At 42.5% G+C, this 72,089-nt stretch overlaps 1 long non-coding RNA gene across 1 annotated transcript; it reads right to left on the reverse strand.

Moving 5' to 3' along the window:
- Positions 1–11,272: 11,272 nt before the first annotated feature.
- Positions 11,273–14,155, reverse strand: LOC127308344 (uncharacterized). The gene is made up of 2 exons (XR_007856439.2): positions 12,364–14,155; positions 11,273–11,586 (listed from the first exon to the last, which is right to left on the reverse strand). It is a non-coding gene; the product is annotated as an uncharacterized lncRNA (long non-coding RNA).
- Positions 14,156–72,089: the final 57,934 nt, after the last annotated feature.

The following is a 72,089-nucleotide window of genomic DNA, read 5'->3' on the forward strand; positions in this document are numbered from 1 at the left end:
CATGCCCCCCTGGTTTTGGAATTGATAATTCCAAAACCACTCTGCTTTTTTCTTCGTCGGGTCATGTCGTGGTAGAGCAAAAAACCGTCGCAGTATCCTTCATCATGATGCCTTGCCTTCTCAACTTCTCCGCGTGATTTGACCGTTGTTTGTTTTTTTTTCTTTGGGCACCGCCTCCTCGGAAACTGCTGTGGCATTGAATCTCCACTATATCGCCTCTATTTTAACCGCAACCTGTAGTTCACTTCTTCATCCCCTTCGCATTAGTACTCCAAAAGCCCTCCTCTTCCACCCAGTCCTCCCGCGAGCCGACGCCGGAGCGGGACCCAAAGGAGGCCCATGAGGCCCACATTCGCCGCGCCATAGAAGACGGGGACGAGTCCAGTCACGACTTCTCTGTCTTGTCTGAGGACGACAAGTCCTCGACCGACGGGGAAAGTGACCTCCGCTTCCTTGCCGACGGGGAAACGGAGGAGGAGAGCGATGACGATCGCTTCTCCTGCGACGACTTCACCTCCTTCGAGGAGGAGGAGGAGGAGGAGGACGACACCTCCTCCGATGAACCGCCGGCCAAGCGCTTCTGCCCCTGGCCGGGGAACCTCAGCGACTTCGACAGCGACGACGATGCTGACGAGGAGGACGAGGACAACGAGGGCCCTGCCGGCGGCCGCGGCAGCAGCGACGACGAGCCAGCCGGGAGTAGCGCCGACAGCGGTGATGACGGCGACGACGAGGGCAGCGAGGGCCCATAGATAGGACCCTTAGTATAGGATCAGCAGTAGTAGATGGGGCAATGTATCCCCTGGTACTTCCTTTTGAGAGCAATCAGCTTTTTATGTAAGGAATCCCGTTATCAATGAAGAATTTCCTTTAATTTTATTTTGCCAATTTCCTTTATGCTAATTTAGCCGATTTCCCCTCATACTGACTTTGCCGATTGTCAACCTAACCAACGCTCAATGAGCCGATGGCAACGCACCAGTCCCTCACAATCTATCCTTCATCTCTTCGACTGATGACTTTCAGATCTGGTGTATAATGTGGAAGACCCATGCCTTCAGGAGAGCCCTAGGACTGTTGCTGAAACAACTTGACGCTGAAACTGATACTCCTGCAGAACAGGTGCCACCTGCTCGCAAATCTCCCCGCGATAGTTTCCAGTGATGCTTTATAACCCTGCTCTGTTTCTTTGCAGCAACAAGATGGCCCAGAGCCTGTCAATGATGATGGATCCCCTTTCAGATTCCTTTCAACAGCTCTGGTGGTCTTCTCCTGCAACAATTCACCGCTTCTGAAGAAGGTTATGATGCAGAGCCAGCCGACGACACTCCAATCGGCTCCAAAAACAGAGTGTCTACCAGATCAGCTGCCCCCCGAGCCTCAGTTAAGGCGAGAACAGCGGCGAGGACACACAGTTCAGTCGAAGGGCCTCGAACTCAGGCAATTCTGAGACAGTCACCACGCAGAGCCAGCCAGACTTGCCACCGTCGGCTTCAAGAAAAGGTCAGCCCCTGAACCTGCCGTTTCCCAAACTCCCACCAAAAAAGGGCAGGGCAGCTCCATCCTCTCCTCGGCTCATGTTGCATGCTGACCCCTTGTCGTTCTTATCGGCTAACCTCTTCCTCTGCAAACTGATGACACCTCCAGTGGGGATGTCAAGGAGGCACCCACGCCATCCGCCACTCTTGCCTTAGCAACTTCTATGAATGCAGTTGAGAAGGTGGCCAACTTGGCCAAACCGACAGCAGAAACATCAGAGCCGATCACCTCTTCTTCCGTTGAAAGCCGATATTGCAGACGAAATGCCAACGGCTTGATGAGCACAAGGCTGCCTTGTACGCCCCAACTGACACCTCTAACAGCACTGCTGAACTGGCGACCTTGCACAAAAGGTTGGAGGTCCTCGAAGAGAAGGTTCGGGCAACAACTCATTGAAGCTGAGGAAGCTCTCATCGTTCACTCCCTCGAGGAAGCAGAAGGCCTCGGGGCTGAACTGAAGACCGACTTGGTCGAAAATACGCGTCTTGAACACGCGGCTGGTAGATCCTGTGTAATTTGTACTAGAGTCGATGGCTGTGCATCGGCTTTGTTTCTTAGTTCTAAAGTCGATGTCTGTGCATCGGCTGTTCATCATGAAAAAAAAAATTTACTGGCCGATTTTTCTATCGGCCACTCAAATTTCACTGCCCATGTATCTCACATGTTCCTCTGATTATGTGCCCCCCGAGCCGAATCTGTCAGGTTACTACAGATATCGGCTCTGCAGTTATCCAAGGCACTATATTTGAACGTCGGCTCTGTTAGGACCAATGTTGACTTCTTCCAGCTCATCAGCCGACGTAAATCCGTTGCCCGTTCGATCGATGTTGAACACAGGCAGAACGTATGGTGAGGATAATTTTGGCCGATTGCTGGAATCGGCCTCCATGTTGATTAAATCGCTCAATGAAGGTTTTGCAATGTTCGTGCTTCACTATGACTACGTGACATGCTTGAGACAAGATCATTACTTTTCATTTTTTGGGGCCGATCACAAGGATCGGCCTGCCCATGTACGTTCATAGACTTTGCTCCTGTTACACGGTCAGGCCAGTGGATAAGACCAGCCTCACCCCGTTTTTTGACACGTCGATGTACTCGCAGTCGTCCAAAGTGATGCCTGAGAGTGGCTCTTGGCCTTCCGTCTCCCAAACATTCATGCCAGCCGTTGAAACCTCGGCTGTATCGTCTGCATGGACGACTTCTACTTCGTCTCCATCCCACTGTATTAAGCATTGGTGCATCTTAGATGGAATGCAACAGTTGGCGTGGATCCAATCTCTCCCTAGCAGGACAGCGTAAGTGCTCTTGCTGTCGACAATGAAGAACATCGTAGGGATAGTTTTCCTCCCTACAGTCAGATCCACATTCAGAACACCTTGTGCATCAGATGCTTGGCCGTTGAAATCGCTCAGTGTCACGTTGGTCTTGATCAGATCCGAGCTAGAGCGTCCCAACCGACGTAGCATGGAGTATGGCATGATGTTGACTGCCGCTCCGGTGTCCACCAGCATCCCATTGACAGGCTGCCCATTGATATAACCTCGTAAGTACAGGGCCTTCAGGTGTCTGTAACTTCTTTCACGTGGCTTCTCAAAGATAACCGGCCGTGGGCCGCAGTCAATTTGTGCCACAGGTGCTTCGTCTAATCCTGGAGCACAAAACTCCGTTGGAAGGATGAACACCATGTTTGTACTAGCCGATGTCTCATCATCGGCTTTCCTTGGCTTGGGGCGCCACTCCATCTTTTGTGGTCGACCCTCTTCGTCTAGGGTTCGTTGAATTTTCGCGGCCAGATCGGGCCGCGCCTTCCTTAGCGTGTGCAGGTATAACCTTTCGGCTTCCTCCAAACCACGCAGTCGCTGAACCCTACGCTTTTGGGAATGGCCGAGTCCATCAGGGCACCACCTTGGCCGGTGGTACTTGTCCTCTTCTTCTTCATAGTCATCTTCCAACTCATCGAGGTCTTCTTCCCGAGAGGACTCAGTTGGCTTGTTCCTAGATGGGAGAGGCCCAAGACGTTTCAACACTGACACGTCTGTTGCACCCTTCTTCTTCTGTCTACATTCTGGGCAGTTGCCGATTGTAGGCAATTGGCTCATTCCTGAATCCCAGCAGTGTTTGAAGAAAGGACAGTCCCAGTGCTTGTCCACGTTGTCTTGTTCTCTTGACCTTTCCTTGGCATGGAGCTCGTATCTCTCCTCATCGCGATCCTGCCGACGATGTCTCCTGGCGTCCCTGCTAGCTAGACGATCCCTTTCATCGTCGCTGTTGTACCGCCGGCGTTGGTCGTACTGACTCACGTATTTGTTGAGGAGATGATCAGAGAGAGGTCGTTGATATCGCACATTCTTCACTTCTCCCTCCGTGATGTAGCGTTTGCCATCGTGCCGGAGCCGATCGCGTGGAGCGGCTTCCTCGTTGTCCTTGCTACGAGAGCGGCTGCCCTCGCCTTTGTCCTTACCAGTGTGGTGCCCAGGCTCGACCATGTTGATGCTCAACGAGAAACCTGGCCGGCACCCTTCGGGGTAAGCGTACTCCACCGTGTTAACGGCGGGGAAGGGGTGTGTGTCGACTTTCATGGCGTACTGGTTGAAAATTAGACGTCCTTGTTCTATCGCCATTTGGATCTGCTGACGCCACACCCTGCAGTCGTTGGTGGTATGGGAGAACGAGTTATGCCATTTGCAGTATGGCTTTCCGTTCAGCTCCTGTACCGTGGGGATTTTGAGGCCTTCAGGTAACTTCAGCTGCTTCTCCTTAAGTAAGAGGTCAAAAAATTTCTCAGTTTTAGTTACGTCAAAATCAAACCCTCTGGGCGGACCTGGTGGCTTAACCCATTTGCAGGATACGGGGGTTGCCCCCGAGTCCATTCAGCCACTGCTACCTCTTGATCTCCCGCAGACCCTTCATCTTCCTCTGTCTCAACCAGGACTACTGCACGTTTGAATTTGTCCTGGTACAACTCTGGGTGGCGCTGCTCATATAATGACAGTTTCTGAACCATGTGCGCCAGTGAAGGGTAGTCTGCTTGGGAAGCCATATCCTTGATCGGTGAGGCGAGACCCACCACCGCCAACTCGACTGCTTCCTTTTCGGTCAAACGAGCCGAATAACATCGGTTCCTCATGGTCCTGAAGCGCTGGATGTACTCTGACACTGTTTCTCCGCGCTTCTGACGTACTTGTGCTAGATCGGCAATGCCAGCCTCGGAAGCTTCTGAGTGATACTGCATGTGGAATTCCTCTTCCAACTGCTTCCAAGTCCGGATCGAATCTGGTGGCAGCGATGTGTACCACCCAAAAGCCGATCCTGTGAGGGATTGTGCAAAGAACCTCACGCGTAGTGCATCTGCAGCTGAGATCGTGCCCAGCTGCGCCAAATATCGGCTTATATGCTCGATAGAGCTGGAGCCATCCGACCCACTAAACTTGGAGAATTCAGGGAGCCGATACTTGGGTGGTAGTGGGATCAAATCGTAGTCGTTGGGATACGGCTTGGAATAGCCGATTGCCCTCCTTTTCGGCACCATGCCGAATTGGTCTCTCAAGATCGTGCTGATCTGATCCGCGGTGCTAGCTGCAGGAGTGGAGCTCTGAAGACTCGCTGGCGTGGCGTATTTAGCTAGCCACGCTTGCTTCTCAAGATCCGAGCTAGCTACAGGAGTTGGGCTCTGGACGTTCGTCGGAGTGGCATACTTAGCTAGCCACGTCTGCTTCTCAAGATCTGATCCAGAAGCTCCTCCTGCTGTTCCGGAAGTCCCTGCTGTTGCAGCCTGGTTCGTGAGTGCCCAGTTACTGCTGTCTGGCACGTATGTGCACGTGTATCCGTGAGGGATCTCCTTAGGCGCCTCATACAAGAACTGGTAGTCGCTAGGATCGCCACCGATCTTGTAGACGACGAATGCCGGTGTACTCGGCACCTCTGGTGCTGCCAGCGCGAACGGCAGCGGTGGTTGGCTCTGGAGTGGTAGCTCTCCTTGGTGAGTCCCTAGAGCAGGTCCTGACGGAGAGTACTGATGCCTCAAGATTTCATGGAGCACCCGAAGGGTGACACGCTCCAAAGTGTTCACCAGGCTCTCAGAATGGCGGTGTAGCGAATGAGCTACCATGAAATTGATCTCCTGACGCAAGGACCTGGTGCGTTCTTCTGAAGGGGTGGACAGGTCAATTCCGTCGAGCGCGCCTTCAGGTGTGAACCCTCTCCACCTGATGCCATGCGAGCGAGTCCTGTGGAAAGAGCCGATGAGGTCGGCCTCGAGGATAGCTTTGACGTCATCATACTTCTTCTTGAGCTCCTCGGGCAGATCCTCGTACGTGACTGGAGTACCTTCCGCCATCTCAGATGTAGATGGCGATGCAGTTGATGTCGAAGACGGTCCCACCGGGCGTGCCAGAATGTGTTGGCGTCCGAAACTCACCGGCGAGCTACGGCTGGCAACACGAAGAGCCGGGAACAACTTAGGGCTGCGGCTAGCCCTGGTCCCTCCGAGCGACGGCCCGCAAAGCTTCTGGTACACACGTCCCGATGCTGGTGCAAAGGCGTGCCACCTGATCTATACCTGATCAGGAAGGTAATGGATTTGCTTCGCTTAGTTTCCTGCAAGGCATACACGTAAACATTAAATACGAGCCTCGATCGGCTCTCAGGTTGTCCTGTGAATCGGCTCAAGGAGCCGATCCACCCATGGTTCGTATGAGGTCTACGATCACATGGTGGTCCTGCTTGATCAATATGTAGCTAAAACGACCTACGACGATTTAGGGTTTTCACCGCATAATCGGAACATCCTACTCGTGATTGAGCCTGGCAGCTACGCACGGTGATAATAAACCGACCCTAGACAAGGCCTAAAAACCAACATTAAGTTGATCCCCGGAACATCTTGTCTAGGGTTAGCAAACTACACCCTACGTACCACTGGATCCTTCAACCCGTTTGTAAGGCCTAACTATGCAGATATTAAACTAATCCCTGAAGAATCAAGGAGCAATCATAACGGATCGGCTCTACTAATCAATGATCAAGCAAGGTGCCGCCCTTACACCTAAGAAAGGTGTAAGGACGGCTAGACGTCTAAGGGTTGCATGGACGGAAGCATGTAGCACGGTAGAACAATGCTAACCCTAACACATCTATGATAACTACGTTGCTCGCCATCAAAAAGGCTTCAGCATGAGCAACGCATGAACGACGAATAAACGTATACTGCCTAGATCGCAAGATGCGATCTAGGCAGCATGATGCTTACCCGGAAGAAACCCTCGAAACAAGGGGTCGGCGATGCGCCAAGATTGGTTTGTGATGAACGTGATTGTTGTCTTTCTTGATAACCCTAGATACATATTTATAGTCCGTAGACTTTCTAACGTGGGAATAATCCCAACCGTGCACGAGCCAAACTCTAACTAACCGACACGTATCCTACTATATTTACAGATACAAGGGCAAACTGCCCAATCTTCGTGTATAAGGCCGGTTCACGTATTTCTTCTATGTGTACTTCTTCAAGCCCAATCTTGATCGCGGCCCACCTCTGACTTGGTCAAATTCTGGTGATAACACTACTGTGCCGGCGCGACACAGTAGCCGCCACCGGCGGCGGCATCCCAGGACGGGGGAGTTCCCGTCCTCGATGTGCGCGAGCACATTCTCGAGGGTGCGGCCAGGCGCGCTCCACCATCGGCGGCGGCCGGTGGCGTTGTTCCTTGCCGGAGGAGGAGGAGGGCCGTCGTACACGGCGAGTTCGCGTTCGTACCTTCGCCGGAAGAACACGATCCACGCTTCTGTTGGAGATATGCCCAAGAGGCAATAATAAAATAGTTATTATAATATATCTTTGTGTTTATGATAATGTTTGCATACCATGCTATAATTGTATTAACCGAAACATTGATACATGTGTGTTATGTAAATAACAAGGAGTCCCTAGTAAGCCTCTTGTATAACTAGCTTGTTGATTAATGGATGATCATGGTTTCGTGATCATGAACATTGGATGTTATTAATAACAAGGTTATGTCATTAGGTGAATGATATAATGGACACACACCCAAATGAGCGTAGCATAAGATCAAGTCATTATGTTCAATTTGCTATAAGCTTTCGATACATAGTTGCCTAGTCCTTCAACCATGAGATCATGTAAATCACTTACACCGGAAGGGTACTTTGATTACATCAAACGCCATTGCGTAAATGGGTGGTTATAAAGATGGGATTAAGTATTTGGAATGTGTGAGTTGAGGCATATGGATCAGTAGTGGGATTTATCCATCCTGATGACTGATACGCGTACAGCACGCGACCGTTGGGAACCCCAAGAGGAAGGTGTGATGCGTACAGCGGCAAGTTTTCCCTCAGTATGAAACCAAGGTTTAATCGAACCAGTAGGAGCCAAGAAGCACGTTGAAGGTTGATGGCGGCGAGATGTAGTGCGGCGCAACACCAGGGATTCCGGCGCCAACGTGGAACCTGCACAACACAACCAAAGTACTTTGCCCCAACGAAACAGTGAGGTTGTCAATCTCACCGGCTTGCTGTAACAAAGGATTAGATGTATAGTGTGGATGATGATTGTTTGCAGAGAACAGTAGAACAATTGTAGTAGATTGTATTTCAGATGTAAAGAATGGACCGGGGTCCACAGTTCACTAGAGGTGTCTCTCCCATAAGATAAATAGCATGTTGGGTGAACAAATTACAGTTGGGCAATTGACAAATAGAGAGGGCATGACCAAGCACATACATGATATGATGAGTATTGTGAGATTTAATTGGGCATTACGACAAAGTACATAGACCGCTATCCAGCATGCATCTATGCCTAAAAAGTCCACCTTCAGGTTATCATCCGAACCCCTTCCAGTATTAAGTTGAAAACAACAGACAATTGCATTAAGTATGGTGCGTAATGTAATCAATAACTACATCCTCGGACATAGCATCAATGTTTTATCCCTAGTGGCAACAGTACATCCATAACCTTAGAGGTTTCTGTCACTCCCCCAGATTCACGGAGACATGAACCCACTATCGAGCATAAATACCCCCTCTTGGAGTTAAGAGTAAAAACTTGGCCAGAGCCTCTACTAATAACGGAGAGCATGCAAGATCATAAACAACACATAGATATAAATTGATAATCAACATAACATAGTATTCTCTATCCATCGGATCCCAACAAACACAACATATAGCATTACAGATAGATGATCTTGATCATGTTCGGTAGCTCACAAGATCCGACAATGAAGCACATAAGGAGAAGACAACCATCTAGCTACTGCTATGGACCCATAGTCCAGGGGTGAACTACTCACTCATCACTCCGGAGACGACCATGGCGGCGTAGAGTCCTCCGGGAGATGAATTCCCTCTCCGGCAGGGTGCCGGAGGCGGTCTCCTGAATCCCCCGAGATGGGATTGGCGGCGGCGGCGTCTCTGGAAGGTTTTCCGTATCGTGGCTCTCGGTACTGGGGGTTTCGCGACGAAGGCTATTTGTAGGCGGAAGGGCAGGTCAGGGGGGCACACGAGGGGCCCAGGAGACAGGTCGGCGCGGCCAAGACCTGGGCCGCGCCGCCCTATCATCTGGCCGCCTCGTGGCCCCACTTCGTTGACTCTCCGGTCTTCTGGAAGCTTCGTTTGAAAATAGGCCCATGGGCGTTGATTTCGTCCAATTCCGAGAATATTTCCTTACTAGGATTTCTGAAACCAAAAACAGCAGAAAATAGCAACTGGCTCTTCGGCATCTCGTTAATAGGTTAGTGCCGGAAAATGCATAAATATGACATAAAGTATGCATAAAACATGTAGATATCATCAATAATGTGGCATGGAACATAAGAAATTATCGATACGTCGGAGACGTATCAGCATCCCCAAGCTTAGTTTCTGCTCGTCCCAAGCAGGTAAACGATAACAAAGATAATTTCTGGAGTGACATGCCATCATAACCTTGACCATACTATTGTAAAGCATATGAGCTGAGATCAAATCATTCAAAGCAAGTATCTATATTGATATAAGAGATGATAATTCAAGAGTTAGACAAGCTAGAAGTTTTCATGAACTATTGCTTTAAAGACATGCAACCGTACAAAGTTCATTAAGGATGTGTTAAGTATTCAGCATAGAAGTTCTATCCTTCATTCCAAGCATCAAGTAAATTTTCACAACATAAGAAGGATTCAGTCAAGTAAACATAAACATGAACGTCATGAATAAACTGTTTCGAAGTCTACTCAACCGGTGAGCGCAAGCATTTGGTATTAGCACCAGGATGTTATGGCATAAAGAACACTAGCAATGAAAGGCGCGGCGGCACGCCGCGCCATATGGTGGCTGGTTGATGACAAATTTTAGCGGTGGTGAATGTTTGTGGGGGTTTAGCAGTTTTTATGTCCTTTTAAGGTTGCGTGTGTTCTGTTTTTTAAGCATCAGATGTTGTATCGTTTTATTTTTTGTATGACAACAATATATAGATTTACTGGGCTGTGGATGGTTGTGGTGAGTGTCTTACTAACCCGTGGGTCATAGAAAAATCAAATTAGTAATGAACCATCAAAAGAACACATGGTGCAAACCAATCACCTGAAAAATTATGCGTGCAAAATTCAAAATTCATAATTTTAGACCGTGAGTTCAATCATAGTGTTGGAGTCTTATTTATCATTTTTTTCTTCTAGACGCCACTCAACTTTTTTTTGAAAACATTGTTCTTTCTTTGTTTCCCTCAACTGCGATTAGAGGATAATGTTTAATTAGTTAATTTGTTGATTTGCATGTCCAAAAAGTAACATGTGAGTTACCATACCCAATATGAATTTCCTACCCCGGCACTGCGTCGCGGCAACAACCATATCTAGTCAGGGTTTTATCTCTAGTTTAGCACCGGAATGTATCCGGAAAACTCTATGTATTGATGTCATGTGATCAATAAAGTGTCGTGCTTCTCTCAAAAAAAAAAAAAAAAAAAAAAAAAAAAAAACTGAGGAAGACACGTCGATGGCCCAACGACGGCTAAGGAGAAGGCCAGCCAAGGCGGCAAATGACAACGTAACAACGATGGCTTTGACGGCCTGAGGAACAGTGGCAACGACATAGAGACGACTCAAACGGCAGGTGCTTAGCAGACTTTTCCCCAACGATGGTTCCTAGGTTGTAGCATTGAGAAAATTTCATATGTATTGAACAAATTTCAGTACAACAAAATTACAATGCAGACACTCCTCGATGATATTCCCGTGAGGACTGTAATTTGCACATTCTGCATCATAAGTAAATTAAATACATGATCTCAAGAAATTTTAGTCTCTCCTAAAAATGACGTGGTTGGAAGGGAGGGGTAAACTAAGAACGGAAATGTAAGCAGACAACGCATGCTGAGTTGCTGACCCTACATATAATACAATTTCAAATATGCACTGCGTGACCAAATGGTAGATCAACACAACAATATTGTCTTACTGCTTCTCAGTGGTTTATTACATACATAAAACGAAAATGTAAGATGACAATGCATGGTGATCATATATATAATACAATTTGCAATAGGGGCGCACTGTGTGATCAAATGGTAGATCAACACAACAATACAGTCTTACCACTGCTACTCAGTGGTTTATTACATATATACAACACATACAATAACAATGATTACTACCGTGGTGCCGAAGGATCTGTAGTATGCAATTTGGATTTATTACTAATATCATTTGAACAAAATATCAAGGAAAAATAAGAATAACATACGGACTTTAACTGATAACGTGATTTCACATAAGAGTAACCTCGCTACATATGAGAGCAAACAACTATAGAACTTCTCATTCAATAGAAAAATGGAACGACAATCTCTTACCTGTGATAGGAAGAAAAATAAAAACGATCTCTCGTATAAAGTTACATCATCTTAATCTAGTGAACTTAAATACTCATTAGCATAACAGATCATCCCTTTGCTGAGAAAGTACTCTGTAATTAGCCATTTATTCAATGATGACGACAAAGCCTTTCGATCAGGGTATCCTCAAATTTGTTCATTGTCTGTTGGAGTCACCAGCAAAATATCGTTGTGTGTAATTGTTTAGTTAGAAAACTGAATCATACAGTACAAAAGTTATAGTTCTTGATTAGTACATCACATTTTAGCCTTGAATGATGCCACTTGGACATGCAACATGAATCTCAAGCACCAGCAAAAAAATGATGTCACATCATTATCTCTATGTATAGAAGCACATTAGAGTAATTGTGAATGGCAAAAGCATAGTTCAATCTCACACTTGCACCATATGAGCAACATAGTAGACATGCAGGTAAGAAATGCGTCAATGAAAAAACCCTGAATCTTAAGCAAACATAGCTAAAAATGTGTCTACACAAAAAAATATGCACTGAACCAACCATAGCTATAGAAGATTAATATTTATGCAGCTGGACATATTTGGGTTTTTGTTGACAGTTCGGGAGACGATTTCTGTTAGAGAGAGACCTCCACTCAGTGATAAACCTTTTAAAATTACATAGCCAATACCCGCAACTTTTTAGCCAATACGTTTGATATAGTTAGCAATTAACATCCATAGAAGCATCAGGCAATAGACAAAAACTTTTGAGTATCTGTAACGAAATTGAATTTTTTTGTAAGATTAATTTTTAGTTTAATGGTACGGAAATCTATCCACTATCTCGAACGCCGTAAGATGAGTATCTGAGACAAAAAAAAAAGGAACACGTCCTGATACATAAACGGGTTACCTTAATTCCTCAAGCAATCACGTAAATTTGACTATGCATACTTGGTTGAGTTGCAGTATCTACCTTTGACAGAAAGTTATGTGCATTTCAAAGTTTGCCATCACTGTAGGATCCTGAAAAATGAAAACTAAAACTCATGCATCTTTCCATCTAATGGTTATGTGCCAGGCTGCCAGCGAAGTTGCAGCAATTAGATCTAAAGGAATAAGAAGGAAGACTGTATCACAAAAGGAACTAATAGATGAAGAATCAGAAAAAATATCAACCTCAAGTCTAAATCTGGAGGTACTGCATGTGTAGTTAGTCATGCCAGTCAGGATTCAGATATGTATATGCACGTGTTAACTCAGTCAAGCAAGTCTTAAGTTTAGGATGCATGTATTCACTCAAGCCAATAGGAACTCCCGAGTTTTTTGTTAGATGCAAAGAGATGTACCAGATTTAGGTACATGGTTTCATAGGACACATTCAATCATCTATACATATACTCCTGACTTCGGAGAGATTTGGCAGAATAATCAAGAGCTCATCTGTAGGATATTGTAGTGGTAAATCAACCTTAGTACGTTTAGTTATATAGAATACAATAAATAATGAAAAAGTTAGTTCATATTTGCAGTACGACATCACTGTTATGTTCCAGTGAAGGCATGTGATCATGGCAATCTTTGTATGATGTAAACAGTATAATGGATCGATAGGGAGCAGTAAATACCCATAGCTTTCTGGCATATGAAAAATTAGATTTGGAACAGCTTTTGCCTTTAAATTCTAATGACCAATCTGTTTGAGCAGATCTCAGGCTGTGTTTAGTAAGAAAATAAACTAATAACAATGCTTTTGTTCGTGCGCTAGGCAGACTGAGATGTAAATGAAAAATCTACAACTGAAAATTACCAACGAATGGTGAACGTGAGCAAGATTCCAGGGTATGCTGAAAGGAAAGGGAAAAAAATGCTGGGATGTGAGTTGTAAGTACCAAAAGAGTAGTTGAATTAGCACTAAGCAACACCCAGATAAGAGAAGAGCAGGAGCGTCACTGATTCGGTAGAAGTAGGAGGACGCCACCATGCCTCCTTTCCCCGTAAGATGCCGGCCTCGTCGAACAACAGGGCCGACTCAGTGGCGTGCGCCGTGAATAGCTGGTGCGGAGAGACCATGAAGAGGCCGCTCCTTTGGCCGACTGAACAGCGATTGCTGCCGGGAGCATCGAGGCTAGACCGCCCACGCCGACGGCTTCCCCGGCGCCGTGGCCCGGGGCTTAGGCGGACGTGGATGCGGACAGAGCTCGCACGCCCATGTCAAATCGAGGAGGACGCAGCGGCGGGCGCGTAGAGTTCGTTGTTCCGTCGAGCTGAACAGCAATGGCTGCCAAAAGCATCGAGGCCAGCCCGCCAACGCCGCCACCACCAGCGGCCTCCCTCGGTTCGGCGAGGGGGCTCAGAGAGGCGGGCAGAGCGCGCGCCCACATGTCTATCGAGGACAACGCCGCCGCGACTCCTAGCCCATGTCGGCCTTGTTGAACTATAGGGCCGTGTCGGCGGCGTCGCCGCAGCGGGCGCGCAGAGTTCGATGTTCCGGCCGGCTGCTGCCAGGAGAATGGGCAGCACTGCAGCAGTCTAGGCAGGCAGCGGCGGGCAGGCCATCGTCCAGCGGCAGAGCAGCCGCGGCAGGCGGGCTCGAGGGTGGGCAGGCGTTCGTGCGGCAGAGCAGCAATATGGCATGGGAAGCTTGTGCTGATTGCGGTGGTTCTGGAAGAAAATGGGCGGAGCGATGGGCGAAAGAAAATAGGAGGCAGACAACCATGGGAGCTCGATTGAGAAACAAAGGGCGGAGAGAGGAGGAGAACGCTCCAGATAATACACATCCGGCCAGCCACGTGGATGAGAGGAGGAGAAGGCTCCAGATAAATTATACGTGTTCATGGGTTATAGCACCGCTTTGACCAAGTTTAGGAAAGGCACGACAAACGACAAATGGAAATAAATGAAGGAGCCGACAGGTCATGCAAAGTTGCAAACCATCAGTCCCCCATCTCATTATGGCCCACTACCACCCCAACCAGCTCTTAGCTATGGCCACACCAATACACCATCAAAATACCAAGGCAATACACTATGGAAGCCTAAGCAACAACCACACAAAATGTTACAGATCCCCCAAGGGTACACGGGAAAGAGGCAGCAAAAATCAAACTACAAAAGTACATACGTGTCAAACGATTGTTAGTTCGAAAAAGTTCAAAATTAGGAGAAAAATCGAACTTGTTAAGCTTTAGTATAGTATAGTATTAATGGGGGTTTGGAAGGCCAAATGGAAGAAATGCTTGCAAAGCTGTAAATGACCATTAGACAAGAGGAAGCCTTATGATCGAAGCTATGAAAGGAGTAGTGATTGCCATGCAACGGATGCACATAGAGCTATATGTGTATGAAAGCTCTCCAATGGAACTAGTGGGGGTGCATCCAACTTGGTTGCTCACGAAGACCTAGAGCACTTTTGAGGAGGCTCATCATTGGAATATACAACCCAAGTTTTATAGTGTAAATTCCCCACATAGTTATACTAGTAAAACATGAAAACTCTCTCATATGAAGTGTAGGTGCTAAACATGAGCACAAATGATGACTATGAATAATGCGGGTGATAAAACATGAGCACAAGTATGGATAAAAGATAGTAATGCTGCCCCCTTTATCTTTATTCTCTTTTTTTCTTCTCTTTTTTTTTCTTTTTTTTCTTTCTTTTCATTTCATTTTTTTTCTTTCTTTTCTCTTTTTTTTCTTTTTTGATGGCCTCCATGGCTCTTTTCATTTTTAGGGGCAACATCCTAATATGACAACATACTTTTTGGTACAAATAACTCATAATGAATGAAACATGATGTATGAACTGTATGCCTCTGCCAGTATAGCAGGATGTGCAATGATCTAGCGTAACATGGGTAAACCACACATCAGCTGTATATGATCATGCAAAGAAATATATAAATAATAAATGACAACATGGCATGTAATGTAAAATGGATGTTGCATGACAATATATCTCGGAACAGCTATGGAAATGCTGTGGTAGGTAGGTATGGTGGCTGTTTTGAGGAGATGTATGGGCTTACGTGTAGGGGAACAAGAGAAAGTCCTCCCACGGGTTTGGATGTACTGGCGAAGTATGCACAATTCTCAATGTGAGCAAAAGGCAATGCACAGTACCGAAGAGGCTAGCAAATTTGGATGGTGGAAGTGCCAAAAACCGTAGCTTAACATTAGTCAAAAAGAACTCACAAGCTTATTGCAAACATCTAACAGGTTCAACATTAAGAGCATGATTAAAATTTACTCCAAGGAGGGCCGTTCACGGTGGCACAAGTACCCCGCTAGCTCCCTCGACTTTCAGCACAACTTAGTTATTACGATGAACTCTCAGACATGGAAAGCTATCAAGTCCAACTACACCTTCAACTATTTAAATAGTGTTTGTAGTACGGCACAAGCTTAAAGACAACAATCCACTACTAATTTTAACTTATTTATCCAGCAAGCCTTACCATCTAAATACCTCAAAACATTTGCAAAGAATCAAGTTATCAAAGCTCAATGTTCTACAAGTATTTTATTATACACTACCACATGCAACATTTCCCGTTTCTAACCATACAACAATTTAACGAAGAAGATTCTTCGCCATGAATATTATGAGTAAAGCCTAAGGACATACTTGTCCATATGCAACAGCGGAGCGTGTCTCTCTCCCACACAAATAATGCTAGGATCCATTTTATTCAAACAAAACAAAAACAAAAACAAACCGACGCTCCAAGCAAAGCACATAAGATGTGATGGAATAAAAATATAGTTTCAGGGGAGGAACCTGATAATGTTGTTGATGAAGAAGGGGATGCCTTGGGCATCCCCAAGCTTAGACGTTTGAGTCTTCTTGATATATGCAGGGGTGAACCACCGGGGCATCCCCAAGCTTAGAGCTTTCACTCTCCTTGATCATGTTGTATCATCTCCCTCTCTTGATCCTTGAAAACTTCCTCCACACCAAACTCAAAACAACTCATTAGAGGGTTAGTGCACAATCAAAATATACATGTTCAGAGGTGACATAATCATTCTTAACACTTCTGGACATTGCACAAAGCTACTGAAAGTAAATGGAATCGAAAAATCCATCGAACATATCAAAACAGGCAATGCGAAATAAAAGGCAGAATCTGTCAAAACAGAACAGTTCGTAAATACGAATTTTATTGAGGCACCAGACTTGCTCAAATGAAAATGCTCAAATTGAATGAAAGTTGCATACATATCTGAGGATCACTCACGTAAATTGGCATAATTTTCTAAGTTACCTACAGAGAATTTGGCCTAGATTCGTGACAGCAAAGAAATCTGTTTCTGCGCAGTAATCCAAATCTAGTATGAACCTTACTATCAACGACTTTACTTGGCACAACAATGCACAAAACTAAGATAAGGAGAGGTTGCTACAGTAGTAAACAACTTCCAAGACACAAATATAAAACAAAATACTGTAGTAAAAACATGGGTTGTCTCCCATAAGCGCTTTTCTTTAACGCCTTTCAGCTAGGCGCAGAAAGTGTGTATCAAGTATTATCAAGAGACGAAGTGTCAACATCATAATTTGTTCTAATAATAGAATCAAAAGGTAACTTCATTCTCTTTCTAGGGAAGTTTTCCATACCTTTCTTGAGAGGAAATTGATATTTAATATTACCTTCCTTCATATCAATGATAGCACCAACAGTTCGAAGAAAAGGTCTTCCCAATATAATGGGACAAGATGCATTGCATTCAATATCCAAGACAACAAAATCAACGGGGACAAGGTCATTGTTAACGGTAATGCGAACATTATCAACTTTCCCCAAAGGTTTCTTTGTAGAATGATCAGCAAGATTAACATCCAAATAACAATTTTTCAATGGTGGCAAGTCAAGCATATTATAAATTTTCTTAGGCATAACAGAAATACTTGCACCAAGATCACATAAAGCATTACAATCAAAGTCATTGACCTTCATCTTAATGATGGGCTTCCAACCATCCTCTAGCTTCCTAGGATCGAATAGAAGCTTTGCGTTCTAATTTCTCTTCTCTAGCTTTTATGAGAGCATTTGTAATATGTTTCGTGAAAGCCAAGTTTATAGCACTAGCATTAGGACTCTTAGCAAGTTTTTGTAAGAACTTTATAACTTCAGAGATGTGGCAATCATCAAAATTTAAACCATTATAATCTAAAGCAATGGGATCATCATCCCCAATGTTGGAAAAAATTTCAGCAGTTTTATCACAGGCAGTTTCAGCAGTTTTAGCAGTTTCAGGCAGTTTTTCGCGCTTTGCATTAGAAGTGGGAACATTGCCAACACCAATTATTTTACCATTAATAGTAGGAGGTGCAGCAACATGTGTAGAATTAGCATTGCTAGTGGTGGTAATAGTCCAGACTTTAGCTATATTATCTTCTTTTCATTTTCTTCTCTTTCCCACCTTGCACGCAATTCGGCCATCAATCTTATATTCTCATTAATTCTAACTTGGATGGCATTTGCTGTAGTAACAATTTTATTATTATGATTCTCATGAGGCATAACTTTCGATTTCAAAAGATCAACATCAACAGCAAGACTATCGACTTTAGAAGCAAGTATATCAATTTTCCCAAGCTTTTCTTCAACAGATTTGTTAAAAGCAGTTTGTGTACTAATAAATTCCTTAAGCATGGCTTCAAGTCCAGGGGGTGTGTTCCTATTATTGTTGTAAGAATTCCCATAAGAATTACCATAGCCGTTGCCATTATTATAAGGATATGGCCTATAGTTGTTACTAGAATTGTTCCGGTAAGCATTGTTGTTGAAATTATTATTTTTAATGAAGTTTACATCAACATGTTCTTCTTGGGCAACCAATGAAGCTAACGGAACATTATTAGGATCAACATTTGTCCTATCATTCACAAGCATAGACATAATAGCATCAATCTTATCACTCAAGGAAGAGGTTTCTTCGACAGAATTTACCTTCTTACCTTGTGGAGCTCTTTCCGTGTGCCATTCAGAGTAATTAATCATCATATTATCAAGATGCTTTGTTGCTTCACCAAGAGTAATGGATATAAAGGTACCTCCAGCAGCTGAATTCAATAGATTCCGCGAAGAAAAATTCAGTCCTGCATAAAAGGTTTGGATGATCATCCAAGTAGTCAGTCCATGGGTTGGGCAATTTTTAACCAAAGATTTCATTCTTTCCCATGCTTGTGCAACATGCTCATTATCCAATTGTTTAAAATTCATTATGCTACTCCTCAAAGATATAATTTTAGCAGGGGGGTAATATCTACCAATAAAAGCATCCTTGCATTTAGTACATGAATCAATACTGTTCTTAGGCAAAGATAGCAACCAATCTTTAGCTCTTCCTCTTAATGAGAAAGGAAACAATTTTAATTTTATAATGTCACCATCTACATCTTTATACTTTTGCATTTCACATAGTTCAACAAAATTATTGAGATGGGCAGCAACATCATCAGAACTAACACCAGAAAATTGCTCTCGCATAACAAGATTTAGTAAAGCAGGTTTAATTTCAAAGAATTCTGCTGTAGTAGCAGGTGGAGCAATAGGTGTGCATAAGAAATCATTATTATTTGTGGTTGTGAAGTCACACAACTTAGTATTTTCAGGGGTACCCATTTTAGCAATAGTAAATAAAGCAAACTAGATAAAGTAAATGTAAGTAACTAATTTTTTTGTGTTTTTGATATAGCAAACAAGATAGCAAATAAAGTAAAACTAGCAACTAATTTTTTTGTGCTTTGATTTAGTGCAGCAAACAAAGTACTAAATAAAATAAAGCAAGACAAAAACAAAGTAAAGAGATTGGGATGTGGAGACTCCCCTTGCAGCGTGTCTTGATCTCCCCGGCAACGGCGCCAGAAAACAGTCTTGATACGCGTACAGCACGCGACCGTTGGGAACCCCAAGAGGAAGGTGTGATGCGTACAGCGGCAAGTTTTCCCTCAGTATGAAACCAAGGTTTAATCGAACCAGTAGGAGCCAAGAAGCACGTTGAAGGTTGATGGCGGCAAGATGTAGTACGGCGCAACACCCGGGATTCCGGCGCCAACGTGGAACCTGCGAAACACAACCAAAGTACTTTGCCCCAACGAAACAGTGAGGTTGTCAATCTCACCGGCTTGCTGTAACAAAGGATTAGATGTATAGTGTGGATGATGATTGTTTGCAGAGAACAGTAGAACAATTGCAGTAGATTGTATTTCAGATGTAAAGAATGGACCGGGGTCCACAGTTCACTAGAGGTGTCTCTCCCATAAGATAAATAGCATGTTGGGTGAACAAATTACAGTTGGGCAATTGACAAATAGAGAGGGCATGACCATGCACATACATGATATGATGAGTATTGTGAGATTTAATTGGGCATTACGACAAAGTACATAGACCGCTATCCAGCATGCATCTATGCCTAAAAAGTCCACCTTCAGGTTATCATCCGAACCCCTTCCAGTATTAAGTTGAAAACAACAGACAATTACATTAAGTATGGTGCGTAATGTAATCAATAACTACATCCTCGGACATAGCATCAATGTTTTATCCCTAGTGGCAACAGTACATCCATAACCTTAGAGGTTTCTGTTACTCCCCCAGATTCACGGAGACATGAACCCACTATCGAGCATAAATACCCCCTCTTGGAGTTAAGAGTAAAAACTTGGCCAGAGCCTCTACTAATAACGGAGAGCATGCAAGATCATAAACAACACATAGATATAAATTGATAATCAACATAACATAGTATTCTCTATCCATCGGATCCCAACAAACACAACATATAGCATTACAGATAGATGATCTTGATCATGTTCGGCAGCTCACAAGATCCGACAATGAAGCACATAAGGAGAAGACAACCATCTAGCTACTACTATGGACCCATAGTCCAGGGGTGAACTACTCACTCATCACTCCGGAGGCGACCATGGCGGCGTAGAGTCCTCCGGGAGATGAATCCCCTCTCCGGCAGGGTGCCGGAGGCGATCTCCTGAATCCCCCGAGATGGGATTGGCGGTGGCGGCGTCTCTGGAAGGTTTTCCGTATCGTGGCTCTCGGTACTGGGGGTTTCGCGACGAAGGCTATTTGTAGGCGGAAGGGCAGGTCAGGGGGCCACACGAGGGGCCCAGGAGACAGGTCGGCGCGGCCAAGACCTGGGCCGCGCCGCCCTATCGTCTGGCCGCCTCGTGGCCCCACTTCGTTGACTCTCCGGTCTTCTGGAAGCTTCGTGTGAAAATAGGCCCCTGGGCGTTGATTTCGTCCAATTCCGAGAATATTTCCTTACTAGGATTTCTGAAACCAAAAACAGCAGAAAACAGCAACTGGCTCTTCGGCATCTCGTTAATAGGTTAGTGCCGGAAAATGCATAAATATGACATAAAGTATGCATAAAACATGTAGATATCATCAATAATGTGGCATGGAACATAAGAAATTATCGATACGTCGGAGACGTATCAATGACGGATAGATATACTCTGGGCCCTCTCGGTGGAATGTCATCTGATTAGCTTGCAAGCATATGATTGGATCATAAGAGATGACATACCACGGTACGAGTAAAGAGTACTTGTCAGTAACGAGGTTGAACAAGGTATGGAGATACCGATGATCGAACCCCGGACAAGTAAAATATCGCGTGACAAAGGGAATTGGCATCGTATGTAAATGGTTCAATCGATCACTAAGTCATCGTTGAATATGTGGGAGCCATTATGGATCTCCAGATCCCGCTATTGGTTATTGCTCGGAGATGAGTCTCGACCATGTCTACATAGTTCGCGAACCGTAGGGTGACGCGCTTAAGGTTCGATGTCGCATAAGTAGATTCGGAATATGAGATGGAGACCGAAGTTTGTTCGGAGTCTCGGATGGGATCCAGGATATCACGAGGAGGTCCGGAATGGTCCGGAGAATAAGATTCATATATGAGAAGTCATTTTCAGGGTTACCGGAAAAGTTCAGGATTTTTCGGTATTGTACCGGAGGTTCTAGAAGGTTCCGGAGGGTACCATAGTGGGGCCCACCTATCCCGGACGACCAACATGGACCGGAGGGGTCGCATAGGCCCACATGGGCGATGCACACCAGCCCCCCAAGGCCCATGTGGCTGTACCAAGTGGATAAGATCAAATCCCTTGAAAATAGGGACTTAACTTGGGGGGAAGTTCCCCCCCTTGTTTTGGCCGACCCTTGGGCTTGGAGGAGGGGCCAAGGCAACCCCCCCACGCCTATATAAGAGGGAGGGGAGGGCTGGGGCGCAGCACATTGATCTCTACGGGTGCTTCTATTCTTGTAGACAGTGTTGGGCCTCCAAGAGCAGAGGTTTGTAGAACAGCAGCAAGTTTCCCTTAAGTGGATCACCCAAGGTTTATCGATCTCAGGGAGGAAGAGGTCAAAGATATCCCTCTCATGCAACCCTGCAACCACAAAGCAAGAAGTCTCTTGTGTCTCCAACACACCTAATAGGTGCACTAGTTCGGCGAAGAGATAGTGAAATACAGGTGGTATGAATAAGTATGAGCAGTAGTAACGGCGCCAGATAAGTGTTTTGCTGCCCAGGACTGGTGTGTGGTTGATGGTGGTAATATTGCAGATAGTACAGATGCAGTAGAACAGTAAACAAGCAGCGATAGCTGTATTGGAAACAAGGCCTAGGGATCATACTTTCACTAGTGGACACTCTCAACATTGATCACATAACAGAATAAATAGATAGATGCTAGACTCTACACTCTCTTGTTGGATGATGAACACCACTAACTGTGTAGGATTACACGAACCCTCAATGCCGGAGTTAACAAGCTCCACAATATTCGATGTTCATATTTAAATAACCTTAGAGTGCACGATAGATCAACACAACCAAACCAAGTACTAACATAGCATGCACACTGTCACCTTCACGCTACGAAAGGAGGAATAGATCACATCAATACCATCATAGCAATAGTTAACTTCATAATCTACAAGAGATCACAATCATAGCATACGCTAAGTACTACACGATGCACACACTGTCAACATTACACCGTGCAGGAGGAATAGACTACTTTAATAACATCACTAGAGTAGCACATAGATGATATTCAACTTGATCACAAAGAGACAGAGAGATGAACCACATAGCTACAACGGAGCCCTCAGCCCCGGGGGTGAATTACTCCCTCCTCATCATGGAGACAGCGATGGCGGTGAAGATGGCGGTGGAGACGGCGGTGGAGATGGCTCCGGGGGCAATTCCCCGTCCCGGCGGCGTGCCGGAACAGAGACTTCTGTCCCCCGAATTGGAGTTTTGCGATGGCGGTGGCTCTGGATGGTTTTCTCTGGTTTCGTCCAACGGGGTCGAGGTTTTAGGTCAAGGACGATTAAATAGGTGAAGAGGCGGAGTCGGAGGGGCGACGAGGCGATGACACAATAGGGGGGGGCGCGGCCCAGGCCCTGGCCGTGCCACCCTGTCATCTGGGGCCCCTGTGGCCCCCCTCTGGCCTCTCTCGGGTGTTCTGGATGCTTCCGGGGATTCTAAGATGCTGGGCGTTGATTTCGTCCGATTCCGAGAATATTTCCTTACTAGGATTTCTGAAACCAAAAATAGCAGAAAATAGCAACTGGCCCTTCGGCATCTCGTCAATAGGTTAGTTCCTGAAAACGCATAAAAACGACATAAAGTATGCATAAAACATGTAGATATCATCAATAATGTGGCATGGAACATAAGAAATTATCGATACGTCGGAGACGTATCAGCATCCCCAAGCTTAGTTTCTGCTCGTCCCGAGCAGGTAAACGATAACAAAGATAATTTCTGGAGTGACATGCCATCATAACCTTGATCATACTATTGCAAGCACATGTAATGAATGCAGCGATCAAAACAATGGTAAATGACATGAGTAAACAAATGAATCATATAGCAAAGACTTTTCATGAATAGTACTTTCAAGACAAGCATCAATAAGTCTTGCATAAGAGTTAACTCATAAAGCAATAATTCAAAGTAAAGGTATTGAAGCAACACAAAGGAAGATTAAGTTTCAGCAGTTGCTTTCAACTTGTAACATGTATATCTCATGGATAGTTGTCAATGTAAAGTAATATAACAAGTGCAATATGCAAGTATGTAGGAATCAATGCACAGTTCACACAAGTGTTTGCTTCTTGAGGTGGAGAGAAATAGGTGAACTGACTCAACATAAAAGTAAAAGAATGGCCCTTCACAGAGGGAAGCATTGATTGCTATATTTGTGCTAGAGCTTTGGTTTTGAAAACATATAGAGAGCATAAAAGTAAAATTTTGAGAGGTGTTTGTTGTTGTCAACGAATGGTAGTGGGTACTCTAACCCCCTTGCCAGACAAACCTTCAAAGAGCGGCTCCCATTTTATTTTTATTTTTGTGTGGCACTCCTTCCAACCTTTCTTTCACAAACCATGGCTAACCGAATCCTCGGGTGCCTGCCAACAATCTCATACCATGAAGGAGTGCCTTTTTATTTTAGTTTTATTATGATGACACTCCTCCCCACCTTTGCTTTCTCAAGCCATGGCTAACCGAATCCTTCGGGTGCCGTCCAACAATCACATACCATGGAGGAGTGTCTATTTTTGTTAATTAATTTGGGACTGGGAATCCCATTGCCAGCTCTTTTTGCAAAATTATTGGATAAGCGGATGAAGCCACTAGTCCATTGGTGAAAGTTGCCCAACAAGATTGAAAGATAAACACCACATACTTCCTCATGAGCTATAAAACATTGACACAAATCAGAGGTAATAAATTTTGAATTGTTTAAAGGTAGCACTCAAGCAATTTACTTTGGAATGGCGGAGAAATACCATGTAGTAGGTAGGTATGGTGGACACAAATAGCATAGTGGTTGGCTCAAGTATTTTGGATGCATGAGAAGTATTCCCTCTCGATACAAGGCATAGGCTAGCAAGGTTATTTGACACAAACACAAGGATGAACCGGTGCAGCAAAACTCACATAAAAGACATATTGTAAACATTATAAGACTCTACACCGTCTTCCTTGTTGTTCAAACTCTTTACTAGAAATTATCTAGACCTTAGAGAGACCAATTATGCAAACCAAATTTTAGCAAGCTCTATGTATTTCTTCATTAGTAGGTGCAAAGTACATGATGCAAGAGCTTAAACATGAGCACAACAATTGCCAAGTATCACATTACCCAAGACATTTTAGCAATTACTACATGTAGCATTTCCCGTTTCCAACCATATAACAATTAACGAAGCAGTTTCAACCTTCGCCATGAAAATTAAAAGCTAAGAATACATGTGTTCATACGAACCAGCGGAGAGTGTCTCTCTCCCGCACAAGCATTTATTCAAACAAAAACAAAAACAAAAACAAACAGACGCTCCAAGTAAAGTACATAAGATGTGGCCGAATAAAAATATAGTTTCAACAGAAGTGACCTGATAGTTTTGTCGATGAAGAAGGGGATGCCTTGGGCATCCCCAAGCTTAGATGCTTGAGTCTTCTTGAAATATGCAGGGATGAACCACCGGGGCATCCCCAAGCTTAGAGCTTTCACTCTCCTTGATCATAGTATATCATCCTCCTCTCTTGACCCTTGAAAACTTCCTCCACACCAAACTTGAAACAAACTCATTAGAGGGTTAGTGCATAATCAAAAACTCACATGTTCAGAGGTGACAAAATCATTCTTAACACTTCTGGACATTGCTCAAAGCTACTGGAAGTCAATGGAACAAAGAAATCCATCGAACATAACAAAATTGGCAATGCGAAATAAAAGGCAGAATCTGTCAAAACAGAACAGTCCGTAAAGACGAATTTTATCGAGGCACCAGACTTGCTCAAATGAAAATGCTCAAATTGAATGAAAGTTGCGTACATATCTGAGGATCACTCATGTAAATTGGTATAATTTTATGAGTTACCTACAGAGAATTAGGCCCAGATTCGTGACAGCAAGAAATCTGTTTCTGCACAGTAATCCAAATCTAGTATGAACCTTACTATCAAAGACTTTACTTGGCACAACAATGCAACAAAACTAAGATAAGGAGAGGTTGCTACAGTAGTAACAACTTCCAAGACTCAAATATAAAACAAAGTTACTGTAGCAAAATAAACACATGGGTTATCTCCCAAGAAGTTCTTTCTTTATAGCCATTAAGATGGGCTCAGCAGTTTTAATGATGCACTCGCAAGAAATAGTATTTGAAGCAAAAGAGAGCATCAAGAGGCAAATTCAAAACAAATTTAAGTCTAACATGCTTCCTATGAAAAGGAATCTTGTAAATAAACAAGTTCATGAAGCATAATGCAACAAGCATAGAAAGATAAAACAAGTGCAGCTTCAAGATTTTAAGCATATAGAGAGGTGTTTTAGTAACATGAAAATTTCTACAATCATATTTTCCTCTCTCATAATAATATCCAGTAGCATCATGAGCAAACTCAACAATATAACTATCACATAGAGCATTCTTATCATGAGTCTCATGCATAAAATTATTACTACTCCCATCATAAGCATAGTCAGTCTTATTAATTGTAGTGGGAGCAAATTCAACAAAGTAGCTATCATTATTATTCTCATCATCAAATATAGGAGGCATATTGTAATCATAATCAAATTTATCCTCCATAACAGGCGGTACCAAAAGGCTACTATCATTATAATCATCATAAATAGGAGGCAAAGTATCATCAAAGTAGATTTCCTCCTCAATGCTTGGGGGACTAAAAAGATCATGCTCATCAAAACCAGCTTCCCCAAGCTTAGAATTTTCCATATCATTAGCAACAATGGTGTTCAATGTGTTCATGCTAATATGTTCCATGGGTTTTTTAATTTTCGGATTAAACCATCCATGTCTTAAATCAGGAAATAGAATAAGAAGCTCATTGTTGTCCATTATGCCTTACTAGTGTAAACAAAAAACAAAAAGATGCAATTGCAGGATCTAAAGGAAATAGCTTCGAGCACAAACACAATGGCGCCAGAAAAGTACTGTTACCTGGAACCGGAGTATGAGTGCCTTTTACCTTTCCTCCCCGGCAACGGCGCCAGAAAAGTACTTGATGTCTACGGGTGCTTCTATTCTTGTAGACAGTGTTGGGCCTCCAAGAGCAGAGGTTTGTAGAACAGCAGCAAGTTTCCCTTAAGTGGATCACCTAAGGTTTATCGATCTCAGGGAGGAAGAGGTCAAAGATATCCCTCTCATGCAACCCTGCAACCACAAAGCAAGAAGTCTCTTGTGTCCCCAACACACCTAATAGGTGCACTAGTTCAGCGAAGAGATAGTGAAATACAGGTGGTATGAATAAGTATGAGCAGTAGTAACGGCGCCAGAAAAGTGCTTTGCTGCCTAGGACTGGTGTGTGGTTGATGGTGGTAATATTGCAGACAGTACAGATGCGATGAGAACGATAAACAAGCAGCGATAGCTGTATTGGAAACAAGGCCTAGGGATCATACTTTCACTAGTGGACACTCTCAACATTGATCACATAACAGAATAAATAGATAGATGCTAGACTCTACACTCTCTTGTTGGATGATGAACACCACTAACTGTGTAGGATTACACGAACCCTCAATGCCGGAGTTAACAAGCTCCACAATATTCGATGTTCATATTTAAATAACCTTAGAGTGCACGACAGATCAACACAACCAAACCAAGTACTAACATAGCATGCACACTGTCACCTTCATGCTACGAAAGGAGGAATAGATCACATCAATACCATCATAGCAATAGTTAACTTCATAATCTACAAGAGATCACAATCATAGCATACGCCAAGTACTACACGATGCACACACTGTCAACATTACACCGTGCAGGAGGAATAGACTACTTTAATAACATCACTAGAGTAGCACATAGATGATATTCAACTTGATCACAAAGAGAGAGAGATGAACCACATAGCTACAGCGGAGCCCTCAGCCCCGGGGGTGAATTACTCCCTCCTCATCATGGAGACAGCGATGGCGGTGAAGATGGCGGTGGAGACGGCGGTGGAGATGGCTCCGGGGGCAATTCCCCGTCCCGGCGGCGTGCTGGAACAGAGACTTCTGTCCCCCGAATTGGAGTTTTGCGATGGCGGCGGCTCTGGATGGTTTTCTCTGGTTTCGTCAAACGGGGTCGAGGTTTTAGGTCAAGGACGATTAAATAGGCGAAGAGGTGGAGTCGGAGGGGCGACGAGGCGATGACACAATAGGGGGGCGCGGCCAGGCCCTGGCCGCGCCACCCTGTCATCTGGGGCCCCTTTGGCCCCCCTCTGGCCTCTCTCGGGTGTTCTGGATGCTTCCGGGGATTCTAAGATGCTGGGCGTTGATTTCGTCCGATTCCGAGAATATTTCCTTACTAGGATTTCTGAAACCAAAAACAGCAGAAAACAGCAACTGGCCCTTCGGCATCTCGTCAATAGGTTAGTTCCGGAAAACGCATAAAAACGACATAAAGTATGCATAAAACATGTAGATATCATCAATAATGTGGCATGGAACATAAGAAATTATCGATACGTCGGAGATGTATCACACATCATCCCCCCAAGCCCTTGCCGCCCCTCTCTCCCTCCTCCTTCTTACTGCGCAGGCTTGGCGAAGCCCTGTAGGAATTTCTCCTCCACCTCCACCACAACGCCGTCGTGCTGCTGGGATTCCGAGGGGATCTACCACACCTCCGCTGCCCGCTGGAACGGGGAGAGGAAGGGCTTCATCGACACCGTACGCGCGACCGAGTACGGAAGTGCTACCGGATTGCAGCACCGGGGATGATCGTTTACACCAACAACGAGATTAATCTCGTAGGCTTTGGAATCTTCGAGGGTTAGTCTCATCTCCATCTCGTTGCTTCAATCTTGTAGATTAGATCTTGGCTTTTCCATAGATTAGATCTTGGATTTATTCGTCTATGCGGTAGGAAATTTTTTTTTTCCATGCAACGAACCCATCAGTGGTATCAGAGCCATGTCTATGCATAGATCTATTGCACGAGTAGAACACAATGGTTTTGTGGGCGGTGATGCTCTTGTTGCTTTAGTTTGTGTACTTTGCTTCTTGCGGGATGGTGGGATGAAGCGGCCCGGGCTAACTTTACATGACCGCGTCTCATGAGACTTGCTCCACGCTTGACATGCAACTTGTATTGCATAAGTGGCTTTGCGGGTGTCTGTCTCTCCCACCATAGTGAAGATTGTAATTTGCATTTCTATTGTCAACACTAGTATCACCGTTGTGGTTCATGTTCGTAGGTAGATTGGATCTTACTCGAAAACCCTAAACCACGTAAAATATGCAAACCAAATTAGAGGCGTCTAACTTGTTTTTGCAGGGTTTGGTGATGTGATATGGCCATGATGTGATGATGATTATATTTGATGTATGAGATGTTCATTATTGTATTATGGCAACCGGCAGGAGCCTAATGGTTGTCTTTAAATTTGTTAAGACCTGCGTGTCTATTCATCATGTAATAGCTTTATTTCAAGTAGTTGTTATAGTAGCTATAAGTGATGGACAAGCATGAAGCGGCGCCATGGACCTTGGTGCAATGCTGGTGATGATGGAGATCATGTTCGTGTGCTTTGGAGATGGAGATCAAAAGCACAAGAAGAAAGGCCATATCATATCACATATTATGAATTGCATGTGATGTTAATCCTTTATGCATCTTATCTTGCTTAGATCGCGACGGTAGCATTATAAGATGATCCCTCACATTAATATAGAGATAATAAAGTGTTCTCCCCTCGTATGCACCGTTGCTACAGTTTGTCGTTTTGAAGCATCTCGTGATGATCGGATGTGATAGACTCTATGTTCACATACAACGGGTGTAAGCCATGTTTGCACACGCGGAATACTTGGGTTTGCTTGGCGAGCCTAGCATGTACAGACATGGCCTCGGGACACAGGAAACCGAAAGGGTTAACACGAGTCATATGGATGATATGATCAACATGTTGATGTTCACCATCGAAGCTACATCATCTCACGTGATGATCGGTTTTGGTGTAGTGGATTTGGATCGTGTACCACTTAACAACCATGAGGGATGTTGTATTAAGTGGGAGTTCATTAGTAATTAGATTAAAACATGAACTAATTGTCATGAACATAGTCTGAATAGTATTTTGAATTAAATTTGTAGAATTGGCATCCGTTATCTACCATGCGCTAGTCTTGTAATTGAGATACAAATATTGTTAAGTCTGACAAGTAACTTTACGGACTGGTACCGTATTGTTAAAGAATCAAGATATGATTAAGTCCTAATGCAAACTTTTAGTAAACCTCACATTGATGATTCAAAGAGCAATGGTTTCAATTAGTACCAAATCATCTTGTCTCCGTGAAACTTGAAGTTCAAATCCGTTTGAAAAGTAAGGAGCTGGAAATTTTGTTTTCAGAAATAAGCAAGGTATGAGATATATGTGATATCTAAGACCTTATTGCAAGATGATAGAATATAATCTAGTGAGACTACATAAACTCATAAGTTTTATGGGAATGTACGAAGGTTGACGACGCTAGGCGTCCCGATCCTCCAACTAGTTGGGCACTAACGATATTCGTATATCCATGAAATGATCGTCCTTAGTATGCACCGTTGCTAAGACTCGTCGTTTCGAAGCATCACTTGATGATCGGGTGTTATAGATTCTACGTGTGCATACAATGGGTGCAAGCCAGATTTGCACATGCGAATACTGAGGTTAAACTTCACGAGCCTAGCATGTACAGACATGGTCTCGGAAAGTCGTCATGATTTGATGGTTAAAATTGTGAGTGAAATTGTTCATCACATTAAAAGTTACTAATAGTGAAATCTGGAACACTTGTCATGTGATGATCAACTTCAAGGTAAGATCCTCAAGGTTATTGGTGTTTGACCAACAAACCTAGAAGTTATTGAAGGTGAGGTGTTTTCTGAGAATGAGGAAAGCTAAAAGAGAAACTACAAAAGATATTTTGGCAGAAAGAAAGAAAAGACTAGAAAGTCTAGCTCAGGTGTATATAGATGATATACATGTTATGGATGTACTCCTTGTTTGGTCACATAATGAAATTCTTGGGTATTTTTACAATATTGGATGGTATGAGATGTCATACAATACAAGAATATGATGGCCTAAGTGACTGATAAGGAATATGGTAATAATACACGTCTGGAACATAATAAAGTGTTATTATGTTTGTCATTGGCATTCTACCTAGCCCTTAGAATTTATAATAAATAACTTAATAAATTGTTATTTTGCTCTGGTCGAATGAAAACAATGAGTTGTTCAAATTATGACATTGCTCCATGTACGATAGATAAGTTATTATAAATCTTAATGGTGAAACACACATACATAACACTGACGCTAAAATGCCATAAGGCAAATGATTTGAATTCCACTTATTTGTGGAACCGCCGTTTAGGTCATGTTAGAGAGGAACACATGAAGGAATTCCATGCAAATGGATTTTTGGAGTCATATGATTTTTGAATCATTTGGTGCTTGCAAATCTCTTCTAAAAGGAAATGACTTAAATATCGTTCATAGGCCAAGAGTTGAACGGGCAACTAACTTAGTGGAAACATACATGGTGATGTATATAGTTCACTGGGCATAGTTGTGTGCGGGAGATTCTTCTACTTCATGAAAACTTCCAACAATGAATTGAGTATATATATGTGGATATATTTGATAAGGAAGAAGTTTGAAACATTTGAATAGATTCAAATAAATTTCAGCATGAAGTGGAAATCATCGTAATAGAAAATTCAAATATCTATGATTGGATCATGGCGGAAATTTTTGAATTACGGGTTTTGGCGAACATCTAAGAGAGTTATGAAATCGTTCTACAACCTCACGTTTCTTGGAGTATCATAGTGATGATGGAGTATCCGAGAGATGTATCCAAACCTGTTGGGTTAATGATGAGATAATATAAAATGACGCCATTATATTTTTTATGGATTATGATTTAGAGACTACCACTTTTACACTGAATAGAGCATCATCATGATCCGTTGAAATGACACCATACGAGTTATGGCATGGGTATGAACCCTAATAGTCCTTTCTTAAATTTTGGTATGCATAGCATAAATAAATAAGTTCACAACCAAAATCGGATGAATGTCTTTGTTGGTTATCCCAAGAGAATGGATTGGGAATTCTTCTCACTATGAAGTAAAAGACAAAAGTGTTTGTTAATATTACTTGCTTATTTCCAAGAAATTGTTTTCTAGCGAAGTATTTGAGTGGGAGGACAATAGTGTTGGAGATATGCCCAAGAGACAATAATAAAATGGTTATTATAATATCTTTGAGTTTATGATAATGTTTACATACCATGCTATAATTGTATTAACCGAAACATTGATACATGTGTGTTATGTGAACAACAAGGAGTCCCTAGTAAGCCTCTTGTATAACTAGCCTGTTGATTAATAGATGATCATCATTTCATGATCATGAACATTGGATGTTATTAATAACAAGGTTATGTCATTATGTGAATGATATAATGGACACACCCAATTAAGCGTAGCATCAGATCACGTCATTAAGTTATTTGCTATAAGCTTTCGATACATAGTTACCTAGTCCTTATGACCATGAGATCATGTAAATCACTAATACCGGAAAGGTACTTTGATTACATTAAATGCCACTGCGTAAATGGGTGGTTATAAAGGTGGGATTAAGTATCCGGAAAGTATGAGTTGAGGCATATGGATCAACAGTGGGATTTGTCCATCCCGATGACGGATAGATATACTCTGGGCCCTCTCGGTGGAATGTCGTCTAAAAGCTTGCAAGCATATGAATGGTTTATAAGAGACCACATACCACGGTACGAGTAAAGAGTACTTGTCATGAGACGAGGTTGAACGAGGTATAGAGATACCGATGATCAAACCTCGGACAAGTAAAATATCGCGTGACAAAGGGAATTGGTATCGTATGTGAATGGTTCATTCGATCACTAAAGTCATCGTTGAATATGTGGGAGCCATTATGGATCTCCAGATCCCTCTATTGGTTATTGGTCGGAGAGAAGTCTCAACCATGTCTACATAGTTCGCGAACCGTAGGGTGACACACTTAAGGTTTGATGTCGTTTAAGTAGATATGGAATATGGAATGGAGTTCGAAGTTTTGTTCGGAGTCTCGGATGGGATCCAGGACATCACGAGGAGTTCCGGAATGGTCCGGAGAATAAGATTCATATATAGGAAGTCACTTTCCAAATTTGGAAATGATCCGATGAATTTATGGAAGGTGGTTTCTAGAATTATCCGGAATAAATCACTATGGAAGGAGGAGTCCCGGAGGGACTCCACAAACCCTAACCAGCCAACCAAGTGGGAGGGTGGAGTCCATGGTGGACTCCACCTCCTTGGCCAGCCAAGAAAAGGGGGAAGGGGAGAGTCCCTGTCCCTCTAGGTTTCGTCCATAAGGCAGTTTTTCTGTTGGGGTCTTATTCGAAGACTTTGGGCAAACCCTTGGGGTTCCACCTATATAATGAGGAGGAGAGGGAGGGGCAGCCCATGGCTTGGCCGCACCACCCCTGCCCCCTTGAGGCCGGCGCCCATAGCCCCCTCTCCCCAAACCCTAGCCTCCCCTCCTCCACATACAAACTCCTGCAGCGCATAGGCGAAACCCTGCCGGAGTTCTCCACCACCACCGCCACCACTCCGTCATGCTGCCGGGATTCCGAGGAGGATCTACTACTTCCGCTGCCCGCTGGAACAGGGAGAAGGACGTCGTCATCAACACCGAACGTGTGACCGAGTACGGAGGTGCTGCCCGATCGTGGTACCGTGATCAAGATCTTCTACGCGCTTTTGCAAGCGGCAAGTGATCGTCTACCGCAGCAATAAGAGCCTACTCTTATAGGCTTTGGAAATCTTCAAGGGTTAGTCTTGTTCATCCCCTCGTTGCTCCCATCTTCTAGATTGCATCTTGGCTTGGATTGCGTTCTCGCGGTAGGAATTTTTTTGTTTTCTATGCAACGAATCCCTACAGTGGTATCAGAGCCGTGTCTATGCATAGATGGTTGCACGAGTAGAACACAATGGTTTTGTGGGCGTTGATGCTCTTGTTGTCTTTAGTTTGAGAACTTTGCATCTTTGTGGCATAGTGGGATGAAGCGGCTCGGACTAACTTTACATGACCGCGTTCATGAGACTTGTTCCTCGTTCGACATGCAACTTGTATTGCATAAGAGGCTTTGCGGGTGTCTGTCTCTCCTACTATAGTGAAGATTCAATTTACTCTTCTATTGACAACACTAGTATCACCGTTGTGGTTCATGTTCGTAGGTAGATTAGATCTTACTCGAAAACCCTAAACCACGTAAAATATGCAAACCAAATTAGAGACGTCTAACTTGTTTTTGCAGGGTTTGGTGATGTGATATGGCCATAATATGATGATGAATATGTATGAGATGATCATTATTGTATTGTGGCAACCGGCAGGAGCCTTATGGTTGTCTTTAAATTTCATGTTGAGTAGTATTTCAAAGTAGTTGTAATAGTTGCTACATGAGGTGAACAACCATGAAGACGGTGCCATGGACCTTGACGCTACGCCGACGATGATGGAGATCATGCCCGTTGATGATGGAGATCATGTCCGTGCTTTGGAGATGAAGATCGAAGGCGCAAAGACAAAAGGGCCATATCATATCACATATAAACTACATGTGATGTTAATCCTTTATGCATCTTATTTTGCTTAGAATGCGATGGTAGCATTATAAGATGATCCCTCACATTAATATCAAGATAATAAAGTGTTCTCCCCTCGTATGCACCGTTGTACGGTTAAATCGTTTCGAAGCATCTCGTGATGATCGGATGTGATAGACTCAACATTCACATACAACGGGTGTAAGCCATGTTGCACACGCGGAATACTTGGGTTTGCTTGACGAGCCTAGCATGTACAGACATGGCCTCGGGACAACGGGAACCGAAAGGTTGAACACGAGTCATATGGATGATATGATCAACATGTTGATGTTCACTATTGAAGCTACATCATCTCACGTGATGATCGGTTTTGGTGTAGTGGATTTGGATCGTGTACCACTTAACAACTTTGAGGGATGTTGTATTAAGTGGGAGTTCATTAGTAATTAGATTAAAACATGAACTAATTATCATAAACATAGTCTGAGTAGTATTTTGAATTAATTTTGTAGTATTGGCATCCGTTTTTCTGCCATGCGCTAGTCTTGTTATTGAGATAGAAATACTGTTAAAATCTGACAAGAAACTTTACGGATTGGTACCGTATTGTTAAAGAATCAAGAATTGTTTAAGTCCTATTGCAAACTTTTAGTAAATCTCACATTGTTGATTCAAAGAGCTATGGTTACCATATCATTAGCAACAATGGTGTTCAATGTGTTCATGCTAATATGTTCCATGGGTTTTTTAATTTTCGGATCAAACCATCCATGTCTTAAATCAGGAAATAGAATAAGAAGCTCATTGTTGTCCATTATGCCTTACTAGTATAAACAAGAAACAAAAAGATGCAATTGTAGGATCTAAAGGAAATAGCTTCGAGCACAAACACAATGGCGCCAGAAAAGTACTGTTACCTGGAACCGGAGTATGAGTGCCTTTTACATTTCCTCCCCGGCAACGGCGCCAGAAAAGTACTTGATGTCTACGGGTGCTTCTATTCTTGTAGACAGTGTTGGGCCTCCAAGAGCAGAGGTTTGTAGAACAGCAGCAAGTTTCCCTTAAGTGGATCACCTAAGGTTTATCGATCTCAGGGAGGAAGAGGTCAAAGATATCCCTCTCATGCAACCCTGCAACCACAAAGCAAGAAGTCTCTTGTGTCCCCAACACACCTAATAGGTGCACTAGTTCGGCGAAGAGATAGTGAAATACAGGTGGTATGAATAAGTATGAGCAGTAGTAACGGCGCCAGAAAAGTGCTTTGCTGCCCAGGACTGGTGTGTGGTTGATGGTGGTAATATTGCAGACAGTACAGATGCAGTAGAACAGTAAACAAGCAGCGATAGCTGTATTGGAAACAAGGCCTAGGGATCATACTTTCACTAGTGGACACTCTCAACATTGATCACATAACAGAATAAATAGATAGATGCTAGACTCTACACTCTCTTGTTGGATGATGAACACCACTAACTGTGTAGGATTACACGAACCCTCAATGCCGGAGTTAACAAGCTCCACAATATTCGATGTTCATATTTAAATAACCTTAGAGTGCACGACAGATCAACACAACCAAACCAAGTACTAACATAGCATGCACACTGTCACCTTCACGCTACGAAAGGAGGAATAGATCACATCAATACCATCATAGCAATAGTTAACTTCATAATCTACAAGAGATCACAATCATAGCATACGCCAAGTACTACACGATGCACACACTGTCAACATTACACCGTGCAGGAGGAATAGACTACTTTAATAACATCACTAGAGTAGCACATAGATGATATTCAACTTGATCACAAAGAGAGAGAGATGAACCACATAGCTACAGCGGAGTGATACGTCTCCGACGTATCGATAATTTCTTATGTTCCATGCCACATTATTGATGATTTCTACATGTTTTATGCACACTTTATGTCATATTCGTGCATTTTCTGGAACTAACCTATTAACAAGATGCCGAAGTGCCAGTTCCTGTTTTCTGCTGTTTTTGGTTTCAGAAATCCTAGTAACGAAATATTCTCGGAATCGGACGAAATCAACGCCCAGGTTCCTATTTTTCCCGGAACCATCCAGAACACCCGAGAGCCGCCAGAGGGGAGCCCTGGGGGCCACACACCACACCCTGGCGCGGCCAGAGGGGGGCCGCGCCGCCCTATGGTGTGGGCCCCCCAGAAGCCCTCCTGCGCCGCCTCTTCGCCTATTTAAAGCCTCCGTCGCGAAAACCCTATCACGTTTGACGAAACCCACAGAAACCTTCCAGAGCCGCCGCCATCGCGAAGCCAAGATCTGGGGGACAGGAGTCTCTGTTCCGGCACGCCGCCGGAACGGGGAAGTGCCCCCGGAAGGCTTCTCCATCGACACCGCTGCCATCTCCACCGCCATCTTCATCACCGCTGCTGCTCCCATGAGGAGGGAGTAGTTCTCCATCGAGGCTCGGGGCTGTACCGGTAGCTATGTGGTTCATCTCTCTCCTATGTACTTCAATACAATAATCTCATGAGCTACCTTACATGATTGAGATTCATATGATGATGCTTGTAATCTAGATGTCATTATGCTAGTCAAGTGAGTTTTACTTATGTGATCTCCGGAGACTCCTTGTCCCACGTGTGTAAAGGTGACAGTGTGTGCACCGTGTGGGTCTCTTAGGCTATATTTCACAGAATACTTATTCACTGATGAATGGCATAGTGAGGTGCTTATTTATATCTCTTTATGATTGCAATGTGTTTGTATCACAATTTATCTATGTGCTACTCTAGCAATGTTATTAAAGTAGTTCTATTCCTCCTGCACGTGTGTAAAGGTGACAGTGTGTGCACCGTGTTAGTACTTGGTTTATGCTATGATCATGATCTCTTGTAGATTGCGAAGTTAACTATTGCTATGATAATATTGATGTGATCTATTCCTCCTACATATGCATGAAGGTGACAGTGTGCATGCTATGCTAGTACTTGGTTTAGTCTTTTGATCTATCTTACACTAAAGGTTACTAAAACATGAGCATTATTGTGGAGCTTGTTAACTCCGGCATTGAGGGTTCGTGTAATCCTACGCAATGTGTTCATCATCCAACAAAAGTGTAGAGTATGCATTTATCTATTACATTATGTGATCAATGTTGAGAGTGTCCACTAGTGAAAGTCTAATCCCTAGGCCTTGTTCCTAAATACTGCGTTACTACTGCTTGTTTCTTGTTTCTTGTGTTACTACTGCTGCAATACTACCACCATCAACTACACGCCAGCAAGCTATTTTAAGCACCGTTGCTACTCTTGCTCCTATATATTCATACCACCTGTATTTCACTATCTCTTCGCCGAACTAGTGCACCTATTAGGTGTGTTGGGGACACAAGAGACTTCTTGCTTTGTGGTTGCAGGGGTTGCATGAGAGGGATATCTTTGACCTCTTCCTCCCTGAGTTCGATAAACCTTGGGTGATCCACTTAAGGGAAAACTTGCTGCTGTTCTACAAACCTCTGCTCTTGGAGGCCCAACACTGTCTACAGGAAAGGAGGGGGAACGTAGACATCAAGCTATTTTAAAGGCGCCGTTCTTGCCGGGGAGGAAAGGTAAAAGGTACTCACACTCCGGATCTCGGCTACTAAGCTATTTACGCCGTTGTAAGTACTCGAAGCTATTTCCTTTAGATCCTGCAATTGCATCTTTTTGTTTCTTGTTTACACTAGTTTGGCATAATGGACAAGAATGATCTTCTTATTCTATTTCCTGATTTAAAACATGGATTGTTTGATGCGAAAATTAAAAAACCTATGGAATCTTATTTGCATGCTGGTAGTAATATTAGTATGAACGCTTTGAACACCATTGTTGATAATAATATAGAAAGTTCTAAGCTTGGGGAAGCTGGTTTTCATGATCTTTTTAGTCCCCCAAGCATTGAGGAGAAAATTTTCTTTGATGATACTTTGCCTCCCATATATGATGATTATAATGATAGTGGTCTTTTGGTGCCACCTACTATGGAGAGTAAATTTTGTTGTGATTATACTATGCCTCCTACACTTGATGAGAATAATAATGATAGCTACTTTGTTGAATTTGCTCCCACTACAACTAATAAAATTGATTATGCTTATGTGGAGAGTAATTATTTTATGCATGAGACTCATGATAAGAATGCTTTATGTGATAGTTATATTGTTGAGTTTGCTCATGATACTACTGAAAGTTATTATGAGAGAGGAAAATATGGTTGTAGAAATTTTCATGTTACTAAAATACCTCTCTATGTGCTGAAATTTTTGAAACTACACTTGTTCTATCTTCCTATGCTTGTTACTTTGCTCTTCATGAACTTGTTTATTTACAAGATTCCTATGCATAGGAAGCATGTTAGACTTAAATGTGTTTTGAATTTGCCTCTGGATGCTCTCTTTTGCTTCGAATACTATTTCTTGCGAGTGCATCATTAAAACTGCTGAGCCCATCTTAATGGCTATAAAGAAAGGAACTTCTTGGGAGATAACCCATGTGTTATTTTGCTACAGTATTTTGTTTTATATTTGTGTCTTGGAAGTTGTTTACTACTGTAGCAACCTCTCCTTATCTTAGTTTTGTGTTTTGTTGTGCCAAGTAAAGTCGTTGATAGTAAAGTTCATACTAGATTTGGATTACTGCGCAGTTTCAGATTTCTTTGCTGTCACGAATCTGGGCTGTTTTCTCTGTAGAAAAATCAGAAAAATATGCCAATTTACGTGCGTGTTCCTCAGATATGTACGCAACTTTCATTAGTTTTGAGTTTTCTGATCTGAGCAACGGAAGTATTTATTAAAAATTCGTCTTTACGGACTGTTCTGTTTTGACAGATTTTGCCTTTTATTTCGCATTGCTTCTTTCGCTGTGTTGGGTGGATTTCTTTGTTCCATTACCTTCCAGTAGCTTTGAGCAATGTCCAGAAGTGTTAAGAATGATTGTGTCACCTCTGAACATGTGAGTTTTTGATTATGTACTAACCCCTCTAATGAAGTTTATGAGAAGTTTGGTGTGAAGGAAGTTTTCAAGGGTCAAGAGAGGAGGATGATATACTATGATCAAGAAGAGTGAAAAGTCTAAGCTTGGGGATGCCCCGGTGGTTCATCCCTGCATATTTCAAGAAGACTCAAGCATCTAAGCTTGGGGATGCCCAAGGCATCCCCTTCTTCATCGACAAATTATCAGGTTCCTTCTCTTGAAACTATATTTTTATTCAGTTACATCTTATGTACTTTACTTGGAGCGTCTGTGTGCTTTTGTTTTTGTTTGTGTTTGAATAAAATGGACTACATCATGCTTGTGTGGGAGAGAGACACGCTCCGCTGGTTCGTATGAACACATGTGTTCTTAGCTTATAATATTCATGGCGAAGTTTCCTCTTCGTTAAATTGTTATATGGTTGGAATTGGAAAATGATACATGTAGTAATTGCTATAAATGTCTTGGGTAATGTGATACTTGGCAATTGTTGTGCTCATGTTTAAGCTCTTGCATCATATGCTTTGCACCCATTAATGAAGAAATACATAGAGCATGCTAAAATTTGGTTTGCATAATTGGTCTCTCTAAGGTCTAGATAATTTCTAGTAAGGTGTTTGAACAACAAGGAAGACGATGTATAGTCTTATAATGCTTGTAATATGTCTTTTATGTGAGTTTTGCTGTACTAGTTCATACTTGTGTTTACTTCAAACAACCTTGCTAGCCTAAACCTTGTATCGAGAGGGATTACTTCTCATGCATCCAAATCCTTGAGCCAAACAACACTATGCCATTTGTGTCCACCATACCTACCTACTACATGGTATTTCCTGCCATTCCAAAGTAAATTGCTTGAGTGCTACCTTTAAACAATTCAAAATTTATCACCTCTGATTTGTGTCAATGTTTTATAGCTCATGAGGAAGTATGTGGTGTTTATCTTTCAATCTTGTTGGGCAACTTTCACCAATGGACTAGTGGCTTCATCCGCTTATCCAATAATTTTGCAAAAAGAGCTGGCAATGGGATTCCCAGTCCCAAATTAATTAACAAAAATAGACACTCCTCCATGGTATGTGATTGTTGGCAGGCACCCGAGGATTCGGTTAGCCATGGCTTGTGTAAGCAAAGGTTGGGAGGAGTGTCATCATAATAAAACTAAAATAAAAAGGCACTCCTTCATGGTATGAGATTGTTGGCAGGCACCCGAGGATTCGGTTAGCCATGGTTTGTGAAAGAAAGGTTGGAAGGAGTGCCATCCAAAAATAAAATAAAATGGGAGCCGCTCTTTTAAGGTTTGTCTGGCAAGGGGGTTAGAGTACCCGCTACCATTCGTTGACAACAACATACACCTCTCAAAACTTTATTTTTATGCTCTCTTTATGTTTTCAAAATAAAAGCTCTAGCACAAATATAGCAATCGATGCTTTTCCTCTATGGAGGACCATTCTTTTACTTTCAATGTTGAGTCAGTTCACCTATTTCTCTCCACCACAAGAAGCAAACACTTGTGTGAACTGTGCATTGATTCCTACATACTTGCATATTGCACTTATTATATTACTCTATATTGACAACTATCCATGAGATATACATGTTACAAGTTGAAAGCAACCGCTGAAACTTAATCTTCCTTTGTGTTGCTTCAATGCCTTTACTTTGAATTATTGCTTTATGAGTTAACTCTTATGCAAGACTTATTGATGCTTGTCTTGAAGTGCTATTCATGAAAAGTCTTTGCTTTATGATTCACTTGTTTACTCATGTCATATACATTGTTTTGATCGCTGCATTCACTACATATGCTTTACAAATAGTATGATCAAGGTTATGATGGCATGTCACTCCAGAAATTATCTGTGTTATCGTTTTACCTGCTCGGGACGAGCAGAACTAAGCTTGGGGATGCTGATACGTCTCCGACGTATCGATAATTTCTTATGTTCCATGCCACATTATTGATGATTTCTACATGTTTTATGCACACTTTATGTCATATTCGTGCATTTTAAGAACTAACCTATTAACAAGATGCCGAAGTGCCAGTTCTCAATTTCTGCTGTTTTTGGTTTCAGAAATCCTAGTAACGAAATATTCTCGGAATCGGACGAAATCAACGCCCAGGTTCCTATTTTCCCGGAACCATCCGGAACACCCGAGAGCGCCGAGGGGAGCCACAGGGGCCCCACACCACACCCTGGCGCGGCCAGAGGGGGGGCCGTGCCGCCCTATGGTGTGGGCCCCCCAGAAGCCCTCCTGCGCCGCCTCTTCGCCTATTTAAAGCCTCCGTCGCGAAAACCCTATCACGTTCGACGAAACCCACAGAAACCTTCCAGAGCCGCCGCCATCGCGAAGCCAAGATCTGGGGGACAGGAGTCTCTGTTCCGGCACGCCGCCGGAACGGGGAAGTGCCCCCGGAAGGCTTCTCCATCGACACCGCTGCCATCTCCACCGCCATCTTCATCACCGCTGCTGCTCCCATGAGGAGGGAGTAGTTCTCGATCGAGGCTCGGGGCTGTACCGGTAGCTATGTGGTTCATCTCTCTCCTATGTACTTCAATACAATAATCTCATGAGCTGCCTTACATGATTGAGATTCATATGATGATGCTTGTAATCTAGATGTCATTATGCTAGTCAAGTGAGTTTTACTTATGTGATCTCCGGAGACTCCTTGTCCCACGTGTGTAAAGGTGATAGTGTGTGCACCGTGTGGGTCTCTTAGGCTATATTTCACAGAATACTTATTCACTGATGAATGGCATAGTGAGGTGCTTATTTATATCTCTTTATGATTGCAATGTGTTTGTATCACAATTTATCTATGTGCTACTCTAGCAATGTTATTAAAGTAGTTCTATTCCTCCTGCACGTGTGTAAAGGTGACAGTGTGTGCACCGTGTTAGTACTTGGTTTATGCTATGATCATGATCTCTTGTAGATTGCGAAGTTAACTATTGCTATGACAATATTGATGTGATCTATTCCTCCTACATATGCATGAAGGTGACAGTGTGCATGCTATGCTAGTACTTGGTTTAGTCTTTTGATCTATCTTACACTAAAGGTTACTAAAACATGAGCATTATTGTGGAGCTTGTTAACTCCGGCATTGAGGGTTCGTGTAATCCTACGCAATGTGTTCATCATCCAACAAAAGTGTAGAGTATGCATTTATCTATTCTGTTATGTGATCAATGTTGAGAGTGTCCACTAGTGAAAGTCTAATCCCTAGGCCTTGTTCCTAAATACTGCGTTACTACTGCTTGTTTCTTTGTTTCTTGTGTTACTACTGCTGCAATACTACCACCATCAACTACACGCCAGCAAGCTATTTTCTGGCACCGTTGCTACTGCTCCTATATATTCATACCACCTGTATTTCACTATCTCTTCGCCGAACTAGTGCACCTATTAGGTGTGTTGGGGACACAAGAGACTTCTTGCTTTGTGGTTGCAGGGTTGCATGAGAGGGATATCTTTGACCTCTTCCTCCCTGAGTTCGATAAACCTTGGGTGATCCACTTAAGGGAAAACTTGCTGCTGTTCTACAAACCTCTCCTCTTGGAGGCCCAACACTGTCTACAGGAAAGGAGGGGGAACGTAGACATCATGGAGCCCTCAGCCCCGGAGGTGAATTACTCGCTCCTCATCATGGAGACAACGATGGCGGTGAAGATGGCGGTGGAGACGGCGGTGGAGATGGCTCCGGGGGCAATTCCCCATCCCGGCGGCGTGCCGGAACAGAGACTTCTGTCCCCCGAATTGGAGTTTTGCGATGGCGGTGGCTCTGGATGGTTTTCTCTAGTTTCGTCCAACAGGGTCGAGGTTTTAGGTCAAGGACGATTAAATAGGCAAAGAGGCAGAGTCGGAGGGGCGACGAGGCGATGACACAATAGGGGGCGCGGCCCAGGCCCTGGCCGCGCCACCCTGTCATCTGGGGCCCCTGTGGCCCCCCTCTGGCCTCTCTCGGGTGTTCTGGATGCTTCCGGGGATTCTAAGATGCTGGGCGTTGATTTCGTCCGATTCCGAGAATATTTCCTTACTAGGATTTCTGAAACCAAAAACAGCAGACAAGAATCGGCCCTTCGGCATCTCGTCAATAGGTTAGTTCCGGAAAACGCATAAAAACGACATAAAGTATGCATAAAACATGTAGATATCATCAATAATGTGGCATGGAACATAAGAAATTATCGATACGTCGGAGACGTATCACACATCATCCCCCCAAGCCCTTGCCTCCCCTCTCTCCCTCCTCCTTCTTACTGCGCAGGCTTGGCGAAGCCCTGTAGGAATTTCTCCTCCACCTCCACCACAACGCCGTCGTGCTGCTGGGATTCCGAGGGGATCTACCACACCTCCGCTGCCCGCTGGAACGGGGAGAGGAAGGGCTTCATCGACACCGTACGCGCGACCGAGTACGGAAGTGCTGCCGGATTGCAGCACCGGGGACGATCGTTTACACCAACAACGAGATTAATCTCGTAGGCTTTGGAATCTTCGAGGGTTAGTCTCATCTCCATCTCGTTGCTTCAATCTTGTAGATTAGATCTTGGCTTTTCCATAGATTAGATCTTGGATTTATTCGTCTATGCGGTAGGAAAATTTTTGTTTTCCATGCAACGAACCCATCAGTGGTATCAGAGCCATGTCTATGCATAGATCTGTTGCACGAGTAGAACACAATGGTTTTGTGGGCGGTGATGCTCTTGTTGCTTTAGTTTGTGTACTTTGCTTCTTGCGGGATGGTGGGATGAAGCGGCCCGGGCTAACTTTACATGACCGCGTCTCATGAGACTTGCTCCATGCTTGACATGCAACTTGTATTGCATAAGTGGCTTTGCGGGTGTCTGTCTCTCCCACCATAGTGAAGATTGTAATTTGCACTTCTATTGTCAACACTAGTATCACTGTTGTGGTTCATGTTCGTAGGTAGATTGGATCTTACTCGAAAACCCTAAACCACGTAAAATATGCAAACCAAATTAGAGGCGTCTAACTTGTTTTTGCAGGGTTTGGTGATGTGATATGGCCATGATGTGATGATGATTATATTTGATGTATGAGATGTTCATTATTGTATTATGGCAACCGGCAGGAGCCTAATGGTTGTCTTTAAATTTGTTAAGACCTGCGTGTCTATTCATCATGTAATAGCTTTATTTCAAGTAGTTGTTATAGTAGCTATAAGTGATGGACAACCATGAAGCGGCGCCATGGACCTTGGTGCAATGCTGGTGATGATGGAGATCATGTTCGTGTGCTTTGGAGATGGAGATCAAAAGCACAAGAAGAAAGGCCATATCATATCACATATTATGAATTGCATGTGATGTTAATCCTTTATGCATCTTATCTTGCTTAGATCGCGACGGTAGCATTATAAGATGATCCCTCACATTAATATAGAGATAATAAAGTGTTCTCCCCTCGTTTGCACCGTTGCTACAGTTCGTCGTTTTGAAGCATCTCGTGATGATCGGATGTGATAGACTCTACGTTCACATACAACGGGTGTAAGCCATGTTTGCACACGCGGAATACTTGGGTTTGCTTGGCGAGCCTAGCAAGTACAGACATGGCCTCGGGACACAGGAAACCGAAAGGGTTAACACGAGTCATATGGATGATATGATCAACATGTTGATGTTCACCATCGAAGCTACATCATCTCACGTGATGATCGGTTTTGGTGTAGTGGATTTGGATCGTGTACCACTTAACAACCATGAGGGATGTTGTATTAAGTGGGAGTTCATTAGTAATTAGATTAAAACATGAACTAATTGTCATGAACATAGTCTGAATAGTATTTTGAATTAAATTTGTAGAATTGGCATCCGTTATCTACCATGCGCTAGGCTTGTAATTGAGATAGAAATATTGTTAAGTCTGACAAGTAACTTTACGGACTGGTACCGTATTGTTAAAGAATCAAGATATGATTAAGTCCTAATGCAAACTTTTAGTAAACCTCACATTGATGATTCAAAGAGCAATGGTTTCAATTAGTACCAAATCATCTTGTCTCCGTGAAACTTGAAGTTCAAATCCGTTTGGAAAGTAAGGAGCTGGAAATTTTGTTTTCAGAAATAAGCAAGGTATGAGATATATGTGATATCTAAGACCTTATTGCAAGATGATAGAATATAATCTAGTGAGACTACATAAACTCATAAGTTTTATGGGAATGTACGAAGGTTGACGACGCTAGGCGTCCCGATCCTCCAACTAGTTGGGCACTAACGATATTCGTATATCCATGAAATGATCGTCCTTAGTATGCACCGTTGCTAAGACTCGTCGTTTCGAAGCATCACTTGATGATCGGGTGTTATAGATTCTACGTGTGCATACAACGGGTGCAAGCCAGATTTGCACATGCGAATACTGAGGTTAAACTTCACGAGCCTAGCATGTACAGACATGGTCTCGGAAAGTCGTCATGATTTGATGGTTAAAATTGTGAGTGAAATTGTTCATCACATTAAAAGTTACTAATAGTGAAATCTGGAACACTTGTCATGTGATGATCAACTTCAAGGTAAGATCCTCAAGGTTATTGGTGTTTGACCAACAAACCTAGAAGTTATTGAAGGTGAGGTGTTTTCTGAGAATGAGGAAAGCTAAAAGAGAAACTACAAAAGATATTTTGGCAGAAAGAAAGAAAAAAGACTAGAAAGTCTAGCTCAGGTGTATATAGATGATATACATGTTATGGATGTACTCCTTGTTTGGTCACATAACGAAATTCTTGGGTATTTTTACCATATTGGATGGTATGAGATGTCATACAATACAAGAATATGATGGCCTAAGTGACTGATAAGGAATATGGTAATAATACACGTCTGGAACATAATAAAGTGTTATTATGTTTGTCGTTGGCATTCTACCTAGCCCTTAGAATTTATAATAAATAACTTAATAAATTGTTATTTTGCTCTGGTCGAATGAAAACAATGAGTTGTTCAAATTATGACATTGCTCCATGTACGATAGATAAGTTATTATAAATCTTAATGGTGAAACACACATACATAACACTGACGCTAAAATGCCATAAGGCAAATGATTTGAATTCCACTTATTTGTGGAACCGCCGTTTAGGTCATGTTAGAGAGGAACACATGAAGGAACTCCATGCAAATGGATTTTTGGAGTCATATGATTTTTGAATCATTTGGTGCTTGCAAATCTCTTCTAAAAGGAAATGACTTAAATATCGTTCATAGGCCAAGAGTTGAACGGGCAACTAACTTAGTGGAAACATACATGGTGATGTATATGGTTCACTGGGCATAGTTGTGTGCGGGAGATTCTTCTACTTCATGAAAACTTCCAACAATGAATTGAGTATATATATGTGGATATATTCGATAAGGAAGAAGTTTGAAACATTTGAATGGATTCAAATAAATTTCAGCATGAAGTGGAAATCATCGTAATAGAAAAGTCAAATATCTATGATTGGATCATGGCAGAAATATTTGAATTACGGGTTTTGGCGAACATCTAAGAGAGTTATGAAATCGTTCTACAACCTCACATTTCTTGGAGTATCATAGTGATGATGGAGTATCCGAGAGACGTATCCAAACCTGTTGGGTTAATGATGAGATAATATAAAATGACGCCATTATATTTTTTATGGATTATGATTTAGAGACTACCACTTTTACACTGAATAGAGCATCATCATGATCCGTTGAAATGACACCATACGAGTTATGGCATGGGTATGAACCCTAATAGTCCTTTCTTAAATTTTTGTATGCATAGCATAAATAAATAAGTTCACAACCAAAATCGGATGAATGTCTTTGTTGGTTATCCCAAGAGAATGGATTGGGAATTCTTCTCACTATGAAGTAAAAGACAAAAGTGTTTGTTAATATTACTTGCTTATTTCCAAGAAATTGTTTTCTAGCGAAGTATTTGAGTGGGAGGACAATAGTGTTGGAGATATGCCCAAGAGACAATAATAAAATGATTATTATAATATCTTTGAGTTTATGATAATGTTTACATACCATGCTATAATTGTATTAACCGAAACATTGATACATGTGTGTTATGTGAACAACAAGGAGTCCCTAGTAAGCCTCTTGTATAACTAGCCTGTTGATTAATAGATGATCATCGTTTCATGATCATGAACATTGGATGTTATTAATAACAAGGTTATGTCATTATGTGAATGATATAATGGACACACCCAATTAAGCGTAGCATAAGATCACGTCATTAAGTTATTTGCTATAAGTTTTCGATACATAGTTATCTAGTCCTTATGACCATGAGATCATGTAAATCACTTATACCGGAAAGGTACTTTGATTACATCAAATGCCACTGCGTAAATGGGTGGTTATAAAGGTGGGATTAAGTATCCGGAAAGTATGAGTTGAGGCATATGGATCAACAGTGGGATTTGTCCATCCCGATGACGGATAGATATACTCTGGGCCCTCTTGGTGGAATGTCGTCTAAAAGCTTGCAAGCATATGAATGGTTCATAAGAGACCACATACCACGGTACGAGTAAAGAGTACTTGTCATGAGACGAGGTTGAACGAGGTATAGAGATACCGATGATCAAACCTCGGACAAGTAAAATATCGCGTGACAAAGGGAATTGGTATCGTATGTGAATGGTTCATTCGATCACTAAAGTCATCGTTGAATATGTGGGAGCCATTATGGATCTCCAGATCCCGCTATTGTTTATTGGTCGGAGAGAAGTCTCAACCATGTCTACATAGTTCGCGAACCGTAGGGTGACACACTTAAGGTTTGATGTCGTTTAAGTAGATATGGAATATGGAATGGAGTTAGAAGTTTTGTTCGGAGTCTCGGATGGGATCCAGGACATCACGAGGAGTTCCGGAATGGTCCGGAGAAGAAGATTCATATATAGGAAGTCACTTTCCAAGTTTGGAAATGATCCGGTGAATTTATGGAAGGTGGTTTCTAGAATTATCCGGAATAAATCACTATGGAAGGAGGAGTCCCGGAGGGACTCCACAAACCCTAACCAGCCAACCAAGTGGGAGGGTGGAGTCCATGGTGGACTCCACCTCCTTGGCCGGCCAAGAAAAGGGGGAAGGGGAGAGTCCCTGTCCCTCTAGGTTTCGTCCATAAGGCAGTTTTTCTATTGGGGTCTTATTCGAAGACTTTGGGCAAACCCTTGGGGTTCCACCTATATAATGAGGAGGAGAGGGAGGGGGCAGCCCATGGCTTGGCCGCACCACCCCTGCCCCCTTGAGGCCGGCGCCCATAGCCCCCTCTCCCCAAACCCTAGCCTCCCTGATACGTCCAATTTGCATCACTATTTTATATCATAATTTGCTGTTATTCATTGATATATTTCATATTGGGACACAATACTTATGTTATTTCATCTATTTTGCATGTTTCATCATTATTGGAGGATCAAGCACCGGAGCCGAGATTACTGTGGAAAAAGCACCGTCGAACGCAATATTTCGGAAGATCAACTGTGGAAGGAAATTATACCAAAAATCCTATTTTTCAAGATGACGAAGGAAGCCGAAGGAGGAGCCGAGAAGGCCCAAGGTGGGGCCGGACCACGGCCGGCGCGGCCCATGGCCTGGCCGCGCCACCTTGTGGTGTGGGGGCCCCACAGCCCCTTTCGCCTCCTTTTCTTCGCGAAACCCTTCGTCCCGAAGACCTAAGCCACGAGGGTACCTCGCGAAGAGCCACAGCCGCCTGCGCGGGCGGAGAACACCAGAGAGAAAAGAGCTCTCCGACGGGCAGGAATCCGCCGGGGAAATTCCCTCCCGGAGGGGGAAATCGACGCCATCGTCACCGTCATCGAGCTGGACATCATCTCCATCACCATCATCATCATCTCCACCATCATCACCGCCGTCTCCACCGCTGGACACCGTCACCGCCGTAGCAATTTGGGTTTGATCTTGATTGTTTGATAGGGGAAACTCTCCCGGTATCGATTTCTACTTGTTGTTGATGCTATTGAGTGAAACCATTGAACCAAAGTTTATGTTCAGATTGTTATTCATCATCATATCACCTCTGATCATGTTCCATATGATGTCTCGTGAGTAGTTCGTTTAGTTCTTGAGGACATGGGTGAAGTCTAAATGTTAGTAGTGAACTATGGTTGAGTAATATTCAATGTTATGATATTTCAGTTGTGGTGTTATTCTTCTAGTGGTGTCATGTGAACGTCGACTACATGACACTTCACCTTTATGGGCCTAGGGGAATGCATCTTGTACTCGTTTGCCGATTGCGGGGTTGCCGGAGTGACAGAAACCTAAACCCCCGTTGGTATATCGATGTAGGAGGGATAGCAGGATCTCAGAGTTTAAGGCTGTGGTTAGATTTATTCTTAATTACTTTATTGTAGTTGCGGATGCTTGCAAGGGGTATAATCACAAGTATGTATTAGTCCTAGGAAGGGCGGTACATTAGCATAGGTTCACCCACACAACACTTATCATAACAATGAAGATTATTTAGCCGTATGTAGCGAAAGCACTAGACTAAAATCCCATGTGTCCTCGAGAACGTTTGGTCATTATAAGTAAACAAACCGGCTTGTCCTTTGTGCTAAAAAGGATTGGGCCACTCGCTGCAATTGTTACTCTCGCACTTTACTTACTCATACTTTATTCGACTGTTACATCAAAACCCCCTGAATACTTGTCTGTGAGCATTTACAGGGAATCCTTCATCGAAACTGCTTGTCAACACCTTCTGCTCCTAGTTGGGATCGACATTCTTACTTATCGAAAATACTACGATACACCCCCTATACTTGTGGGTCATCAAGACTATTTTCTGGCGCCGTTGCCGGGGAGTGAAGCGCTATTGGTAAGTGGAATTGGTAAGGAAAACCTTTCTTGTTTGTGCTGATTTTATTTCTGCTCTTGCTATAAGTCATTATGGAGAGATCTTCTCTTCAATTTCTATTTGGGAAATCTACTACTACTGCAACGGTAGTGGATGAGGCGCCAGGTGAGGAAGTGATACCATATAAAATACCTATGGAAATTATTGAACGTGTTACGGATAACCGCTATGAAGGGGATGGAACTGTCCACCCTGGAGATCATTTATTGTTCTTACATGAATTATGCGGTTTATTCAAGTGTGCAGGTATTGCTATGGATGAAGTGAGGAAGAAACTATTCTCTATATCATTTGTACGATAAGGCGGCGCATTGGTATAAATTCTTGGATAATGGGGATTCTCTTGAATGGAATGATATTGTGCCCGGTTTTATTCTAAGTTCTATCCTCCAAGTGAAATTCACAAGGATCGGAATCGCATATATAATTTTTGGCCTCATGATGGAGAGAGTATTGCCCAAGCTTGGGGGAGATTGAAGTCTTTAATGCTCAAATGCCCCATTCATGAGCTTCCTGGTAATGTTATTATTGATAATTTCTATGCAAGACTTTCTTTTCAAGACAAGACCTTGCTGGATACTTCTTGTTCTGGATCATTTACACGCAACAAAGAAGAATTTAAAAGGGACCTTCTTGATCGGATCCAAGAAAATACTGAAGGTTGGGAGAACGACAAGGATAGAGAATCAGGTATAATTTATGATTATAAATGCATTGAAGCTTTTATGGATACTGATAAATTTCATAATATGAGTGCTACATATGGTCTTGATTCTCAAGTTGCTGCAAATCTTTATAAAGCTTTTGCCTCTCATTATGAATTGCCTAAGAAGAATTTTGATAAGTATCATGAACCGTATAAAGATATAATTGATTCATCTATTAATAAATGCGTTGTAGTTGAAACTGCTGATCATGTTATTCCTGAAGCTTATATTGAAAAAACTCCTTTCCCTGCTAAAATGAAGGAGTACTCTGTTATAAATAGTGCGGTTCATAAAAGTGAAAAGAAACCTGTAGAACCTGAAGAACAAATAAAAGTTGAACCTGCTGTTGCAATAGTTAAAGATCTTGTGACTGAAAATGTGGAGGATGGTCATATTATTTTCTGTGAAGATGCTTCTAATATTGTTTCGCATCCTAATAAACACAAACAAGTTAGTGTTCCTATGCTATCTGTTAGAATTGGTGATCATTGCTATTATGGTTTATGTGATATTGGTGCAAGTGTTAGTGCTATTCCTTATGAGCTTTACACGGAGATTATGCACGAAATTGATTCTTGTGAACTTGAAGATATTGATGTGGTTATTCAGCTGGCTAATAGAGAAACTATTTCTCCAATTGGTATTGTTCGAGATGTAGAAGTTCTATGTGGTAAGATTAAATATCCTGCTGACTTTTTGGTACTTGGTTCTGCTGCTAGTGATTATTGTCCTATCATTTTTGGTAGACTTTTTCTAAATACTTGTGGAGCTATTATAGATTGCAAGAAAGAGAAAATTTTGACTAAATTTTCTGGTGAATCTTATGAGTTTAACTTCTCTAAATTTACCAAAACTCCTTACAAAGCTGATTTGCCTAGTGATGATTTTAAAATGGAGCAGTGTGCATCTATTGTTCTTGTTCCTAATAATCCTTTGCAGCAACATTTGGAGAATAGCGAGAGTGAAGTTTTTAGGAAAGAAAGAGATGAGCTTGAGGAAATTTTTCTCCGCCAACCTATTCTCAAGCATGATTTACCGGTGGAAGATTTGGGTACAACACCGCCACCAAAGGAAGATCCTGTTTTTGATTTAAAGCCTTTACCTGATAATCTTAAATATGCTCATATTGATGATAAGAAAATATATCCTGTTATTATTAGTTCTAAGCTTTCAGAGATTGAGGAAGAAAGGTTATTGGAAATATTGAAGAAACACCGAGGAGCTATTGGCTACACTCTTGATGATTTGAAGGGGATTTCTCCTTCTATTTGCCAACATGCTATTAATATGGAAGATGATGCAAAGCCTGTTGTTGAACATCAGCGTCGTCTAATTCCGAAGATGAAGGAGGTGGTAAGGAATGAGGTATTAAAACTTCTTGAAGCTGGTATTATATATCCTATTGCTGATAGTAGATGGGTTAGTCCTGTGCATTGCGTTCCCAAGAAAGGAGGAATGACTGTTGTGCCTAATGATAATGATGAGCTCATCCCTCAAATAGTAGTTGTAGGGTATAGAATGTGCATTGATTTTCGAAAAGTTAATAAAGTTACTAAGAAAGATCATTACCCTTTACCATTTATTGATCAAATGCTAGAAAGATTGTCTAAAAATACTCATTTTTGCTTTCTTGATGGTTATTCTGGGTTTTCACAAATTGCTGTTAAAACTAAAGATCAAGAGAAAACCACTTTTACTTGTCCCTATGGAACTTATGCTTATAGGCGTATGCCTTTTGGTTTATGTAATGCTCCTGCTACTTTTCAAAGATGCATGTCTGCTATTTTTCATGGCTTTTGTGCGAGTATTGTGGAAGTATTCATGGATGATTTTTCCGTCTATGGGAATTCTTTTGATAGTTGCTTGCGAAACCTTGATAAAGTTTTGCAGAGATGTGAAGAAACTAACCTTGTTCTTAATTGGGAGAAATGCCACTTTATGGTTAATGAAGGAATTGTATTGGGACATAAAATTTCTGAGAGAGGTATTGAAGTTGATAGAGCTAAAGTTGAAGCAATTGAGAAGATGCCCTATCCAAGGGATGTTAAAGGTATTCGTAGTGTTCTTGGTCATGCTGGGTTTTATAGGAGATTTATTAAAGATTTCCCCAAGATTTCAAAGCCTCTTACTAATCTTCTTCAAAAAGACGTACCTTTTGTTTTTGATGACGATTGTAAGGAAGCTTTTGAAACTCTTAAGAAAGCCTTAACAACTGCTCCTATAGTTGAACCTCCTGATTGGAACTTACCATTTGAAATTATGTGTGATGCTAGTGATTTTGCTGTAGGCGCTGTTCTTGGACAGCGAGTAGATAAAAAACTGAATGTTATTCATTATGCTAGTAAAACTCTTGATGCTGCTCAAAGAAATTATGCTACAACTGAAAAAGAATTATTAGCTGTAGTCTTTGCTTGTGATAAGTTTAGATCTTATATTGTTGATTCAAAAGTTACGATTCATACTGATCATGCTGCAATTAGATACCTTATGACAAAGAAAGATGCTAAGCTGAGGCTTATTAGATGGGTACTTCTTTTGCAAGAATTTGATTTACATATTGTAGATAGGAAAGGTGATGCGTGTAGTTGACACGTCCGTTGGGAACCCCAAGAGGAAGGTGTGATGCGCACAGCGGCAAGTTTCCCTCAGTAAGAAACCAAGGTTTAATCGAACCAGTAGGAGTCAAGAAGCACGTTGAAGGTTGATGGCGGCGGGATGTAGTGCGGCGCAACACCAGAGATTCCGGTGCCAACGTGGAACCTGCACAACACAACCAAAGTACTTTGCCCCAACGAAACAACGAGATTGTCAATCTCACCGGCTTGCTGTAACAAAGGATTAGATGTATAGTGTGGATGATGATTGTTTGCAGAAAACAGTAGAACAGTATTGCAGTAGATTGTATTTCAGTATAGAGAATTGGACCGGGGTCCACAGTTCACTAGAGGTGTCTCTCCCATAAGATAAACAGCATGTTGGGTGAACAAATTACAGTTGGGCAATTGACAAATAGAGAGGGCATAACAATGCACATACATGTCATGATAAGTATTGTGAGATTTAATTGGGCATTACGACAAAGTACATAGACCGCTATCCAGCATGCATCTATGCCTAAAAAGTCCACCTTCAGGTTATCATCCGAACCCCCTCCAGTATTAAGTTGCTAACAACAGACAATTGCATTAAGTATTGCGCGTAATGTAATCAGTAACTACATCCTCGAACATAGCACCAATGTTTTATCCCTAGTGGCAACAGCACATCCATAATCTTAGAGGTTTCTGTCACTCCCCCAGATTCACGGAGACATGAACCCACTATCGAGCATAAATACTCCTTCTTGGAGTTACAAGCATCTACTTGGCCAGAGCATCTACTAGTAACGGAGAGCATGCAAGATCATAAACAACACATAGACATGAATTGATAATCAACATAACATAGTATTCTCTATTCATCGGATCCCAACAAACGCAACATATAGAATTACAGATAGATGATCTTGATCATGTTAGGCAGCTCACAAGACCCGACAATTAAGCACAATGGGGAGAAGACAACCATCTAGCTACTGCTATGGACCCATAGTATAGGGGTAGACTACTCACACATCACTCCGGAGGCGACCATGGCGGCGTAGAGTCCTCCGGGAGATGATTCCCCTCTCCGGCAGGGTGCCGGAGGCGATCTCCTGAATCCCCCGAGATGGGATTGGCGGCGGCGGCGTGTCTGGAAGGTTTTCCGTATCGTGGCTCTCGGTACTGGGGGTTTCGCGACGGAGGCTTTAAGTAGGCGGAAGGGCAGGTCAGCGGGCCACACGAGGGGCCCACACTATAGGTCGGCGCTGCCAGGGCCTAGGCCGCACCGCCCTATGGTTTGGCCACCTCGTGGCCCCACTTCGTCTCCTCTTCGGTCTGCTGGAAGCTTCGTGGCAAAATAGGACCCTGGGCGTTGATTTCGTCCAATTCCGAGAATATTTCGTTACTAGGATTTCTGAAACCAAAAACAGCAGACAAAGAATCGGCTCTTCGGCATCTTGTTAATAGGTTAGTTCCAGAAAATGCACGAATATGACATAAAGTGTGCATAAAACATGTAGATATCATCAATAATGTGGCATGGAACACAAGAAATTATCGATACGTCGGAGAGAATTGTCAACATAGAGTAATATAATAAGTGCAATATGCAAGTATGTAGGAATCAATGCACAGTTCACACAAGTGTTTGCTTCTTGGGGTGGAGAGAAATAGGTGAACTGACTCAACATAAAAGTAAAAAGAATGGTCCTTCAAAAAGGAAAGCATCGATTGCTATTTTTGTGCTAGAGCTTTTATTTTGAAAACATGAAACAATTTTGTCAACGGTAGTAATAAAGCATATGAGTTATGTAAATTATATCTTACAAGTTGCAAGCCTCATGCATAGTATACTAATAGTGCCCGCACCTTGTCCTAATTAGCTTGGACTACCGGATCATCGCAATACACATGTTTTAACCAAGTGTCACAATGGGGTACCTCCATGCCGCCTGTACAAAGGCCTAAGGAGAAAGCTCGCATTTTGGATTTCTCGCTTTTGATTATTCTCAACTTAGACATCCATACCGGGACAACATGGACAACAGATAATGGACTCCTCTTTAATGCATAAGCATGTGGCAACAATTATTATTCTCATATGAGATTGAGGATATATGTCCAAAACTGAAACTTCCACCATGAATCATGGCTTTAGTTAGCGGCCCAATGTACTTCTCTAACAATATGCATGCTTAACCATAAGGTGGTAGATCTCTCTTACTTCAGACAAGATGGACATGCATAGCAACTCACATGATATTCAACAAAGAATAGTTGATGGCGTCCCCAGAAACATGGTTATCGCACAACAAGCAACTTAATAAGAGATAAAGTGCATAAGTACATATTCAATACCACAATAGTTTTGGAAATTTAAAGGTAGCACTCAAGCAATTTACTTTGGAATGGTGGAGAAATACCATGTAGTAGGTAGGTATGGTGGACACAAATGGCATAGTGGTTGGCTCAAGTATTTTGGATGCATGAGAAGTATTCCCTCTCGATACAAGGTTTAGGCTAGCAAGGCTATTTGAAACAAACACAAGGATGAACCGGTGCAGCAAGACTCACATAAAAGACATATTGTAAACATTATAAGAATCTACACCGTCTTCCTTGTTGTTCAAACTCAATACTAGAAATTATCTAAACCTTAGAGAGACCAAATATGCAAACTAAATTTTAGCATGCTCTATGTATTTCTTCATTAATGGGTGCAAAGTATATGATGCAAGAGCTTAAACATGAGCACAACAATTGCCAAGTATCACATTATCCAAGACATTATAGCAAATTACTACATGTATCATTTTCCAATTCCAACCATATAACAATTTAACGAAGAAGAAACTTCGCCATGAATACTATGAGTAAAGCCTAAGGACATACTTGTCCATATGCAACAGCGGAGCGTGTCTCTCTCCCACAAAGTGAATGCTAGGATCCATTTTATTCAAACAAAACAAAAATAAAAACAAACCGATGCTCCAAGAAAAGCACATAAGATGTGATGGAATAAAAATATAGTTTCAGGGGAGGAACCTGATAATGTTGTCGATGAAGAAGGGGATGCCTTGGGCATCCCCAAGCTTAGACGCTTGAGTCTTCTTAGAATATGCAGGGGTGAACCACCGGGGCATCCCCAAGCTTAGAGCTTTCACTCTCCTTGATCATGTTGTATCATCTCCTCTCTTGATCCTTGAAAACTTCCTCCACACCAAACTTAGAACAACTCATTAGAGGGTTAGTGCATAATTAAAATATACATGTTCAGAGGTGAAATAATCATTCTTAACACTTCTGGACATTGCACAAAGCTACTGAAAGTCAATGGAATCGAAATATCCATCGAACATAACAAAACTGGCAATGCGAAATAAAAGGCAGAATCTGTCAAAAACAGAACAGTTCGTATTGACGAATTTTATCGAGGCACCAGACTTGCTCAAATGAAAATTCTCAAATTGAATGAAAGTTGCGTACATATCTGAGGATCACTCACGTAAATTGGCATAATTTTCTGAGTTACCAACAGAGAAAACAGCCCAGATTCGTGACAGCAAAGAAATCTGTTTCTGCGCAGTAATCCAAATCTAGTATGAACTTTACTATCAACGACTTTACTTGGCACAACAAAACACTAAACTAAGATAAGGAGAGGTTGCTACAGTAGTAAACAACTTCCAAGACACAAAATAAAAACAAAGTACTGTAGTAAAAACATGGGTTGTCTCCCATAAGCGCTTTTCTTTAACGCCTTTCAGCTAGGCGCAGAAAGTGTGTATCAAGTATTATCAAGAGATGAAGTGTCAACATCATAATTTGTTCTAATAATAGAATCAAAAGGTAACTTCATTCTCTTTCTAGGGAAGTGTTACATACCTTTCTTGAGAGGAAATTGATATTTAATATTACCTTCCTTCATATAAATGATAGCACCAACGGTTCGAAGAAAAGGTCTTCCCAATATAATGGGACAAGATGCATTGCATTCAATATCCAAGACAACAAAATCAACGGGGACAAGGTTATTGTTAACGGTAATGCGAACATTATCAACTTTCCCCAAAGGTTTCTTTGTAGAATGATCAGTAAGATTAACATCCAAATAACAATTTTTCAGCGGTGGCAAGTCAAGCATATTATAAATTTTCTTAGGAATAACGGAAATACTTGCACCAAGATCACATAAGGCATTACAATCAAAATCTTTAACCTTCATCTTAATGACGGGCTCCCAACCATCCTCTAGCTTTCTAGGAATAGAGGCTTCGCGCTCTAATTTCTCTTCTCTAGCTTTTATGAGAGCATTTGTAATATGTTGCGTGAAAGCCAAATTTATAGCACTAGCATTAGGACTTTTAGCAAGTTTTTGCAAGAACTTTATAACTTCAGAGATGTGGCAATCATCAAAATTCAAACCATTATGAGCTACAGCAATGGGATCATCATCCCCAAGGTTGGAAAAAATTTCAGCAGTTTTATCACAAGCAATTTCAGCAGTTTTAGCAATTTCAGGCAATTTTGTACGCTTTGCACTAGGAGTAGAAACATTGCCAACACCAATTATTTTACCATTAATAGTAGGAGGTGCAGCAACATATGAAGAATCAACATTACTTGTGGTGGTAATAGTCCAAACTTTAGCTACATTTTTCTCTTTAGCTAGTTTTTCATTTTCTTCTCTATCCCACCTAGCACGCAATTCAGCCATCAATCTTATATTCTCATTAATTCTAACTTGGATGGAATTTGCTGTAGTAACAATTTTATTTTCAATATCCCTATTAGGCATAACTTTCGATTTCAAAAGATCAACATCAGAGGCAAGACTATCAACCTTAGAAGCGAGAATATCAATTTTATTGAGTTTTTCCTCAACAGATTTGTTAAAGGCAGTTTGTGTACTAATAAATTCTTTAAGCATAGCTTCAAGTCCAGGGGGTGTATTCCTATTATTATTGTAAGAATTCCCATAAGAATTAGCATAACCGTTACCATTATTATAAGGATATGGCCTATAGTTATTAATAGAATTGTTCCGATAAGCATTGTTGTTGAAATTATTATTTTTAATGAAGTTTACATCAACATGTTCTTCTTGTGCAACCAATGAAGCTAATGGAACATTATTAGGATCAATTTTAGTCCTATCATTCACAAGCATAGACATAATAGCATCAATCTTATCACTCAAGGAAGAGGTTTCTTCGACAGAATTTACCTTCTTACCTTGTGGAGCTCTTTCCGTGTGCCATTCAGAGTAGTTGATCATCATATTATCAAGAAGCTTTGTTGCTTCACCAAGAGTGATGGACATAAAGGTACCTCCAGCAGCTGAATCCAATAGGTTCCACGAAGAAAAATTCAGTCCTGCATAAAAGGTTTGGATCATCATCCAAGTAGTCAGTCCATGGGTTGGGCAATTTTTAACCAGAGATTTCATTCTTTCCCATGCTTGTGCAACATGTTCAGTATCTAATTGTTTAAAATTCATTATGCTACTCCTCAAAGATATAATTTTAGCAGGTGGATAATATCTACCAATAAAAGCATCCTTGTATTTAGTCCATGAATCAATACTATTCTTAGGCAGAGATAGCAACCAATCTTTAGCTCTTCCTCTTAATGAGAAAGGGAACAATTTTAATTTTATAATGTCACCATCTACATCTTTATATTTTTGCATTTCACATAGTTCAACAAAATTATTAAGATGGGCAGCAGCATCATCAGAACTAACACCAGAAAATTGCTCTCGCATAACAATATTCAGTAAAGCAGGTTTAATTTCAAAGAATTCTGCTGTAGTAGCAGGTGGAGCAATAGGTGTGCATAAGAAATCATTATTATTTGTGGTTGTGAAGTCACACAACTTAGTATTTTCAGGGGTGGCCATTTTAGCAGTAGTAAATAAAGCAAACTAGATAAAGTAAATGCAAGTAACTAATTTTTTTGTGTTTTTGATATAGAGTGCAAGACAGTAAATAAAGTAAAGCTAGCAACTAATTTTTTTGTGTTTTGATATAATGCAGCAAACAAAGTAGTAAATAAAATAAAGCAAGACAAAAACAAAGTAAAGAGATTGGGATGTGGAGACTCCCCTTGTAGCGTGTCTTGATCTCCCCGGCAACGGCGCCAGAAATTTGCTTGATGCGTGTAGTTGACACGTCCGTTGGGAACCCCAAGAGGAAGGTGTGATGCGCACAGCGGCAAGTTTCCCTCAGTAAGAAACCAAGGTTTAATCGAACCAGTAGGAGTCAAGAAGCACGTTGAAGGTTGATGGCGGCGGGATGTAGTGCGGTGCAACACCAGAGATTCCGGTGCCAACGTGGAACCTGCACAACACAACCAAAGTACTTTGCCCCAACGAAACAGCGAGGTTGTCAATCTCACCGGCTTGCTGTAACAAAGGATTAGATGTATAGTGTGGATGATGATTGTTTGCAGAAAACAGTAGAACAGTATTGCAGTAGATTGTATTTCAGTATAGAGAATTGGACCGGGGTCCACAGTTCACTAGAGGTGTCTCTCCCATAAGATAAACAGCATGTTGGGTGAACAAATTACAGTTGGGCAATTGACAAATAGAGAGGGCATAACAATGCACATACATGTCATGATAAGTATTGTGAGATTTAATTGGGCATTACGACAAAGTACATAGACCGCTATCCAGCATGCATCTATGCCTAAAAAGTCCACCTTCAGGTTATCATCCGAACCCCCTCCAGTATTAAGTTGCTAACAACAGACAATTGCATTAAGTATTGCGCGTAATGTAATCAGTAACTACATCCTCGAACATAGCACCAATGTTTTATCCCTAGTGGCAACAGCACATCCATAATCTTAGAGGTTTCTGTCACTCCCCCAGATTCACGGAGACATGAACCCACTATCGAGCATAAATACTCCCTCTTGGAGTTACAAGCATCTACTTGGCCAGAGCATCTACTAGTAACGGAGAGCATGCAAGATCATAAACAACACATAGACATGAATTGATAATCAACATAACATAGTATTCTCTATTCATCGGATCCCAACAAACGCAACATATAGAATTACAGATAGATGATCTTGATCATGTTAGGCAGCTCACAAGACCCGACAATTAAGCACAATGGGGAGAAGACAACCATCTAGCTACTGCTATGGACCCATAGTCCAGGGGTAGACTACTCACACATCACTCCGGAGGCGACCATGGCGGCGTAGAGTCCTCCGGGAGATGATTCCCCTCTCCGGCAGGGTGCCGGAGGCGATCTCCTGAATCCCCCGAGATGGGATTAGCGGCGGCGGCGTATCTGGAAGGTTTTCCGTATCGTGGCTCTCGGTACTGGGGGTTTCGCGACGGAGGCTTTAAGTAGGCGGAAGGGCAGGTCAGGGGGCCACACGAGGGGCCCACACTATAGGTCGGCGTGGCCAGGGCCTGGGCCGCGCCGCCCTATGGTTTGGCCACCTCGTGGCCCCACTTCGTCTCCTCTTCGGTCTTCTGGAAGCTTCGTGGCAAAATAGGACCCTGGGCGTTGATTTCGTCCAATTCCGAGAATATTTCGTTACTAGGATTTCTGAAACCAAAAACAGCAGAAACAAGCAATCGGCTCTTCGGCATCTTGTTAATAGGTTAGTTCCAGAAAATGCACGAATATGACATAAAGTGTGCATAAAACATGTAGATATCATCAATAATGTGGCATGGAACACAAGAAATTATCGATACGTCGGAGACGTATCAAAAGGTGCTGATAATCCTGTTGCTGATAATTTGTCTAGATTGGAAAATATTGCTTATGATCCTGTTCCTGTTAATGATAGTTTTCCAAATGAACAATTGGCTGTAATAAAGGTGAGCTCGCGAGACAGTCCTTGGTATGCTGATTATGCTAACTTTACTGTTTCCAAGTACTTGCCTCCAACCTTTTCAGCTCAGCAAAGGAGGAAATTCTTTTATGACTTGAGGCATTATTTCTGGGATGACCCACACTTATATAAAGAAGGAGTGGATGGTATTCTGCGAAGGTGTATTCCCGAATATGAACAACAAGAGATATTGAGTAAATGTCATGGTAGTGCTTATGGAGGACATCACGCCGGAGAAAGAACCGTGCAAAAGGTTCTACAATCAGGTTTTTATTGGCCAACTCTCTTCAAGGATGCGAGAAAGTTTATTTTATCTTGTGATGAATGCCAAAGGGTTGGTAATATCTCTAGACGTAATAAAATGCCTATGAATTATACTCTTGTTATTGAACCATTTGATTGTTGGGGATTTGACTTCATGGGACCTTTTCCGTCTTCAGAAGGTAACACTCATATACTTGTTGCTGTTGATTATGTTACTAAATGGGTGGAAGCCATACCTACAAAAAGTGCTGATGGTGAGACCTCTTTAAGAATGCTTTTAGACATTATTTTTCCTAGATTTGGAGTGCCTAGATATATTATGACTGATGGAGGTTCTCATTTTATTCATGGAGGTTTTAGAAAAACTCTTGCTAGGTATGGTATTAATCATAGAATTGCTTCCGCTTATCATCCTCAAACTAGTGGGCAAGTAGAATTATCAAATAGAGAGATTAAATCTATCTTGCAAAAGACTGTTAATAAAACTAGAAAGAATTGGGCTAGTAAATTGAAGGATGCACTATGGGCTTATAGAACTGCTTATAAAAATCCCATGGGAATGTCACCTTATAAAATGGTTTACGGAAAAGCTTGTCATTTACCTTTAGAACTAGAGCACAAAGCTTATTGGGCTGTTAGAGAATTAAATAAAGATCCTAAACTTACCAGTAATAAGAGGTTGTTGCAATTGAGTTCTCTAGATGAATGGAGAAGTGAAGCTTATGAAAATGCTAAACTCTTTAAAGAGAAAGTTAAAAAATGGCATGATAGAAGGATTATCAAAAGAGAATTTAATATTGGGGATAAAGTCCTATTGTATCGGTCTCGTCTCAGATTCTTTGCAGGGAAATTACTCTCGAAATGGGAAGGACCGTATGTTGTTGAGGAGGTGTATCGTTCAGGAGCAATTAAAATTAGCTCTCTCCAAGGCAATGCCACGCAAGTGGTGAATGGACAAAGACTCAAGCATTATATCTCAGGTGATTCTTATAATGTTGATGTTGATATTATTCAAGTGGAAACACCGGAGGCTTTCATTAAAGGACAAATTGACAGTCCGCCAGAACTCGACTTTGAATAGGTAACAGTACTGGTAATGAAAAGTTCGCAATTTACTTTCCGAACAATATTTTCGCTATTTTTGGAAAATATGAAAAATTACGAGTTTGAAACGGAGTGGAAAAGACGCACGAGGGCGTGCCACCATAGGCCGGCGCGGCCTGGCCTGGGCCCGCGCCGCCCTATGGTCTGGCCGCCTCGTCGCCCCTTTCCGACTCTGGTTCGATCTGGTGCTTTACTTTTGTCGTGAAAATTTTTGCTATATAATCCCCCAGACCCCTGGAGGTCCGTATATCGTTTTCTCGACGTGTTTTGTTTTGAGCTGTTTCTGCCAGGATCTGTTTTCGGTCTAGAAGCACCATGGCCTCCAACAACAAGGGCAAGGGGTTTTCGGAGGAAGAAGTGAAGAGGGTGCCATCAAAACAAAAGCAGCAAGCTGTTGGGAGCAAGCAAATCTTGGTGGGATCTGTTGACACTCGACGTTCTTTTTCTCATAACTTGCAGGGACCCTTACCACCCGCTCTTAGCCTCGACTCCTTCCCTGTGTTGGAAGAAGCTCTACGGACTACCGATGAGTTTTGTGATCAATATCGGGCTCTAAGAAGAGAAGTGGAGATACTCCAGGAGGAGAATTGCCGTCTCCGTAGAATGCTGGAATACCACTCGATTCACATCACAAGGTCATCATCACCAACTTCAGATAACAATGAATCTCTTCGAGTCTTAGTGCAGAATTGCCAAGCTGAGAAACTGAAGCTGAAAGAGATCTGTAAGAAGCGCGGGAGGAGTTCATCACCACCATCGCTGAAGGAGTAATTCATCATCGGTATTGGCATCCCCTTGGTTTGTTCCAAGCTTGGGGGAGTGCCGCGGTATCACATCATCACTACCTTTTACTTTTTACTGTCAAGTAGTGTCATATCATGAGTAGGGAAGTTATCATATAAGATGGGTTGCAGTTTGGAAGTATCTCTCCTTTAGTTGGTTATCTATGTATCCCTTGGTGTGAGTTATCGTTATGGAATATTAATGAGAAGTCTTATCATTTACATATTGCACATCTTATTTTAGTTTGCAATCTCTATTATATGATTTACCTTGTTGTTAGTATTGGTATCACTTTGGGAGCATTGAATAAATCTATTTGGTTTTGGCAAACTTAGCAATGGTCAATAGCAACGACACTTTGAGGTTTAAGTAGAAAAGAGAAATACATGTAGTTATTTCATTGTCTTTCTTTCTTGTTAGCTCATAGCTTATTATTCTGAAGTTAAAATTGTTTGTGCTTACAAGGAAGATGCATGATTGTTTCTATCACATGTATATTTGTTTGTTTCCTTCAACTCTTATGCTTGCTATTTAGCCTTGCTAGCCAAAGACTTGTATTGAGAGGAAATACTTCTCGTGCGTCCAAACCTTAGCCCAAACCTATGTCATTTGTGTCCACCATACCTACCTACTACATGGTATTTTCTGCCATTCCAAGTAAATACTTCATGTGCTACCTTTAAACAAATTCAAAATTTACTATCTCTTATTTGTGTCAACGTTTTATAGCTCATGAGGAAGTATGTGGTGTTTTATCTTTCAATCTTGTTGGGCAACTTTCACCAATGGACTAGTGGCTTCATCCGCTTATCCAATAATTTTGCAAAAAGAGCTGGCAGTGGGATTTCCAGTCCCAAACTAATTAACCTAATTAGACACTCCTCCATGGTATGTGATTGATGGATGGCACCCGAAGGATTCGGTTAGCCATGGCTTGTGTAAGCAAAGGTTGGGGGGAGTGTCATCATAATAAAACTAAAATAAAAAGGCACTCCTTCATGGTATGAGATTGTTGGCAGGCACCCGAGGATTCGGTTAGCCATGGTTTGTGAAAGAAAGGTTGGAAGGAGTGCCACACAAAATAAAAATAAAATGGGAGCCGCTCTTTGAAGGTTGTCTGGCAAGGGGGTTAGAGTACCCGCTATCAGTCGTTGACAACAACAAACACTTCTCAAAATGTTACTTTTATTATCTCTATATGATTTCAAAACTGAAAAAGCTCTAGCACATGATTTAATCACTGCTTCCCTCTGCGAAGGGCCTGTCTTTTATTTTATGTTGAGTCAGTAAACCTATTTCCCTCCATCTCAAGCAAGCATTTGAGTAGTTGTGATCAAACCATTATATTGTGATTTGCTTCATCATGTCTTTTATTCTTCCTTGTTTAGTACAAGTTTTATCTGAATGAATATAGCTTTGCAAGTTATCAATGATCATGAGGATACTATTATGATTGAGTATGCAAGTTGTGCAATATAAACTTTAACATGAGAGCGCTGCTCAATAGATAAATATAACTTTGTTAATTGTTCTACGACCAAGAGCAGAAGTTTGCCATCACCAACTATGATTTCTTATGCACCTTTATTTGTGATTACCTTATACTTGTTTCAAGTTGAATTATATGAGGAAGTTGTTTACTAGAATGTCTTGTGTGAATGAATATGATGCTTCTTGTCCGTATTTTATTTATCGACTCTTCACTCCATAAACATGTGGTCCTGTTCTTGAGTTCGATTTCGCTTGGGGACAAGCGAAGTCTAAGCTTGGGGGGAGTTGATACGTCCAATTTGCATCACTATTTTATATCATAATTTGCTGTTATTCATTGATATATTTCATATTGGGACACAATACTTATGTTATTTCATCTATTTTGCATGTTTTATCATTATTGGAGGATCAAGCACCGGAGCCAGGATTCTGCTGGAAAAAGCACCGTCAGAACGCAATATTTCGGAAGATCAACTGTGGAAGGAAATTATACCAAAAATCCTATTTTTCATGATGACAAAGGAAGCCAGAAGGAGGAGCTGAGAAGGCCCAAGGTGGGGCCAGACCACAGGCCGGCGTGGCCCATGGCCTGGCCGCGCCACCTTGTGGTGTGGGGGCCCCACAGCCCCTTTCGCCTCCTTTTCATCGTGAAACCCTTCGTCCCGAAGACCTAAGCCACAGAGGGTACCTCGCGAAGAGCCACAGCCGCCTCTGCGGGGCGGAGAACACCAGAGAGAAAAGAGCTCTCCGGCGGGCAGGAATCCGCCGGGGAAATTCCCTCCCGGAGGGGGAAATCGACGCCATCGTCACCGTCATCGAGCTGGACATCATCTCCATCACCATCATCATCATCTCCACCATCATCACCGCCGTCTCCACCGCTGGACACCATCACCGCCGTAGCAATTTGGGTTTGATCTTGATTGTTTGATAGGGGAAACTCTCCCGGTATCGATTTCTACTTGTTGTTGATGCTATTGAGTGAAACCATTGAACCAAAGTTTATGTTCAGATTGTTATTCATCATCATATCACCTCTGATCATGTTCCATATGATGTCTCGTGAGTAGTTCGTTTAGTTCTTGAGGACATGGGTGAAGTCTAAATGTTAGTAGTGAACTATGGTTGAGTAATATTCAATGTTATGATATTTAAGTTGTGGTGTTATTCTTCTAGTGGTGTCATGTGAACGTCGACTACATGACACTTCACCTTTATGGGCCTAGGGGAATGCATCTTGTACTCGTTTGCCGATTGCGGGGTTGCCGGAGTGACAGAAACCTAAACCCCCGTTGGTATATCGATGCAGGAGGGATAGCAGTATCTCAGAGTTTAAGGCTGTGGTTAGATTTATTCTTAATTACTTTCTTGTAGTTGCGGATGCTTGCAAGGGGTATAATCACAAGTATGTATTAGTCCTAGGAAGGGCGGTACATTAGCATAGGTTCACCCACACAACACTTATCATAACAATGAAGATTATTTAGCCGTATGTAGCGAAAGCACTAGACTAAAATCCCGCGTGTCCTCGAGAACGTTTGGTCATTATAAGTAAACAAACCGGCTTGTCCTTTGTGCTAAAAAGGATTGGGCCACTCGCTGCAATTGTTACTCTCGCACTTAACTTACTCGTACTTTATTCGACTGTTACATCAAAACCCCCTGAATACTTGTCTGTGAGCATTTACAGGGAATCCTTCATCGAAACTGCTTGTCAACACCTTCTGCTCCTAGTTGGGATCGACATTCTTACTTATCGAAAATACTACGATACACCCCCTATACTTGTGGGTCATCACTCCCCTCCTCCACATACAAACTCCTGCAGCGCATAGGCGAAGCCCTGCCGGAGCTCCACCACCATCGCCACCATGCCGTCGTGCTGCCGGGATTCTGAGGAGGATCTACTACTTCCGCTGCCCGCTGGAACGGGGAGAAGGACGTCGTCATCAACACCGAACGTGTGACCGAGTACGGAGGTTCTGCCCGATCGTGGCACCGTGATCAAGATCTTCTACGCGCTTTTGCAAGCGGCAAGTGATCGTCTACCGCAGCAATAAGAGCCTACTCTTATAGGCTTTGGAAATCTTCAAGGGTTAGTCTCGTTCATCCCCTCGTTGCTCCCATCTTCTAGATTGCATCTTGGCTTAGATTGCGTTCTCGCGGTAGGAAAATTTTTGTTTTCTATGCAACGAATCCCTACAGTGGTATCAGAGCCGTGTCTATGCATAGATGGTTGCACGAGTAGAACACAATGGTTTTGTGGGCGTTGATGCTCTTGTTGTCTTTAGTTTGAGTACTTTGCATCTTTGTGGCATAGTGGGATGAAGCGGTGATACGTCTCCAACGTATCTATAATTTCCGATGTTCCATGCTTGTTTTATGACAATACCAACATGTTTTGTTCACACTTTATATCATTTTTATGCGTTTTCCGGAACTAACCTATTGACGAGATGCCGAGAGGCCAGTTGCTGTTTTCTGCTGTTTTTGGTTCCAGAAAGGCTGTTCGGGCAATATTCTCGGAATTGGACGAAATCAACGCCAAACCTCCTATTTTTCCCGGAAGGCTCCAGAACACCGAAGGAGAGTCGGAGGAGTGCCAGGGGGGCCCCACACCCTAGGGTGGCGCGGCCCAAGGGGGGGCGCGCCCCCCTATGGTCTGGGCAGCCTAGGCCCCCTCCGACTCCGACTCTTCGCCTATTTAAGTCGTCGTGACCTAAAACCTCGACACCAATTGACGAAACTCCAGAAAGACTCCAGGGGCGCCGCCGCCATCGCGAAACTCCAATTCGGGGGACAGAACTCTCTGTTCCGGCACCCTGCCGGACGGGGAATTGCCCCCGGAGCCATCTCCACCGCCGTCTTCACCGCCATCTTCACCGCCATCGCTGCCCCCATGATGAGGAGGGAGTAATTCACCCCTGAGGCTGAGGGCTTCGCTGTAGCTATGTGGTTCATCTCTCTCCCATGTACCTCAATACAATAATCTCATGAGCTGCTTTACATGATTGAGATTCATATGAGTTTTGTATCACAATTCATCTATGTGCTACTCTAGTGATGTTATTAAAGTAGTTCTATTCCTCCTGCACGTGTGTAAAGGTGACTAGTGTGTGCACCGTGTGGTTCTTGTCGTAGGCTATGATCATGATCTCTTGTAGATTGTGGAGTTAATTATCATTATGGTGGTATTGATGTGATCTATCTGGTTATGTTGATCTATCTTACACTATAAGGTTACTTAAATATGAACAAATTGTGGAGCTTGTTAACTCCGGCATTGAGGGTTCGTGTAATCCTACACAATGCGTTCATCATCCAACAAGAGTGTAGAGTATGCATTTATCTATTCTGTTATGTGATCAATGTTGAGAGTGTCCACTAGTGAAAGTGTAATCCCTAGGCCTTGTTCCTAAATCTTTGCTGCGTTACTCTTTGCTTGTTTCTTTGTTTCAACTGTGTTACTACTGCTGCAATACTACCACCATCAACTACACGCCCGAAAGCTATTTTCTGGCACCGTTGCTACTGCTCATATATATTTATACCACCTGTATTTCACTATCTCTTCGCCGAACTAGTGCACCTATTAGGTGTGTTGGGGACACAAGAGACTTCTTGCTTTGTGGTTGCAGGGTTGCATGAGAGGGATATCTTTGACCTCTTCCTCCCTGAGTTCGATAAACCTTGGGTGATCCACTTAAGGGAAAACTTGCTGCTGTTCTACAAACCTCTGCTCTTGGAGGCCCAACACTGTCTACAGGAAAGGAGGGGGAACGTAGACATCAAGCGGCTCGGACTAACTTTACATGACCGCGTTCATGAGACTTGTTCCTCGTTCGACATGCAACTTGTATTGCATAAGAGGCTTTGCGGGTGTCTGTCTCTCCTACTATAGTGAAGATTCAATTTACTCTTCTATTGACAACACTAGTATCACCGTTGTGGTTCATGTTCGTAGGTAGATTAGATCTTACTCGAAAACCCTAAACCACGTAAAATATGCAAACCAAATTAGAGACGTCTAACTTGTTATTGCAGGGTTTGGTGATGTGATATGGCCATAATATGATGATGAATATGTATGAGATGATCATTATTGTATTGTGGCAACCGGCAGGAGCCTTATGGTTGTCTTTAAATTTCATGTTGAGTAGTATTTCAAAGTAGTTGTAATAGTTGCTACATGAGGTGAACAACCATGAAGACGGCGCCATGGACCTTGACGCTACGCCGACGATGATGGAGATCATGCCCGTTGATGATGGAGATCATGTCCGTGCTTTGGAGATGAAGATCGAAGGCGCAAAGACAAAAGGGCCATATCATATCACATATAAACTACATGTGATGTTAATCCTTTATGCATCTTATTTTGCTTAGAACGCGACGGTAGCATTATAAGATGATCCCTCACATTAATATCAAGATAATAAAGTGTTCTCCCCTCGTATGCACCGTTGTACAGTTAAATCGTTTGAAGCATCTCGTGATGATCGGATGTGATTGACTCAACGTTCACATACAACGGGTGTAAGCCATGTTGCACACGCGGAATACTTGGGTTTGCTTGACGAGCCTAGCATGTACAGACATGGCCTCGGGACAACGGAAACCGAAAGGTTGAACATGAGTCATATGGATGATATGATCAACATGTTGATGTTCACTATTGAAGCTACATCATCTCACGTGATGATCGGTTTTGGTGTAGTGGATTTGGATCGTGTACCACTTAACAACTATGAGGGATGTTGCATTAAGTGGGAGTTCATTAGTAATTAGATTAAAACATGAACTAATTATCATAAACATAGTCTGAGTAGTATTTTGAATTAATTTTGTAGTATTGGCATCCGTTTTTCTACCATGCGCTAGTCTTGTTATTGAGATAGAAATACTGTTAAAATCTGACAAGAAACTTTACGGATTGGTACCGTATTGTTAAAGAATCAAGAATTGTTTAAGTCCTATTGCAAACTTTTAGTAAATCTCACATTGTTGATTCAAAGAGCTATGGTTTCAATTAGTACCTAAAGTTATCTTGTCTCCGTGAAACTTGAAGTTCAAATCTGTTTGAAAAGTAAGGAGCTGAAAATTTAGTTTTCAGAAATAATCAAGGTATGAGATATATGTGATATCTAAGACCTTATTGCAAGATGATAGAATATAATTTGGTGAGACTACATAAACTCATAAGTTTTATGGGAATGTACGAAGGTTGAAGACGCAAGGCGTCCCAATCCTCCAACTATTGGGGCACTAACAATATTTGCATATCCATGAAGTTATCATCCTTAGTATGCACCGTTGCTAAGACTCGTCGTATCGAAGCATCACGTGATGATCGGGTGTTATAGATTCTACGTGTGCATACAACGGGTGCAAGCCAGATTTGCATATGCGAATACTAAGGTTAAAACTTTATGAGCCTAGCATGTACAGACATGGTCTCAGAAAGTCATCATGATACAATGGATAAAATTATGAGTGAAATTGTTCATCATATTACAAGGTTACTAATAGTGAAATCCGGAACACTTGACATATGATGATCAACTTCAAAGTAAGAACCTCAAGGTTATTGGTATTTGACCAACAAACCAAGAAGTTATTGAAGTTGATGTGTTTTTCTGAATAATGATGAAAGCTAAAAGAGAAACTACAAAAGATTATTGGCAGAAAGAAAGAAAAGACTAGAATGTCTAGCTCAGGTGTATATAAATGATATACATGTTATGGTTGTATTCCTAGTTAGGTCACTGATGACCCACAAGTATAGGGGATCGCAACAGTCTTCGAGGGAAGTAAAACCCAATTTATTGATTCGACACAAGGGGAGACAAAGAACACTTGGAAGCCTTAACAGCGGAGTTGTCAATTCAGCTGCACCTGGAAACAGACTTGCTCGCAAGAGTTTATCAGTAATGCGATTTATAGCATGCGATGTGAGTGAAATAACAGCAGCAGAGTAACAGAGACGGCAGTAGTGATTTTAGTAAACAGCAGGATTAAAATACTGTAGGCACGGGGACGGATGACGGGCGTTGCATGGATGAGAGAAACTCATGTAACAATCATAGCAGGGCATTTGCAGATAATAATAAAACGGTGTCCAAGTACAACGCAATCAATAGGCATGTGTTCCATATATAGTCGTGCGTGCTCGCAATGAGAAACTTGCACAACATCTTTTGTCCTACCAGCCGGTGGCAGCCGGGCCTCAAGGGAAACTACTGGATATTAAGGTACTCCTTTTAATAGAGTACCGGAGCAAAGCATTAACACTCCGTGAACACATGTGATCCTCACATCACTACCATTCCCTCCGGTTGTCCCGATTTCTGTCACTTCGGGGCCATCGGTTCCGGACAGCGACATGTGTATACAACTTATAGGTAAGACCATAAACAATGATTATCTTGATGAAGCAATAACATGTTCAGATCTGAGATCATGGCACTCGGGCCCTAGTGACAAGCATTAAGCATAACAAGTTGCAACAATATCATCAAAGTACCAATTACGGACACTAGGCACTATGCCCTAACAATCTTATGCTATTACATGACCAATCTCATCCAATCCCTACCATCCCCTTCGGCCTACAGCGGGGGAATTACTCACACATGGATGGGGGAAACATGGCTGGTTGATGTAGAGGCGTTGGCGGTGATGGCGGTGATGATCTCCTCCAATTCCCCGTCCCGGCGGAGTGCCAGAACGGAGACTTCTGGCTCCCGCGATGGGGTTTCGCGATGTGGCGGCGTTCTGGAGGGTTTCTGGCGACTTCGACTTTTCTCCTGGCGTTTTTAGGTCGAGGCGAATAAGTAGTCCGAAGGAGGGCGTCGGAGGCCGGCCGAGGGGGCCACACCACAGGGCCGCGCGGGCCCCCCCTGGGCCGCGCCGCCCCATGGTGTGGGGCCCTCGGGCCTCCACTTCAATTGCCCTTCTGGCTCCGTTAGTTTCCTGGGAAAATAGGGCCTTCTGCATAAATTCCGAGGTTTTTCCCGAAAGTTGGATTTCTGCACAAAAACGAGACACCAGAGCAGTTCTGCTGAAAACAGCGTTAGTCCGTGTTAGTTGCATCCAAAATACACAAATTAGAGGCAAAACAATAGCAAAAGTGTTCGGGAAAGTAGATACGTTTTGGACGTATCAACTCCCCCCAAGCTTAGCTTATTGCTTGTCCTCAAGCAATTCAGTTAACAACTGAGCGATAAAAGAACTTTCACGAACACATTTGCTCATATGATGTATATAT

This window comes from Lolium perenne, chromosome 6, assembly GCF_019359855.2.
Source record: "Lolium perenne isolate Kyuss_39 chromosome 6, Kyuss_2.0, whole genome shotgun sequence".
Taxonomy (NCBI): domain Eukaryota; kingdom Viridiplantae; phylum Streptophyta; class Magnoliopsida; order Poales; family Poaceae; genus Lolium; species Lolium perenne.